The following is a 71,771-nucleotide window of genomic DNA, read 5'->3' as shown; positions in this document are numbered from 1 at the left end:
CGCACCTGGTAATGATGACATTTACTGAGATGAGAGTAGCATGAGGAGGATTAGGTTCGGGGCTCAGGGAGGGCAGAAATCAAGAGTCTGCATTGGACGTGCTAAGGATGAGATGTCTACTAGACATCCGAGTAGAGATCCCAGGCAACGGTGGGACGGATAAATCAGGAGCTCAGAATGACGAGAGGGATGGCGGTGGTGATGCTGGGTGGCCTCCCAGAAGCCTTTGCACCAAGGGTAAGACCTGTTTCTCCACCACCACATTACATCCAGGCCTCCGTGAAACTAAAATCACAGGATGCTCAGAAATAGGCGGAAACTGAGGACGTAGATCCACAAACAACTGAGGATCAGTGCTCGAGTTTCCTGAAGAAAAGCCAAGACTTCCAGATGGATCCCCACCTCCTTCAAGAGGCTTCTGCAGTCTCTCCAGTCGTCTCCCACACCCAGCAAGTCCTAGGTGAGAGTCGCACAGAGTTGAAGTCCGCCCCACAAACGGCGGGTTTAATCAGATGCATGGCTTCAGCGCTGGGGCTTAATGAGGTAAACCAGACCTCCGGTAATATCGCCTGTATAATTGACATGGTTCTCTGGGAAACATTACGCTTTATAATGAAAATACTGTATATAATTAGAATCTAATAGGAAGAAAATAGTAATTAGCCAGAATTAACTGAACAGACGCAATCAGGCAAATAAAGGTTATCCTCAGGAGAGGACCCTTCAGAGTTCAAATGCACGTCCTGTAATTGTGGAGAAGCCCCAGTAATTAAGGGTAATTTTTTTTTCCCCTGCATCGTGGTGGAAGAGTTGTGGGGTATTTTTTGTTGTTGTTGTTGTTGTTGTTGTTTCTGGGGTTTCGTTTTGTGTTTTTGTTTTTGCTGAGTGCCAGGTTGAGCCTGGCCAAGAGCGAAGAACAAGGATCTAGAAGGTCATATACACAGATCCGTGGGAGGAGGGGAAGGGCAAGTGACAGGCAGGGGGACCCAGAGCCTGAAATTCCAGCTTGAAATTCCAGGTCCAGCTCTGCCATTAACCAGCTGTGTGACCTTGAGTACGTCGTTCCCCTCTCTGGTGATAACGATAGCAGTGGTAGCTACCCCGTGCCGCGTGCCCGCGGACTACGAGCTGAGCTAAGCACTTTCCATAAATCATTTAATAAAACGTTTGTGTTCCCAGCCGCTGGATCCACATCCTCCCTTTCTCATTTTCTTTTTATTGAAGTGCAATTGACATCACTGTTCTTTTAGTTTCAGGTGTACAACTTAGTGACTCGACGACTCTATACATTCGAGTGTGCTCACGACGGTAAGTGCGGTCACCATCTGTCACCATACGACGCAGTGACAATATTATTGACTATATTCCCCGCGCTGCATTTTTTCTAACCCCGTGACTTATTTATTGTCTAAGTGGAAGTTCACACGTCTGAATCGCTTGCGCCAATGGTGCCCATCTGCCCAGCCCCCTCCCTTCTGGCAACCACCAGCTTATTCTCTGAATTTATGATCCTGTTTCCGTTGTTTGTTCGTGTTTTTTTTTTTTCCTTTTTTGAGGTTATTTCATTGCATGGGCTACTAGAGAGCAAGTGGATGCTCAGAATCTGTGCCACACACGTGCTCGCTGGAGGACACAGGGCCAGTCACTGACCTGACGGAGGGTGAGAGCAGCGATCGCTGGAGGAGAGTCAGCCCCGAGCAGAGCCAGGGGGGCTGCTGGGCAGGCCGCTGTGAGACAGGTCTTCACATGCTGGTCTGGAGCACTAGCTCCCCCAGCATCACAGGCTCCCGGTCTCGGTGTGGGAACTGGAATGCCAACAAAGAAACTGTTCTTATCAGCAGGACAGGTTAGACAGCACAGTCCTTGGCCCTGCACCACCAGACAGCTGATTCTCTGAGCAGATTCAATCAACATTCATGAGCTCTAATCCTATGCCAGGCTCGAGGTGGGCACTGGAGTTGCAGGGTGGTCTTTGGTAGAGACTGCAATGCAGGGGGCGGGCGTAGGGATGGAGAGGAGGAAGAGAGACGCATCGCGTGCATCCAGAACTCCAGCAGGGGGTGGCCTGGGCTGTGATATAGGAAGTCCGGAAGGGGTGAACTGAATTGAATACCACTGGGGGAGAGTGGAGCCAGATCCGAGAAGACCCCCCAGAAAGAGGCATGATTTGAGTAAGGCCCTGGAAGGTGGAGCCTGGAAAAAGGGGTTTTTCCCTGGACAACAGCATGATGATAGGCGGATGCACAATATATGTCGGGGGAAAATCACTTGAATCTCTGCTGTGGCAGATGCACAAACAGAGGTTTCTAGAGCTGAGGACACCTCGGTTTCCTCTATCCTGTCCCACCTTCCTCCGTCTCTATGGAAGGAGGAAAGAACTTCATTGGTGAGGCTCAAGAACAGCTCTCCCTGACATCAAAAGGGCTTTTGTCCTATGGGAAGGTCAAAGGGAGAGCCTGAAAGAATGGTATCTTCCAGATGTGAGTAAAGATGTCTCTCCGGGGATTCCTTCACCTGCCTCTGCCCAGGAGGGGTGGGTGCTGGGCATGGGGGCCTGCTGCTGCAGGTGCAAACAAGCCTCTGTTTGCTGGGCCGGCTCGTCCATCTGTCCCAGGGTGGATGAGTTCCGCAGTCAAGATTCAAGAAGGAGATCAAGCACATCTCTACCAGTAACAAATACTGACATGGTTCTCCTTCTTCGCTGAATCTTTGTGTTTTCTTTTGTTTTCTTTCATTGAGTCCATCCCGGAGAGGGTTAGGAACCATCCCTAGTCCCCCCACCATGTGCTGCAGGATGGGTGCATGGTTTGGTGTGTCTGGATCATAGGGTAGGTTGTGGATGGTGGGGAATGAGGCTGGGAAGGGGGATTCGTGCCTTGGGAAATGGGGCAAGTAGGAAACATCAGTGCCCTCTCCCCACGCTGAGCATCAAATCCACTGAAGGTGGAGATGCACCTCCCCTTTAGGAAAAGGGATGCCTGCTTATGGATCTGCCTCTTAATGCCCAAAGCATGTCTGTGTCCTGGGTTCCAAAATCCCATGTCTCACTCCCACCTGCATCAGTACCATATTGGGACAAGAGACATCATGCACGAGAGTGCAGGAAGGTCAGAGGGGGTTAGAAATGTCACAGAAGGAGAATGAGAGGATGGGCTGACGGCCATGGGACATCGGTCTCTAGTTATGGCATCCGTGTGGCAGAGGCATACAGCGTGTACTTATTAAACATCTACTGCATGCAGGCTTTGGAAGAGGAGCCAGGAACACTAGACAGGGGTTAAACATGGTGCCTCCCTTTGAAGAATTGACTCTATATCAAGAGAGATGAGGTTTGTATAAAATAATTATAATAAAAGGTGAGAGGAAATAAGATGCTAGAGAGGGACGTAGGGATGCAAAGGGGAGAGAGAGAGGTTTCTTTGGCAGGACAATTTCAAGAGTTTCCTGGGAGAGGTGGTCTTGAAGCGGAGGCTTGAACTCTAGGTAGGTTTCCAAAATGTGGAGATAGGAGATAGGAGGAGTTTCCTCCAGGTGGAAGAAACACACCAGGCAAGACCAAGGGAGGAATGGGAAATCAAGAGGGCCCTAGCTTCACGTAAAGAAGCATCCTGAAAAATATATGGACGCTGCATCTTGTGGGATATTGATGTCAAACCAAGGTGGACTCTGACCTGCACTTGGGAAGGTGTTTGGGCAGGGGCAAGACTTGAGCAGAGTAGGACCCCGGAGCAGGTGATCACAGCACCCCCTAGAGGAAGGGCATAGAGAAGAGGAGGCCCCTGGGCTGTGTTCGCCCCAGGAGCAGTCTCTGCCAGCGTCAAGTGATGACTGGGAGGTGACATCAGGGGATAATGTTACAGATCACTGCATGCCTCTGCCCCCTTGCTTTTCTCTGCCGGAAGCAGGACCCAGAGCAGCTCTGATGATCACAGGTGGAACCCTCTTGTCTGGGCCTCCTATGTCTATTATTAAAGCCACTTAATGCCTAATTACTCCACCAGCCACAAGGCCTTCGGAGAGCCCCTGGCCGGAGAGCAATCAGATTTGTCAGACATTTCCAAAAAGCACACAGCTCTCCTGGAGGTCTCAAAATGGCTATGTCAGTGGCCCTAATGGAACATAATTTCCTGTAAAGGAAAACTAATTTAATATTTTCAGGTATTATGTAACCAAGTGCCCACAGAGAGAGAGAGAAGACAACTACTAACGAGAAACAATCAGAGTGCAGTGCTCCTGTGGCATCAGATTGCCTGCCGACCTAGTTAGCGTTGGAAAGGGGACCCGTGGGGTGGCTGATTGCAGGGACAGGAGAAGGGTGGTGTCGTGGTTGAAAGCCTATGGGGTTTGAGCCGGGCGCCTGGGCTTGGAATCCCAGGTCCCCCGCTTACGAGCTGTGACAACGTAGACAAGTGACCTCGAATCTCTGGACTGTGCTCAGGTTCCAGCAGCCTCAAGATGAGGCTCATACAATAATCCTAACTCTTCGGGCTCTTGTAAGGATTAGACAGGAAAGTTTACGGGAGCCACATAGTGCCTGGCACTTAAAAATCACTCAGCAAATGTCGGTTTTTTTTTTTATTCAGCTGTTCCCATTATTATTATTATTATTTTTTTATGATAGTCACAGAGAGAGAGAGAGAGAGAGGGGCAGAGACACAGGCAGAGGGAGAAGCAGGCTCCATGCACCGGGAGCCCGACGTGGGATTCGATCCCGGGTCTCCAGGATCGCGCCCTGGGCCAAAGGCAGGCGCCAAACCGCTGCGCCACCCAGGGATCCCCAGCTGCTCCCATTATTGATCAAAGTCCAGTTAAGTAAAACTTGCCACTCCCCTTTCAGGAGGAAAGGTTTGAGATCAGGAGACCCATCAGCAAATCTTCTGGAGCAAATGACGCACGGTAACGGGATGTGATGGTGAATTTTTGTATGTCAGTTTGACTGGGTGAAGGGATGCCCAGACAGCTGTTAAGGCATTATTTCTGGGTTTGTCTGTGAAGGGGGGGGCAGGTCTCTGGAGGAAATTGGCATCTGAATGGGTGGACTGATTAATAAAGAAAAATGCCCCTCACCAATGCTAATGGGCATCATCCAATCCATTGAGGGTCTCAACAGAACAAAAGGCTAGAAGAAGGGCAAATTTCTGTGCTTGAACTGGAACATCCACCCTCCCCTGCGCCCCAACGCTGGTTCTCCTGGTTCTCAGGCTGGGACTTAGACCGTTGGTTGGCTCCCCCGGTTCTCAGGCCTGCGGTGTGGACTCAGAGAACACCACGGGCTTTCCTGGTCTCCAGCTTACAGACAGAGCATGATGTGCTTTCCAGCCGGACTCTGATCTCCTCCCGAGGACGCGGGGGGACGCAGAGCCACACCTGGCTTACTTCGTGTTCAATGATGAGAACCAGGCCCGCTGCCTGGCATATAGGAGGCACTCACGTGCTGTCAGAAGAACAAGCCAACTTTTTAAATCTCAGGTCTTTAGCTTTGGATTGCATTGGATTTTAGTCCCCACCCCAGGCCGCAACCTCCTCCTTCAGGCTACTTTTCCTACTGCTGTCAAGAGTTATTTCCAAAAATTCAATCTGACTACTTTAGACCTCTGTTTCAAAGGCATAATAGAATTTCTGAGAATCAAAAAAAAAAAATTAGGATCCAAATTCTCCACCTTGGCACTCAAGGGCCTATGATTTGGCCCTAGCTTCGTCTCCCCCGGAGCTTCTGCATGCCTCCCAATGTTCCTGCACACTCTCCTCCTGCCGTTTCTGTCATAAGCCACTCCTTTCTCTTACACGCACAGCAGCCAACCTAATTAATCCATCCAGTGCTTTTCTCCATCAAGCCAGACACGACTTTAGAATCCTTCTTAACACACTCTCTAGGCAGCCACAACAAAATACCAAGTCCATTTGCCATCCTTGTCTAGAGTAGCCTGGATGTTGGCCAAGCTAGCTCAATCTTGGACTGAGTCTCTGACACACCTGAAAACCAACGTGGCCGATGCCTCCAAATTGATCACATTCCTTTGGCCTCTCCTGAGACACAGAGCTTATTGCCACGGAAGCTTCCCTCCCACTTGTGCTCATACAGGACTCTAACACCCTAAACCCTTACTTTGGTCACACAGCCTCACTCCAAGGCAGGTAACAACCAGCCCCTTGGACTCAGCACTCTAGATTTATTTGCCTGCCTTTTCTGAGACTATTCACCTGGACCCAGATGTTTTTCACGGCCTCAGGGATCTATTGGGAAAAAAGCTAAAGTAGAGATCTAAGAGGTTGTCTTTGTCCTCAAGGTCTGAAGAACCCAGGAAGGCTCTGCTTCTACTGCCAGCAGTAGGTTTGGGCCCTTTAACTCCAGATCTCCTCAACCTCCCCCTGGCCCCTAGGACCAGACCTTTGAGTTATTGATCCTTGATGAACGACTGGACTCCCCTGAGACCCCAAATCCAACTTCAGACTATTCCTGCCGGGATCCTTCTAGCTCAGCTAAGAAGATGGGAATCTGTCTGAGCCAAGTTCCTTCCACGTACATGCCCCAGGCTGCCCAGAAACCATCCAAAGAGACCTCACGGTCCAATCTATGGTCAAACCACAGCTTCTAGAAAACTGCGTCAGAAGGTTTTAAGAGATGCTTATGTCTGAGCCCACCCCCCAGAAATTCTGATTTAGTTTCTCTAATGTGGGACATGTGCATTTATTTACAGCTCATCAGTTGATTCCAGTGAGTAGGCAGGATTGAGAACGGCCAACTACAGATCCCACTGGGAAAGCCCTGTGGGAGTACCCTCTGGTTTATGGTCCCAGCTTTTCTTCCAGCCCAAACAGGGTAGAAAGGATCAATTACTACCCTGAAACCACTTAGAGGTACTAGAGATGATCCCAGAGATGATCCCCAAAGGACCGGAGAGCGCGGCTTCACCCAACAGAGAATCCTAGCCAGAACTCATTCATTCATTCATTCATTCATTCTTAAACGCAGGTGGTGCTAGGACTCAGGCATCGGCTCCATCTGAAAGCCCCCCTGCTTCCAAACCATGATTCCAAGTCAGAAACTAGTGAAGGTAGTGGCTGAAGCTGGGCTGAGAACTCCGGCAACTTCCCCTGGCACCGTATTGCCTCCAAAGCAATGATTGACCAATGGCAATTATTTTTACTTCCTCTAGACTTTTAACTGGACAAGAAATTATTGTGTATGCTCGGAGTAGTCATACTATACTTCGTTTACCAGCCACAATTCTGCAAGATAGATTTTGTAGCGTCCAAATTTATAGAAAAAAAAAAAAGAAGTTGAAAGAGAGGGTACAATTTGCCGAAGGTTGCACAGCTTTTAGAGAGTCACGCAGCGCTCTGACCCCACACCTGTCTTTACCATTCCAATACAGCATGGCACTCATGCATGTATTCACTGAATCACTGATGCAGCCAAACACCGCCAACATTTATTGAGCACCTTCTCATGGCAGACACCAGGGGAATGAATATCAGAACAAGTCTGCGAAATGGTTATCACGTTTACCTTTCTAGAGCAGGATTCATCAAACTTCTTTTGTAGAATCATATTGTAAAGATTTTTGGTTTGGGGACCACGGGCTCTTGGTGGCAATGACCCCCATCACTATAACACACACTTGAGCATTGACAATAAAACTTTATTTTTTTTTTAAAAAGAAACGGTGGACTAGATTTGGACGTGGCCCTCATTTATCAACCTTTGTTCTGAAGAAAAGGAAGCTGAGGTTAAGAGAGGGAAGGGGACTTGCCCAAGGTCACCCAGCTGCCAAGAACTGAACCAACCTTCAGTCCATGTCTGCAGGCCGCCCCCCTCCCCTCCTCTTCACCGCACTGCCTCCCCACACAACCCCAGGGACTCATTCTTTCATCAATTAATCTCCCTCAATCCACTAAACCTTATCTGTTCCGATTAAGGCGAGCTTATTGTGCTCGAGATGGGTTATTGCTTCTCACAATTCTCTCTCCAGAACATAAGAATAAATCAATCCTTCTGTCTTAATAAGTTGATAATCATTGTGAAATATTTAATGTGCTCAGTGCCATCCTTGATCTTCAGGCTTCAGTCAGAAAATCATCCCTGTCCTTCCCACACTCAAACTTTTCACCCTTCGTTTGCTTTTCTTTGCTCTCCTTTTGTTTCCTATTTAACAACGTAGTCACTCTCCTCCTTTTGCTGCCCATTCTCTCTCCAAAGCTGGATGTCGTCCTTGCTAATAGGTGGCTCCTTTCTGCTTTTTTGCCAGTGTTTATATTTGCTCAACACTTTGTATCCTCCATAAAGACCTTTTGTAAATGGTCTTTGGTAAAAGACCCTGGGGGTAAAGGACCCTCTTTAAAGGACCCTAGGCCCTGAGATCCCAGAAAGATGCTTTCTAAACCACTTCCCTTCCTACAGGCAAGACTTGATTCGTTTATTTATCTACACATTCAGCAAATATTGGTCGAGCATTACTAGGCACGGGTGGCATGGTGATGGTCAAAACAGACCTGGTCCAGGCTCTTGTGGAGTGGGAGACATCTCAGTGCAGTGGGAGAGAGCAACATGGATCAATGATCACAAAATATATAGTCTCAATCGGTGATGCTGAGTGACATAAAAACAGAGGGAGGCTAATTTGTCCCATTGGTGAGAGCCACTGGGCAGGGGTCAGAGAAAGTCTTCATTGATGTATAGGAACTCAATAGAGATGGAGGGGGAGCTGGAAGGGAACCTCCAGCAGAAGGAACAGAGAAGGGGAGCGCTCTTGCCCCAAAAGCTGTCTCCTGCCTTCTGTGTAACGCTCTCCGAAGCAAAGACAGCCTCACTCTCCATCCCAGGGGATCAGTTAACAGGCTCTTGGGTTAGAGGTGCCCCCTCTTACTTTCCATGTAACATCCCTTAAGATAAGAGGGTCGCCGTCTGCATTGGAACTGGGAGGGCCTTGGGTACCATCTGAGGTAATCTACTCTCTTCACAAATGGACAACCTGGTGTCTAGAGAAGGGTCAGCCTTGCCTAAGACCGAAAGGGACTCCGGCCTGAGCCCCCGACTCCCGCACCAGGGCTCTTTCGCCCGCTCTGCAGTTAAATGCCGCTACCCCAGAGCTTCTTAAAGACGGGTGCACGTGCCTTCCAGGAGGGACTGCTGGTTGTCTTAGTAATAAGAACGGCTGCCTTTCTTTAAGATTTGTGCATATTGTAGGTGCTTTTGAACATCTAAACTCATTTGCTTGTTTAAAGTCATCCCAGTAACCAAGTGATACAGGGCTTGGTACAGGGCCCTTGTTTCTCCCTGTCTCGTCTCAGCTGGCTCAGCACTCTGTTCAGCTGGGGACCTCAGGCCAAAAAACAGAAGGGGCTCTGCATACCGGCCCGACTTCCTTTCCTTTATCACAGGAGAAAGAATACGATTGGCCATTTAGGCAGCGTCGGGTCTGTGGGCCCCACCGCATACTAATCAGTCACTAGAAATAGATGCATTAGGGACGAAAACATTTACTGGCAACACTATCTGGCTTCAATCTTTCACCTTCACTGGGTAATGAGATGAGCTAGAACATTAAAACCAACAAACAGCCTTTGGTGTTTACAGCAAATGTTTGCAAGAGCGCGGGAGCCAGAGGTGCTCTGGGGAACATCTGGATTTCTGGAAACTGTGTGATTACACAGATGTGTTAGATTCATCAAACTATAAAAATATCCTGTGATGTGTGTCAGGGAAGAAAAACAACCTCCCAAGATGAATTTGGTACAAATTATCCATCCTAGCAAAGACGCCAAAGGAAGGTTGATAGGACTCCAGGCCCTTGGGAGGCCTTCAGATCTAGGGTGAGGTAGCTGCTCTAGACACTGGGCTTTGGTTGACAAGGGCAGGTGAAGGTGAGGCCCGAGGAAGTCAGGGATCCTAGCCATCTATTGCTTCATCTTTTATAATCCTCTCTATGTGTACCCATTGTGCTGGTGGGATTGAGTCCCTCCCTTTCTCATACACTGCGGGGTCTCTGTCTTGCCCCCCAAAATACCTTCTACTGGTTTATAGACCTCTGTGCCACAGGCCCTCAAGCACTTTTCCAGATTTGAGTTTTACAACCATCCCCTGCTATGAAAATAAGACGCATCCTATTTCCCCAGATATGCAAACAATTTGTCTTCATGCAAACCAGAACCCTGTGCCTGGTCTAGTTAGATCCTTCAAAAGTTGTTCTCCCTTTCATTATTTTGTTTTTTCTTTGAATGGTTGGGCAAGTGAATAAGTGAATGATTTGCCTCAGGGCCTTTGCATGTGCTCACGGCATCCTTGGACTCTCCCCGAGCCCCAGAGCTCATGCAGGAGCTCCTCCTCCTCTCCTTCCCCAAGCCGGCTTCCAGGCCTTACCTCCCCAGGATGGCTTTCCCTTCCACTCCCCTCCCCAGGCCCTCAGCCCTCCTGCTAACTTTCATGTCCCCATGCATTTTGCATAAAACTTTAGTTTAATCCATAGAACCTCTTGGGTTTTTTAGTTTGTTCGTTTGTTTTTAGGTGTGTCTTTCTCACTGCTCTATTGGTTTCTCAAAACCAGAGACACCACTTGTCCATTCTTGTAGCCCTGATGCCCAGTACAGTACTCAGTACGCTAGTGTGGTAGCCTTAGATGAGCCCCTTTGAGAATAAAGATCTCTCTCTCTCTCTTTAAAAAAAAAAAAAAAGAACTCCTAATGTGACGTTTCAAGGACTTATGAGTCTAAAGAGAATATCTTAACTCTGAACACACCTTGGAGAAGTTACATTCCCAAGAGGAGTTACTGTTCTGCACCTGGGAGTCAGGATGGGATGAAGTGGCCATTGCAACAGCTACAGAGGTTAGGTGAGTGTAAAAGGTGCAGCCGTGTGCCAGGGGGATGTGGAAATCCAGCCCTAGGAACACAGTTTTGCAACACTGAGTAGTATGAACAGAAACAAGAGCAATAGAAACACAAACAGTAGGATAGAAAACAACGTGAAAAGAAAAAGAAAAGCGCACGTTATTCGCGGTGCCTGCTGATGGAAGCTCGGTGCCGAACCAGACCTGACGTCTGCGAGGCCCAGTCCACCTCTTGGAGCGGAAGGCAGTGAGTGGCGCTGTCTGTGTTTCACTGTGGGTGAAACCCCGAGACCTCTGATAGGCCCCTCCTCTAACTGCAGAGCCCACCGGGCAAAGGGCTCCGTAGGAAGGCCCCGGAGCCAGGAAAGAGGCCCTTCCAGACTCGCCTCCGCGTACGCGGATCTATGCAAACGTAATTCAGAACTGGAGCAACGCAGTAGAAACCCAGCTGATGGCATGAGGATCCCCAGCATTTTGAGGGAGCAGACGCTCCCGGGAAGCTGGGCGCTTGTCTCTCTGATCTACGGAGGAGGAAACAGAAGTCCCAGAAAGGTCACCGTGAATCCAGTATGAATCAGCGCGGGCTACAAACACGCACACCACGTGGATCAGACACACAGCAGCCCCCGCATCGCAGCCATGACCAAGATCGAGGGGAAAGGTGCACCACGGAGGACGGCAGCCCCTGCGTGTTACGCGCCCTCTGTGTGCCAGGCACTCGGGCTTTCCCATGCAAGCGTAAGAAACAGTCGGGACCAGATGTCACCCTGAGACAGCATCCCTCAAGGGGTGTCCTGGCACCACCAGCATCGGGGTCCAGCGGGGAGTCTGTTAAGGATACAGATTCCCATGTGCCACCTACGGCCCACCAGGGCAAAGCACCCGGAGCTGGGGCCCAGGGGTCCGTGTTTGGGCCTACTCCCCAGGCGGGTCCTTAAAACGCCAAAGTCTGGTAAGCACTACTAAGTTCATCAAAATCCTCGTGAGGAGGAAATGGCCTTTATTTTATTTATTTATTTATTTATTTATTTATTATTTATTTTATGATTTACTTACTTGTTTTATGATAGACATAGAGAGAGAGAGAGAGAGAGGCAGAGACACAGGAGGAGGGAGAAGCAGGCTCCATGCCGGGAGCCTGACGCGGTCCTGGATCTCGGGTCTCCAGGATCGTGCCCTGGGCCGAAGGCAGGCACCAAACCGCTGTGCCACCCAGGGATCCCCCAGGAAACAGCGCTTTAAAGCCAGGCGGTTACTCACCTGATGTCTGTGCGTTACATGGGGCTGTAAACGCGGCTTTCTCGGTTCGGGTTCCCTGAGCCCAGCGTCCGGTGCGGCCCGCGGCGGCCCAGGGAGTCTCCACACGTCCCCGTGCGGCCCTCGCAAAGGCCAAGGTTCAGAGAGGCCCCCCCTTGACCAACGACCAGGGGCCTCCGCCTCTAAGTTGGAAATATTTCACAACACAGAAGCGCAGCAGAAAGGAGCGGGTCACCTTCGCGTCTCTCCCATTTCCCACCCCAGCCAGGGGCCCCCTCGCTCGACAAATGAGACCCCGCAGGGCTGGCGGAGAGAGGAAATTGCTTCACCAAGAGCGACCCGGGGGAAATGAGGGCCTCCCTACCTGGGAGGCATCGAGAGACAGTGGACGAGCGCCGAGAGAAAGAGCCAGAACGCCCATTCCAATAAGGAAACGGCTTTAATCTATCAAACTAATTCTCCTTCTTTCAGAGGGAGAGAACACGAAATTGCACAAAATGATTTACGGAACGGCGCCCAGTCTGATCAGCGTGGGGCTCGGAGCTCTCTGCACTTAGTATGTAAGGTAGAAAGCCCATCTGAATGTTCTTTAAAAAAAAAAAAAAATCCCAACACGGAAAGGGAGAAGAATGCATTCGAGTCCTCCGAGGGTGCAAGCGTGGAGGAAGCACGTGTGAGGACGGCACCCAAAGGACGGAGCTCACGGGGCGGGGGGGGGGGGGCAGTGAGCCCGTGATGACCCGGGAGGGGGGCGTTTTCATCCCTGGCGCTGCCCTGTCCCCATCTCGCCGGCTCCTTGGGGCCTACGGGTTAAGGACTAATCCCTCAGTTAGGCATTCAAGTCACTTGAGCGTCTAGACCAGGGATCAGTAAACTTTTTCTGCAAAGGGCAAAATGGTAAATATTTTAAGCTTTGCCCGCCCTAGACTGTCTGTCTCAACCACTCCACTCTGCCTCTGTAACCAGGACGCGGCCATAAATAATACATAAACGAAACAGAGTGACTAGATCCCAATAAAACTTAATTTGCGGGCACTGAGACTTGTATTTCATACAATTTTCATGAATCACAAAATAGTCTTTTTTTTCCCCACCCCCCAAACCATTTAAAAATGAAAACGAAAATGTGTTGAGCTCTCGAGCTGTAGAAAAAGAGGCCGCGGGCCCGGCCGGCCGTGGGCCAGAGCTGGGGAGCCCCGGGTGGGGCGGCCTCCGTGTCTGCTTGCCCGGCCCCGAGACCCCTTCCCCGGCAGCCGCTACCGCCCGCTGGGGCTCCCGGGCCTCGCCCCTCCCTCCCTCCCTCCCTCCCTCTCCTCACGTCCCGGCCTCCCCCTGGTCTTCAGGCCTCCACCCCGGCTTCATCCCTGAGCACCACGCGGCCTCCCCGCACGAAGAGAGCTTCCCGCGCTCCCTGCATCCGGAGGCTCGTGTCCCCTTCCCGACTCTAAGCTACTCACGAAGGAAACAACATCCCAGGGCTCCACTCATCCTTCCATTAATCCCCCACAACAAACCTGACGTAGGCGCCGTCTTCGTCCCCAAGTTTACAGACACGACAATCATGTTAGAGACGGCGGCGCGTGCCCCGGAGGTCACCCCGCGCTGACGGGTAGACGGGGCCGCGCGCCGGGCACCCCCAGGCCGCACACCTGCATCTCCAGCCTTGCCGCCCGAGGGGAGACCCGCGGCCTCTGAACCGCACACTGCACGGGGCCTCGAACACGGGGTGCGCCCTATACGCTCATCCGAATGGACGTTGGGACTTCATCTCGTTCGTGAGGCCCCCGGAGGTTACCGGCAGGCAAGGGCCTGGACCCCTGAGGCATGACCTGAGCTGCCGAGCTGCCGTGGGACGGGACGCGTCCAGCAGAGGATGGTGAGCACCAGACCGAAGAGCCCGCGCAGCCCGGGGCCCAGTGCAGGCCGTGGAGGCCCTGCACACCCCGCGGCCCCAAGAGCCCAGCTGTGTGCCGGCCCCACGCACTCGGGGCGACCGCAGGGGCAACACCCGGTCCTGCAAAATGGTAGAGTCGAGGGATTGCTTAAAACTCAGGGAATTGGGGGCCCCGGGGGCTCAGCGGTGGAGCATCTGCCTTGGGCTCAGAGCATGACCATGGGGTCCCGGGATCAAGTCCCGCGTCGAGCTCCCTGCATGGAGCCTGCTTCTCCCTCTGCCTGGGTCTCTGCCTCTCTCTGTGTCTCTCATGAATAAATAAATAAAATCTTTAAAAAAAAAAAAAGAAGTCAGGGAATTACGTGATTTGTTTAATGGGTACCTCACCCAGTGGTTGGTCTCCCTTCCTTCCTTCCTTCCTTCCTTCCTTCCTTCCTTCCTTCCTTCCTTCCTTCCTCTCTCTTCCTTCTTTATCTTTTTCTTTCCTTCCTTCCTTCTAAAATTCCCTGCTTTTGAGGCATCCAGGTGGCTCAGTCGGTTAAGCGTCTGACTCCTGATTTCGGCTCAGGTCGTGGTCTCAGAGGCCTGGGATCGAGCCCCAAGTCAGGCTCCCCACTCAGCAGAGCCTCCCCTGCCCCTCACCCCGCTCATGAGCGTGTGCTCCTTCTCTCTCCCTTTCTCAAATAAGTAAACTTCAAAAATAAAATAAAATAAAATAAAATGCCTCGTGTTTGAATAGTTTAGCCCCTACTTATTCAACTATCCCTACTCTAGAGAGTCCCCTACTCCCGGAGGGTAACGGGGTGGAGGTGGTTTTTCTGGATCACACCGATCCTGCAGCGAGGCCTCTGTTTTATCTGCTCCTCTGTGTCTTCGGACGCGGCTGGGAACAGCGTCCCCGCTCTCCGCGGGTTCACGGCTACTCGGTCGAACCACAAACCAACCAGCTTTACTCAGTCACTGCTGTATGAAGGTCCCGTGCTGTGACAGCCATGGGGGACTGACCGAGCCTTGTCCAATCTTTGCTTTCGCTCGGGGCTGCCACGCGCTGGCCACCCTCCCTCGGGAATCTGACCTCGGCGCCTTCCCATTTCCCGATTGGCTGCTCCGGCCTTGCGGCCAGCGATGCAGGTGGCACCCAGTCAGGTGAAAAGCAACAGCAGCCGCCCCGTGAGCAGACACCACACATGAGCAATTCCACCTTCATTCCTTTGGGGAGTATCCGGTGAGCGCCTGCTCAGTGTCCGTGCCACCTGGGGGAACAGAGGGGACCATGAGCCGCGCCCTGGAGACTCGCCAGGGGCAGCACGAGGGGCCCTACGTGACAACCTCTGTGAGCCGCTGGACGCTCACTTCCCCACCTTCCTTCGCAGCAGCCCGTGGGCTGGGGGCCAGGGCTTTGGGGTCAATAAGACGAAGTCCCGCCCCCGTGGAGCCGGAGCCCAGTGGCAGAGGCATGTGGTCGTCGTTACGCCGTCCGTGATATTCCAGTTGTCCTGCCTCCAAGCCCGTGGAGCCTCCTCGGAGCCGGCAGGGGCATCCGATCCGCCGCAGCCAGTGACACGAGCGGGAGGGACACGCGCCACTTTCAGGCAATAGTCTTTAAAACGGTGGCGGGCGGCTGCTCGGAGGGATGGGGAGCACGGCGTCGGGCGGTGACCTTCCGTCCCGGAGCCTCCACTTCCTAATCACCGACACGGCCTTGTGTCCACAGCAGAGGACTCGTACGGGGACCTGAAGACACAGGAAAGCCCAACAGCCGGCACCACGTTGCTTCTAACGGGAGGACTCCGGGTTACAAGTCACAAGTAACCACAAAGTCTTAAAATATCATGAGCGAAGGAATCAACGGGCTCGCGTGGCCGCGAGTCCAAGGGCCGACTGACCTCCAGGGCGGCTGCATCCAGGGGAGCTGGGGCCCCAGCACTTTCTGTCCTGTGCCCGGCCTAGCTCGGCTGCCTTCCCCCAGGGACCCCGCACGGCCGGGGCGAGACCTCTGGGCGGCTCCGGGCCCACGCCCCGCCGAGCAAGGTTCTCCTACATCTGCGTCGGGGCTCAAAAGGCAAAACAGAACAAAAATAAAACAAAACACAAAGCAGCTCTGCCCCGTAACATATCATCGTATGTACCTGGGGGGGGGGTCCCCTTGTCAGGGCCGCCTGCTTGAGAGGCGGCTGTTCCCCAAGGACAGTGCCTTCCAGAAACGGCTCCCAGGCGGCCCCCGCGCGCTTGGCTCCGGGAAGCACAGAGGATCTAAGGTGATAACTTCGGGAATCCTGGATTATAGAAAGTGGAAGAAATCCATTCTTGCCAGAGCACAGTGACGTCTGTGCACGTGCGTGGGGGGGTACGTATGTGCGGTTAGTGGCCAGGGGTGCGTGTGTGTCGCGTGTATAAGGATGTGCTGTGTGGGGGGAGGAATGGGTGCGTGTGTGTAGGAGCGTTGGTGTCTATGAGTGCAGGTCATGTGTGTACACGGTCGTGTGTGTGTTTACGTGTGTGCACGTCTGTGGGTATGCCTGTACCTGTGTCGGGGTGCGTATGCGTGTTCACGTGTGGTGTATGTGGGTGGGTGCACGTGCGGATAAGCGTGCATGTGCGTGCATGTATCTATGGGTGTGTGTGTTCATGTGTGCACGTGTGTGTAGGTGTGTATAAGCGTGTGTGTACGCGTGCATATCACTGGGTGCATGAGCAGGGTGGCTGCACGTGTGTTCTTGGGGGGTGTATACAAGCGCGTACAGGTGTGTCTGTGTGTGCGCCCGGGCGTGTGTCTGAGTGCGTCTGTGCACGTGGTTGTGTGTGCACATGGGGGTTTGCGGGGTCATGTGCGCAGATGCACCGCGCGGTGTGTGGAGGGCGGGAGGCTGCAGCCGGGAGGCTGGGGTCAGAGGGGGGTTCGCAACGCCGCCCGCAGGCCTGGGGTGACACCAGGACATGGTAACAGGGACCTTTCTGGAACTCCCAAGCATCTCAGCCGGCCGGCGGGCAGCTCTGCAAACAGCCGCAGTCTCGGAGCTCCGGTGACACTGGGAAACAAGACGACCGAGGAGGGGGACCGAGGAGGGGACCGCGGAGGGGAGAGTGAGGGAGGGGACCGAGGAGGGGGTGTCGAGGGGGAGGACCGAGGGAAGGGGCACCGAGGAGGGGGGACTGAGGATGGGGGACCGAGGACAGGGAACCAAGGAAGGGGGACCGAAGGGGGGACCAAGGGTGGGGCAGAGGGAGGGGGGACCGAGGAGGAGGACTGAGGGGCGGGACTGAGGGCGGGGGACCAAAGGCGGGGACCGAGCTCCTCGGGCTGGCCCCTGGGCCGCACTGCCCGGGCCCGATCTAGGTGGCGGCGCACCCACAGCACCCGGCGGCTGGCCTGGGTCTCAGCCGTGGCACCGCAGCCTTCGTGGGAGGCCCTCACGGCCTCATGGCCGGGGTGCAGGGCCGGGGTGCAGGGGACCACGGGGGGACCGCAGGGAGGACCAGGCAGGTGTGTGGGGCAGCAGCCAGGCGGGGGCAGGGACCAAGCCCCTGGGACCCACGCTCCACTGCACCGGGCCGGCCGTGGGACCGCCGGGACGCACCTTCCCCATCTGAGCCCATGTCCTCGCCACCACGCGGGGACAGGACACCTTCCGCCGCAGGATGATGGTGAAGATCCTGAGGGAACCTGGTGCCGCCTGAGATTCCAGGGTCCCCGGCAGGAAGGAGAACTCCAGCCGCTCCCAAAAGTGTGTCCTTCCTGCTGAACGTGCCGGGGCTCCCCTGGGTGGGGGGACCTGCGCCACCGGAGCTCGTCCTCTGGGCCCCCTTCCGGTCTCCGCTCAGCCACCAGCCTTGGGAAGAGGGTCGTTCTGTGCATCCTGGAGGCTGAGGGGGGGACATCAGGGCCCCCGCCGCCCTGGTCCACGCTCCGTCTGCACGGGGCTCTGTGACATCAGGGCGTGGACACGTGTGGGTCCCGCGGTCCTCGCCATCCCCGCCGTCCCTCGGCCCCCCTGCCTCACGCCCGTCCCCCTCGACCGCCCTGCGTGTTTGACCTTTGACGCGGGGACACTCAGCCTCCCCAACCCAGCTCACCTGCTTCCCCGGGAGCCACCCTGGGGTGCTCGGGGCGGGGGACAAGCAGCCCCCTGCAGGCCGACCGTGGGGAGCCCCTCGGGCCTCCTCGGCCGCCGACAGCATCCCGGGCCTGCGCTCTCCCTGCGGCCGCAGCCTCACCTGCTCCTGCCCCGGCCTCACATGATGGGGCAGCCCGGCCACGAAGCCTCGGTTCCCACTTTACAGACCAGGCGACAGGGGTCCGGAGACGTGCAGTGGCCCAAAGACGTGCAGCTGGTAAGGGCAAGAGCTGAGATTTGAAATCAGGTTCACCTGAAACCCAAGCCCCTGATCTTCTTCCCCTGTCGGCATGCGGGGAAGTAATGATTCCAGAAGTGAAATCCCGGATCCACCGGATGAATCCGCCCCACGAGGGGCCTTCCCAGCCGCTCCCGTGGTCCTCACAGCCGCCCCCGGCCTGGGACGACACAGCTAATTCTCCCATTTTGCAGATGGAAAAAGAAATGGGGGCAAACTGAATTTCCTCGCCACCCCGAAGCGGCACTGACCGTGCCCTGAGATCTAAAAAAAAAAGAAAGAAACAAAGAAAATCCACCCCCCCCACCCCGCCTCCTCGGCTTGGGGCTGGCATCAGGGGCAAGATTGAATTTATACCGATCTGCAAATATTTTCCTCTTAAGTGTCCATTTTCACCGGACACAAATTGGACTGAATTGCCTTTACCTGCCGGAGCTGGAAAGCTCGTCTCTCCAAATTGATCCCTCCCCGCCGCCGTCCTCCCGAAACAACAAGCCGCCGTCCGGCAGCGTCCACCTCTGCGGGCATCCGCCAGCGCGGGGCTCACCGACACCCGGGTTTACCTCCAGGGGTCCGCCTCTCGACGCCCCTCTTTCCGGTCGTGCACGCCCCCCCCCCCCGGCCATGAGCACTGGCTCACCCGCCCCCTCCCTGCAGCCGGCCGGCTCTCCCAGAAGCAGTCCTCAGCGTCCTGCACATGCCCGCAGCCCCGGGCCGGGTTCCCAGCCGCCGTCCCCACCTTCCCTGCGGTGCACGGGGTCCCCGCTGCAGCCCGGGCCAGGGGAGGGGGTGCCCAGGGCCTGGACGGCCACCACCCATCTTCCTTATGTCCGTGCCCGCTGCACAGTGACCCGTCTCCGTTCTCCACTCGAGGTGGGGGAGGAGGCTCCAGTCTCCACGCAAGGGGAGGCGATAACGGACTTCCCCGCGCTTGGGGTGGAGAAGCTCTTTACAGCTCTCGTGTATTTGACGCTTACTGCATACACCCTGGTGAGGCCAGCGCACCTGCGGGATCGGTCACCTTCCAGGCAGAGGGCTGCACATTTTTTATTTGTCCCCTCCGGCCTTCTCGCCTTTCTCTAGCCTGCTCTGTGCCCTCGGAGCTGGCCTCGAAGGTCCAACTGAGGCTGGGGTCAGCCAGTGCTCTCCAATGCACTGAGGAATCGCCACCTCCGACAATTCCATGCCCGCCCCCACCCCAACTGCAACCTGTTCCTTCCGGCCAAGCTCACAGCTCCTTAGGGCTCCCCTCTCCTAGGTCACGACTCCTCTGTCCAAGTTCTGGCAACTGATCCTTCTCCCGCACCCCCCTCCTCCCCAGCCTGGCTGACCCACTGTCCACCCTCCTGGTCCAGCCTTTTATGAGTAGGCCTTGCCTTGACTCTGCCTGGTCACTCCATCAGTGCGTGTCATCTGTTCCCTGCTACCCTCTGACTCCCAGGCCCGAGGGAACCGGGGAGCTGCTGGCCCCGGGGTGCACGCTTGCAGCTAGAAGATGAACGCGTCCTGCAGGCACAAGGCCTGGCAGAGGGATTGGAATCAACAATCGTGCATTACACGCTTGGAAGTTGCTAAGAGACTAGACCTGCGATGTTCTCGCAACAGAAGAGAGAGGATAATTACGCGAAGCAACAGAGGTGTCGGCTGACACTGGGGCGCGGTTCACACGGCAACGTGTAAGTCGGCTAACGCAACGCGTCGTGCACCTTAATCATGTGTCACGTGCTACGTATTGACATGTCGACGGATTACAGATCGACGTGTCCTGTGCGCGTTATGGCTCAATAAATAAATCAATAAATAAATCTCAGAAAAGAGAACGGGAACCTGGAGAAGCCCATACCCGTCCTGAGTCCGAGGCGCGTCCTCTGTCCGAGGGCGATGGCCACAGCAGGACCGTGGGAGGAGAGAGGACGGGCCGCACGCCCGTGCGAGGATTCAGGGAGGAAGAGCCCCGGGACTGTGGCTCCTAGAAAACCTCCCAACATGCTAGTTGCTCTTTGCGTTATTAGACACGGGGATGTGGCGCTTTCTCCACTTTCCAAGCAGCCTGCCAGACGTTACTTCCAACAGCGGGCAACGGACTCGCAGGGTCACCCGGCCCTGAGGGCCAGAAGCAACCCCAGGGCTCAGGGCTGAGGTCTCCCCCAGCACTAAGGCCTCCCCGAGGTGCTCAGGCGGCAGCACCTTCTCTGGGGCCTGGGCCTTCGAGGAAAGGCCCCACGATGGCCCCATAATCACCCCGTGGGTGCGGAGCTGGGAGGGGGGCCTCCGTGACTCCTGCAGACAATCAGCTCAGCCCACGAAGCGTGAGATTTAATTACCCTTATCTAAGCTTAAATAACTGTAAATGTTGGTGTTGGTCACGCGGATTACTGTGCCCCGTGGAAACACCCAGCCATTGCCCTGACTCCGTGCTTCCCTCGGGCAGGGGGGCGACATATTAACGTCACGGGAGCCCACCGCCGCTGCACCCCACGGCCGTGCCGACTGCGACTGTCTGTGGGACATTCTGGAGGACCCGGCGTGCGGCTTTCCGTGTGTCAGCTCTCGGCAAAGAAGGGCAGGTGGCTCGCCGGCTGCCACCCGGGGAAAGAGAGAGAGAAAGAGCTGACGTCCGTAGGTGGCTGGTCCCGTGGCGGCCGGGCGGTGCCAGGAGAGCTGCTCCACGCCTCTGGTCCAGCCGCCGCCCGTCCTCGGCCCCGTGTTAGTGCCCGGTGCAGGCCACAGTGGGAGAGGCTGGGACGAGGGTCGGGACTCACCCCGGGGCAAGGGCTGGCTGGAAGTCCAGGGTCCGGGGGCAGCTCTGGGCGGCAGCGCAGCCTGGTGGGTCTGACAAGTAGAGGGCGGGGGGGGGGGCAGGTCCCAGCCCCTGTGCCACCCTTGTGCCTTATGCCCTGAGCACGTTGCTTCTCTTCTCTGGGCCTCTCTCTCTCTCTCTCTCTCTCTCTCTCTCTCTCCTTTTTTTTTGCTAGTAAAATAAGAATGATGGTACCTCCCTCGGGGGGTGTTGAGAATATGGAAGGTGCATCACGTCCCACAGCTTTGCAGTCGTCCTTTGAGCAGGCCCCGCGGTCCCACCACCGCGCCCACCCAGCAGGTGAGGAAGTTCCCCCCACCGAGGCTGCTCGGCTTGGGAGGGCGGCGGCCAGTGCGGGCTCCGGTTGCTGGGGGGGCCCACAATCTCCTCGAAGGGGCGCAGGGTGTGGGCCGTCGGGGCGGGTGGAGCACCGGCAGCGGCACTCGAAGAACCAGAGGTGGAGCAGCGGGCAACGTGGCCCCAAGGGCCGGGCCTCAGCTCGGCGGCCGAGTCGCCCCTGCAGGCTCCGAGCAAGATGGGAGGGGAGAGGGGCCAGGCCCACCCAGCAAAGGAACCCAACACACGACCGCGAGGACTCGAAGTGGCACGGCCACCGTCCTCAGGGCACAGACCCAGCTGGGCCCTGTGGCATTTCTGAGCTTCGAACGAGGAAACCCAGGGCCAGATGCGCTCGGGCCGGGCCCCCGAAGCAGCGCCCGCTGGCTATGGGCCACAGCAACGCTCTGCCTCCCGCGCCCTGCGTGCCCACCGAGCGTGCCCACGGCAGACGGGTGGCAAGGGGGCAAGGGGGCAGCACAGACACCACCCCGCCCTCCGCGCCCCTGCAGACACCGCCGCACCTGCAGCACGGCCGGGACCCCCGCCACAGCCTCCCCGTGGGCACGGAGGGCCGCACACCACCCCGGCTGGCCCCCGGCCTTGTCCGGATCTGATGCTCTGACCCCCGACGGTCTGTTGATTGGCCCGTCCTCTACTTGCCTTTCCCTGTGGACCTTACGGATGGTCGGAGACGGTCAAGGTATTTTCCAATGAAGCCCCACAGCGTGAGTGACCCTCTAAAGCCGAACAGCGCCTTAGGCTATGTGTCACCAGTGGTTGTTGAACTGTGGTCCCCAGAGTCCTGCGGTTCTTCTCGAGGGGCTCAGGGGCATCCGGGAGACGGAAACCCAGGGCCCCCACCCCTGCCGATGTAAGAGAATCTTCTCTCCTTTTTTTTTTTCTGTTTTATGATTTGAGATTTCAAATGAAACTTCAGTTTAGTCATTCACTCATCCAACAAATACTGATTTAGAAAATGAGTTTTCTATCCCCCACACTGAAGGAGATGATGGGGTGGAGGGGGGGACATTGAAGGAGACAGCGAGGGAGGGAGGGAGGGAGGGAGGGAGATGGAAAACCATCCATCTATTCCGCTTTATAGATAGAAAGCCTGAAAACCAAAAATTGAACAGGACTAGGCCAAGGTCTTACAGAAAGTCAGTGTAGCTGAGTTTGGAACAGGTTCCCAAATTCCCGGCCCCACTTCGGGCTCTTTTGCAGCGCTCCGACCCCTTCTGTCCACAAGGCAGGTCCGGTATAAGGGGGAGGGGGGAGCCCAAACGCCTTTGGCGAGTAGGACAGGCCAAAGAGCTAAATCAGACCCCCAGTAGATGCCATGTTCCAGAAGAACCCAAGCCGGAATGGCAGCGTCCAGTCTGTGCGAAGGTCCAGCCGGGACGTGAACAGGAAGCCTGGCACGCGCGTGCAGGTGGGAGGCAGGGCTGTGAATCCCCAGCCCTGAGGTGGAGCCCATCCCCGCTGGCAGGCCCTCCTCTGGGCCGTTTTATGGTCGTTGCAAATCGAGCCGGAGCCATCTGCCTCCTGACGCTCCCGGGCTCCCACAGGTCTCTTTCCGCGGGCTCGAGTGTCAGCTTCTGCTCAGGCCAGAGGCCCTTCCTGTGGTTTATGGCACATCTGGCATCTACTTCCAGGGAAGTCCTTTCCCCTCTGGACAGATTCTTCTTTCTCTCAAGAGCTCAGGCACTTCTTGCCCATTCAGACAATAGCTCATCCCCTTCCTTAATCAACAGAGCTGATGTTGTTGCGTTTTGTTCTGTTTTCTGTTGTTGTTGTTGTTGTTGTGCCAAACCCCAGGGAGATACTGGCAGGTGACAACTCTCGAGGACGACGTGAGAACCTACTGTTTCATTCAGCCCCTGGGGTCGGGAAAGGGGAGGCGGCCTCTCTCCTTGACACCAAGACGGTGCTGAGGGCAACCTTCTGAAGGTCACAAGCCACACGCGTGGTGAAGAAGGCTCCTTCATCACATGTCCCTGCTGGAAGAGAAAGGTTGGCGACTGATGGTGCAGTCTGGCCGCGTCTCGCAGGCGGGGAGCAGGCCCTTCCAAGGCTTCGTGGTGAGTCGGAGCTCCAGCCTCCAGGGGGTGAGCATGAGGGTGCTGCAGTGCTAATCTATACAATTGCTGGGACTCTTCCCTGAAAAGCTGTCCTCTTTTGCATGCTCAGACAGCAAGCCCTGGGGCTCACCTGGAGCCAGGAACACTCTCACTCACCCGCCCACCTGCCCAGCGCGCTCCGCCCCCATCCTTCCCTTGGCTACTTCTTTACCCCTCAGGTCCCAGCTGAAAAGCTGTCCGAGAGACCCACATCTGAATTTTTTTTTCCCGTGGAATTTTCTTTTCTACCACCTCATGCTTATTGATCATTCATGATATTGATCAAAATTTTAAGTTTTTGTATAGTTGCAGATGTATTCGTTCAACACACGATTCTCCCACAGACTGGAAAATCATTTGCTGTCCGAGGGGGTGACAAGGTGGTGTTTCCAGTTCCAGAACCCTCCTCAAAGGTGTCTCGCGTTCTGACCCAGGTAGGAAACGTGGCAATTACTTAGCTTGCTGAGTCGTAGGGTTTTTGTTTTTGTTTTTGTTTTTCGTAGGGGGTTTTATTGCCATCAGAATGAAGCCGTGTGTGAGTCCCAAGGGGTACATGGTGGTCAATTCCTATGTAAGTCAAGACCACAACAGCATCAACTATAAAAATATTCTACTAATTCAGCGATGCACAACCCTTCCTCGATCAACAGCCCAATCCGTGTGCATGAAAACCCACCAGCAGGAGGCATGTAATGGCAGGACGCAGGAGGCGAGGTCTTCTTCAGCAGCCTTGGCTTCGTTGTGTGGTGTTTGTCCTCAGCTGCCCTACCCAGGCACTGGTCTTCCCTGAGGCGGTTCTTTGCATGTCGTGGCATCCACCACCCATCCACAAGCCTTGGGGACTAGTCCAAGGAGGTCCAGGTCACTGCCAAGAGACCCAGACAAATAGAAAAGACAACACGGATTAAGAGATGGTCTATTAAAAACACACACACACACCACAACACAACAGATACAATACGAACCAATGGATTTGACTCCTGATGAGCTTTCCTATCTACTTGGGGGGCCCTTCTCCAACCCTAGGAAAAGTCTCCTCAACAGAGATGATGGCAACACAGACGACACGACCACAGGAATTTAACTGTGGGCTGACCATCCTGCTGAACCCCTTCCATACCCACTTCATTTAATCTCTTCTTCAATGTTACCACAAGGCAGATCCCATGATCCCATCTCCTGATGAAAGAACGAGGATCCAGAAGGGGGATCTGGTGAGAGGTGGACCTGAAGTTAGAACCCCATATCACCTAATGCCAAGGCACAATCGTTCGTTGATGCCATAGGTATTTATTTATTGAGCCCTGCTCTACGACTAGCAAACTCTTCTAGGCCTTGGGTTGACACCTTATAAAACAGAAGATAGAAGTCTCATGCCTCCATGGAGCTCATGTCTTAGGGCTGATGAAGGTCCATGAATCTTATGGCTCCCATGTTACTGAAATGTGAGTTAGAGAGAGAGAGAGAGAAAGCCAGGGTTCCTGGGTTCCTGGGTTCAATTTTCAATGGTCTGCCTTCTACCACCACCACCACCTGCCATTCCCATCTCTAAGGTGGGACATATGGCCAGAGCAGGAGGCCCGCAGCGTTGCAGACCCAGGACCCAGGAGGGGTCCTGTTAGTGGATTCTTGGGCTGTTTGCAGCCCCAGTCAGCCGGGCCAGGCAGGTTGGGCAGCTCTGTCGAGGTCTTTGAAGAATTCTGGAGGAGAGCTAGTGAGCTCCGGGGGTGTCCAGGGACCTGCCATGGTCCGTGTGCTTCAGCTGTGTCCTGTTATAATGCTTACCCGTTCTTTGTGTGCTTTCTCGGGATGGAAGTGGCCGGTTCCTGATGCCCACGCCAGCCCCGGCCACCGCCTCTGGCATCGTGCTGCCTCCGTGACCCTGCCCGGGCAGCCAGGAACGGAGGAACTGCAGCACTTGCCCCCCTCTGGCCTCAGCAGTGCTTCTCCTGAGTCTCTCTGTGCTTGTAAAATGGGGAGGCAGGTGCCCCTGGCCCTTAGGGTCTCAAAATGCATGAAGGAATGTGGGCCGTGTGGACCTCAGCCCAGGCAGCCGGACAGACAGTCCATGGATTGCCTGCCCTGCGCCCCTCCTGCTGCTGCTCCCTGCTTCCCTCCACACACCTCCCCTCCCTCCCTGCCCACCCCCAGCAACTCGGGCCTCACCATATGCTGCTTTGTTTATGCTGAGAACCGTCTGGGGTGGCGGTTCTAACACTCTCCGCTTGTACAGCCTATTTTTACCCACAGCACAGCTCGCTGCCTGGGTGGCAGGTCCCAGCAGCCCCAGCTGTGAGCGGCTCAGCCCGACTGCCCAGATGCCCGGCTACACCCCAACTCAGGTCAGGCTGGATGTGTCCCCTGGGCTCTGTAGTGTGGGGGACGCATCTCCACCAGGGTGTCCCGCGGTTGGTAGGGAGAGTTTTATGCCAAGAGAAGGAATGAGGCAAGAAAGAGAGAGAGGGAAGGAAGCAGAGAAGGATGGAAGTAGGAGGGGAGAGGGGCAGGAAGGAAGGAAGTAGGGAAGGAAGGAGGGAAGGAAGAAAGGAAGGAAGGAAGGAAGGAAGGAAGGAAGGAAGGAAGGAAGGAAGGAAGGAAGGAAGTAGGGAGGGAGGAAGGAAGGAAGGAAGGAAGGAAGGAAGGAAGGAAGGAAGGGTGGGTGGGTTACCCACCATGCCCAGCCCCCATGCTGTGTATTTTAACTACATCATCCATTTATTCATTCATTTATTGAACAAATGCTTGAGAGAACTTAGGCGCCAGCCGTTGTGATAGGCACTGGGGTACAGGGGTGGATAAAAGCAGACCCGTCCCTGACCTCATGGCGAGGGAGACCAGCTTAATCCTCACAACAAACTTAGGAAGCTTTAATATCCCTATTTTGCAGATAGGAAAACAGGCTGGGAGAGGTCAAGGCACTCGGCCTGAGGCACGGCGAGGAAGCTGAGACTGAAACCCAGCACTGCCCGCTTCCCAGGTTCATAATGTATCGCACCACCCCACCTCCTGTCCTCAAAAATGGGAAAGACCAGCGGCTGCCGCAGACTTGGACTGTTGCAACTTTCCAGACCATCTCACGCAACTGTTTCATGGAACCAGAGGGAAAATCAAGAGCCAGAATGTTGTAGGATTTGCCAAAGGCCACAAAATCCAGCAGGGTCGAGGTTGAAAGTGGGGTCTCCTGAGTCCTAGACACTGGCTCTTTGTACCAGACTGTACCGCATCCCTCTTCTTTCACTTTATTCTTTGTGTCAAATACGTGGTGTTTTTGAGAAGACAAGGCGACGTGTCTTCCATTCTCCATTCAGGACACGCTGGAGCTTCCAAGCTGTGGAACCAGTATGTTGCAGACATTCAGAGAAAAAAAAAAAAAAAAAGCAGTTGTTAGCTAACAGAATAAAGTTACCTCTCAACTTAGAATATCAATTTAGATTTTTTTTTTCTTTAATGAAACCGTAGTCTTCAGATTTTGGTTAGAAAGGAAAAGGATTTCTAAATTCCAAACTTCCATTAAGCATCAAGAACGTAGCCAGGCTAATCTTAGCATCAAGCTATAGTCTGTGCCATATGCAACTCGAGATAGAGCATAATTCAAGTTTCTACTAGATCGCAAGGGGAGGGGGAAAGCGCTTTGCCAAGGGACAGGTTTGGGAAGGGCGAAGGCAAAGGTGGGGCTGCGACCTGAGTCCTTGAGAAGAGACTCAGAGGCCCACCTACCTGCAAAGGCTCCAGCCCACGGAAGGATCATGAGACGCATAACACGACAAGACCCCCCCCAAACCCCCAGGTGCGGCCATTTCCTCACTGAATGCACCCAGGTGCACAGGGCAGGAGCCCCCAGGCCAGGGGAGTGCAGGGTGTGGACCCCGAGGTCAGCGGCCAGCACAGGCCTGGGCCCTATGGGACCTGCTACATGCCCGGGGCTGGGGCGGGGGACAGGGCCAGGGGCCCAGAGACAAGAGGGGGAGACTCCTGCCAGCTGGCGGGGCCGCCCGGAGGACAGCCGGGCCGTCCCCTGCCCCCTGCCACCGTCATGAGAAGGAGGGGGAGACTGAACACCTGCCCCGAAGAAGCAGCATCTCTGCGGGAAGCTGTGTCAACCTGGGAAACCCTGTGTTCTCTCTTTCTGCCAAATCGTATTGCCTCCCTTCTCCGCCTCCCCCGGCCCGTCGGGTTGGAGGCCAGAGCGACGATAGGAAGGTGAAGGAGAAATCAGTGAGACTCTTTTTTGGATTTTGTGTAAATGTTTGAGTCCCGTAGGTTATCCACCCCAGGAAATTGGTTTCCGTGCTCTGGAAGCCTCGGAGGGGAGGGAGGTAAAGTCAGAGTTGAACGTCCAGATCCGGGGGCGAGGTCTCTGCCTTCAGAGTCCGGGCTCCCTCGGCCTCTCCCCGCCTGGTGTGTGGGCTGTCCTTACTCCGGAGAGAGCCAGAGCTGGAAGGGAGCGGAGCACGTTCAGCCCCATGCCACCCCTCCACACACACATTTGTTTACAGATGTGAAAACCTGAGGCCCACACCTGGGGGGCCCTTCCCCGGGGACCAGGCCAGAAGTGGACATCCAGGCTGCTGCCCGGGCTCCCCGGCTCCCCGGCTCTGAGCCCGGAGCTGCGTGCACCAGAGCCGGAGACGCTGTCTGGGCCCGTCTCTAGCTTTCTTACACAGGCATGGCTTTATTTTTATTTATCTCCTTTATTTTGGTCTAGACTTTCTCCCCCCCCCCCCCCCGACGACGTGACAGCTAAGGACCCTCCAAATGGAACCGTCTGTGACTCACTCTGTCTGCTTGCCTGTCCTTGAATCACCCCATTCAAAGTGAGCAAACACTTCGCCGGGTTTGCTTCAGCATCTGACTTCCAGGGACAAAATTAAACCTGGAGGGTGAGGTGAGTGTCAATCTGATTAAAGTGTTGTCAGAGCCCTGCCCGGTGCCCCTTCAGACAGAGCCTGTGAGTGACGGCCCCGTCCAGTGAGCTGCTACGCCACCCCCATCCACTGCCTTAGAATCTTTGGCTAGGTTACCCCATCCCTAAAAATGGTTGCTTCATTCTCCGCCAACCACTAACATTCCAAGAATAATCAAACTTCACCACTTCAGATCCATTAATTTAGACTTTAAGATAATTCAACCAAGGCTTTGAAGGTCTTGGTAGACAGGACAGGAAGGAAGACTCGTTATTTTAAATGAGCCAACTTCTCTGGGCCAAGAGAACCACAGCAGCCCCATGGCATGAAGGTCAAGGCTTAAAATCAGATTCTGACACCTATTCGCATAACGTCACTTAGCCAATTACAAAATCATTCTCGTCTATTCTCTGGTAAAGGAATCCCCGAGGAGCTATCCACACACGATTGGGTCAGCCTCCTCTGGGTTGTGGTGTGTACCTGAGACTTAACAATTGTCTTTTTCATTAAATGATCGTTGAGATTTGGGTAATTCACAATCACATCTTCTGAGTTTTTCTAATGAACAAACTTTCCGCCAAGTTTGCTTTCCAAGAGCACCGGGGGGTGATTTAGACAGTCCCAGGCAGGAGCTCGGGAAATCTGGGTTCTGGTCGTAGTGCTTCCCACCTCGCTCAGTGACTCGGGTACTTACCGTGAGCCTTGCCAGGCCTCTCTCAACCGAGGAAGTCAGGGCTGCCTGTAGGTTAAAGTGACCTCGTAGGGCTTCAGGGGATGGAATGATGCCATTCAATCAACCCATCGAGGAACACATGCGCTGACCATCTGCAACGTGCAGGACCCTTTGGGGGAATACAGACCGTTGTCATTCATTCATTCCGTGAACACGACTGCTGTGTCTCCTTAGTCTCAATCACTGAGCTAAGTGTTTGGGATACAGTCAAGAAACCAAGGTAGACATGGTCCCCCGTGCCCATTGAGTTTATATTCTAGTGAAGGAATTTGATAATTAGCAAGAACAATAACAAATCTGGAATACAATTGTGCATAGTAAGACCCTGTGAGGGAAACCCAACATTGGGATTGAGGACACCAAGTTTAAGGAGGATGACATGATTTAGCATAAGTAATCTGAGGACACCTCTACCAGGAAGTGGCATTTTTTTTTATTTAAATTCAGGTAATTACCGTATCATGTATTATTAGTTTCAGAGATGGAGTCCAGTGATTCATCAGGCTTCTAGTAACACCCAGTGCTCGTTCCATCAGGTGCCCTCCTCCATGCCCGTCCCCCAGTTACCCCGTCCCTCCTACCCCATCCCCTCCAGCACCCCTCAGGCTGTTTCCTATGGTTAAGAGGTTTGTTTGTCTCCCTCTCTGATTTCATCTGGTTATACTGTTTCCCCCCTTCCCCTAAATTCTACATATGAGTAAAATCACGTGATAATCATCTTTCTCTGATTAACTTATTTCTCTTAGTATAATACTAATTCCATCCATGTCATTGCAAATGGCAAGATTTCACTTTTTGATGACCAAGTAGTATTCCATCATGTATACACCACATCTTCTTTATCAATTTGTCTGTGGATGGACATCTGGGCTCTTTCCATAGTTTGGCTATTGTGGACATTGCTGCTATGAACACTGGGTTCATAGGGTGCAGGTGCCCCCTTGGCACGTTTAAACCAGAAATACCCACCATTTGCTTCGATGTGGATGGAACTGGAGGGTATTATGCTGAGTGAAATAAGTCAATCAGAGAAGGACAAACATTATATGGTCTCATTCATTTGGGGAGTATAAATAATAGTGAAAGGGAATAGAGGGGAAGGGAGAATAAATGGGTAGGAAATATCAGAAAGGGAGACAGAACATGAAGACTCCTAACTCTGGGAAACGAACTAGGGGTGGTGGAAGGGGAGGAGGGTGGGGGGTGGGGGTGACTGGGTGACGGGCACTGAGGGTGGCACTTGACGGGATGAGCACTGGGTGTTATTCTGTATGTTGGCAAATTGAACACCAATAAAAAATAAATTTATTATTAAAAAAATAAATAAATAAACCAGAACTTGGAATGTGAAAAGAAGCTGGCCAGAGGAAGAATGGTGAGTGCTGGGGACAAGTATTTCCATCACTCAAGCAGTAATTGCCCAAAGCCAGAGGCCAGATGCAGCAGGACACATTGCGGGAACTGCCAGCAGTCGGAGCTTACAGAGCAAGCGGGAGTGACCTAGGCACAGATCTCATCCTCAGGATGTCCATTATCTAGTAAAAAAAGCAAAACATTTATAAGCATAATTTGTGGTAAGATCTTCAGAATGGTGAAATCCTATGAAAGAAGAATAGATTAAGGGTTGCCTGTCGAGGCACGAGGCAGGACTCAGTTGGCGCCAAAGGGAGAAATGGGGCTGAGTCACATCTAAGAGGATTGCTCTATCAGCCAGCTCCTGCACGTAACAAGCCACCCCCAGCTCAGGGGTTTAAAGCAACCAAATGTTCAGTTCACAAGTCTGAGGGTTGTTGGTTTACGCTGCACCCAGCTGGGTGGCTCCTTTGGTCTTGGCCTGGCTGCCAGTTGGAGCGCCTCTGCTCTCTCCACCGCTGCCGGCGTCCATGGGCTCTCCCATCCTTCGAGCATGTTCTTAAGTCAAGGCCAGAGTATAAGCACAAGAAAGCCAATTGTGCAACAGACCAAGTGGAACTGGATGAGGCCCCCTGGGCCTGTCTTTTCTGCTGCATTCTATTGGCCAAAGCAGGTCCCCAAACCAGCCCAGAGTCAAAGATAGCAGAAATACGGCACAGTCACTGGGTAAAAGGACACGATTCGAAGAGGCCATTTATTGCATCATGGTGCATCACAGTCGCTTACCCGGAAAAGCCTAATGCTTTGTGACTGGAGGAAGGGTTCAAATGGAGGGTGATGGGAGGCAGGGCTGTAGTCGGGGAGCTGAGACTGCACTACATGGGAAGGCTGCAAGGGAAACCGAGGCAAGAGCCACACTGGAGGAAACATGAGGAAGGGATGTGGGCGAGGTGTAAGGAACAGGTTAGGCAAGAGGCCTGGAGTCGCCTGCAGCCCCCAAGGCAGATCACTGTGGGCACCCTTGTGTACCGGTGTGCGGTGTGGGCCCCACGCAGCCCTTCCACATCCTGTCTCAGGGCCTCTTGCTGCGAGCCCTCTCCTGGTGCAGGGCTGGTGCCCACACCAGGGAAAGCCTGGACTCTGGGAAGGAGGACTCGCCAAAAGGTTGCTTTTTGAGTTAGGCCTTGAAAGATGGGTCACATTTATGCACGAAGTCCACTCTAGGCACCCTGGGCATTACGGTGAACATCGTACTCATTCTTAGGCCCAGAATCAACTGAAATATTGAGACCGGAGGAAATAGAATTTATGGGATGTCCCAATTCCTCCTTCTTAGTCACTTTGAACCTTCTTTAATAGCAGAGCCCGTTTTTAAAAATGAGATTTTACATAGAACCCTAAAATGGAAAGCAGATGGAAGCATAACTTCACAATATGCATTTGCCTCCCAAGTCTCTTCTTCCAGCACTGACTTTAAAACCCATCATTAAAAACAATGAGGCTATTCTGATAAAAAACATTACCTCAGGAGTTATGGATAAGAGTCATGATCTTAAGACAGCTCGAGCATCTGATACGTTTTGGTATTTGGTTCGAGTTGCGCAGTATTGAGAAAAACCTTCTTTCACATGGATAAGCAACGGTACTCACTCACAGAATGCTGCGTGAGTGGAAAATCACTGCCCTGGGGTTCAAACAAAACCCAGTACAGGCTTCTAATTAATGACACTTTCACATTCCAAAGGCATATATGAAAAAAACAAAAACAAAGGCATATATGTAAAATATATATGTATTTAGGTATATGTATAAAGGTATACATAGAAGTGATACGCAATAACATATATTACTTGCATATCATATATATTATGCATAATTATATGCACCCACACAGTAGATCTATTCATTTCAAGGTCTGCAAACATGCACACACATAGATACAAAATAAGCTAACTGCTTAGTAACAATTTTGGTGTGTGAATGGGTTCGATGATATGATGAAGCATGTACATTATTTTTAATTACAGGTTTTTTTTAAGTTTTTATTTGAATTCCAGTTAATTAACATACAATGTTACATAGGGGCGCCTGGGTGGCCAAGTCAGTTAAGCCTCCAGCTCCTGGCTTCAGCTCAGGTATGATCTCAGGGTTATGGGATGAAGCCCTGCATCAAGCTCCGCGCTCAGCTCCAGGTCCGCCTAAGATTCTCTCTCCCTCTGTCCCTCCCCTGCTCACAGGTGCTCTAAATAAATATCTTTAAAAATACAGTGTTATATTAGTTTCAGGGATATGATACAGTAATTTCATTACAGTTTTTAAAGCCAGCTTTTAGTTTAACGTAGGCATTTAGATAGAGACAGTTGCTCTTCTGCAGAAGCACCCGCCATTTCCCGGAACACAGTTTTGAAAGAACCGCACCCAGAGGATAGAGGAGGTAAGAACACAGGTGTGTGTCTGGTCTTGGGAAAGAACGCAAATAGAGTGGACTTTGGGGTCATTGATTTCAAATTCCACCTGTGTCACCTACTAGCAGTGTGATCTTGGTCACAGTCTTTAGTCTCTTTGAGCCTCTCTTCTCATCTTTAATATTAGTATCACAACCCTCATTTCATCTGATTGTTATGGATCCTTAATAAATGTTACTTCTCTTTTCTCAACCCGGTTCAATCTCTCCATATATCAGGAGTGAAAGGGAGAATAGATCTTTGATTAGCTCAAATGTTTCTCTAGGTGCCCCCATGTTCTAATAGCATCAGCCTGTCAGGTTGTATCTACGATGTTTGTAATTCAGGTAGCAAATTGATTTTTGAAAGCACTCTGGGCCTGCTCTGTCCATGTCAGATAAGCTCCAAGCATTAATTATGCACCAATATTGATGTTTTTGTCTGACAAGGTCTAATGTCACCATATTCAAATCTGGCTGCTTCCTTGTTAGAAAACCCTTCGAAATGTGGCCTTGGAAGAGACAGGATGTGTCACCTGCAATATTTGAGACATCCCAGAATTGAAGCCCTCAATTAGAATTAAAGACAACGCCCGTCCTTGTTCTGGACCCCAAAGAGAATGAGCTGGTGTGATTCATGGAAGCAGCTTGAAGTGTCGCTTGAAAAAAAGGCAATCAGATCTTCTGGTAAACTGTGCGTGGTGGGTGATGTGAACCATTTGAATGCATTTGGATTTGCAGCATGAAAGACTCAGGTACTATGGTCTGTATCTGGAAGCCTATATCCATTTGCTAATCGGTATGATTGATCGTAAACATCCAGCCGGATCCTCCTGATTTCACAGAATCATGAGGAGTATTGGGATAAACTTATTTTCTAAAGAATTATAATCATACAAATGCCAGTGTCTCTAACTTGAGCTGAGCTTAAATAAACCAAAGGCGATCTCATTCAAAGGTTTTTATTGGACTATTCAATTCACCCAGCACATGATCACTGTGCTCTGACTACATCCAGGCACGGGGAACAGACAGGCCCAGACAGGCAAGGTCTGCTCTCGGGGAGCATGTATTCTAATGAAGCATCTTTGAGACACTCTCATTTCCAACACTTTGGCTAAAAAGACTTTGTAAGGCAGAGAAAGGCAGCTGAATGAGTCTCTTCTATGAGTTTAGGGTTTTTATTAAAATAAAGGAGCTTGCTAATCCCATCTCAAGCAACTCCTAAGAACCATACTCAAGAGTTCTAAATATAATTAATGCTTCTTTCACATTGAGCTGTACTGTGGATGTTTTCATGATGTCAGAGAAATTGTAGGAGAGCTCTTACAGAAGATACTTATTAAACATGCTCTGCATTTTCTGAAGGGGAATTGGGTAAGACGGATTTGAACTTGGAGAGGCTCCTCTGGAAGCCACGCGTAAAACCTACTCCTGTGGCTCTGAAGCATCTGCACCAGCCAAGAAATGTCTCCCCGCTGCTATCTCCACAAGCTCCTCAGCAGTTCCAAAGTCTGTACAGATACTCATGCCTTCAAGCAGTTGTTGGGATTTTCTGTACCTGGGAGTTCTCAGGGTATAAAGAGGAGTCGCCGTGCTTCCAAAGACCAGCAAGCCAGCATCTGAGACGCTCATTTCCCTGCCTGCTTCCAGTAAGCTGACCTCCCTTCCCTTGACGCTATCCCTCTGTGACTTTAATGGAGCTCAAGTCAACATCACGCCACTTAATCAGTCTTTTCTTTTTATTTGTGCTGAAGCATATTGTGATGTCAGCAGGAAAGGGGTGAGGAAGACAAAATTCTTTCTTCTCCCCAGAGCGCCCACATGCTGTGGGTCAGGGAGCATCCTTCACAGATGAGCAGCTGTAGTTTGTAACTGTAGTAATAACCACAAAAGCAATAACAACAAATAATAACCTGCTTACAACCCTTTTTACATCCATTTGTATGCAGTGGGTCCTTCCCATTGCCCCCTGATGTGGGGATAACTATGATGTGCATTTATGTGTTTATATTCTTTATGTTTATGTATATTATATATATATATGTGCACATACATATTTATACATGTGAGGAAGTTGGGAATGATGTCAAAGGATGTAGGAAGAACCCAGGGCTCAAGTTCAGGAGTCCTGAGTCGCCATAGTTCTGCCGTGAATCACAGATGTGACTTTGAGCAAGTGGTTTCATTTCTAAAATCTATTTTCTTCTCTGTACAGTAGACATCATGATTCTCACCTCCCAATGCTAGATGAGAAGAATTAGTGAAATAGCGCATCTAAAATATTTGCAGATGACATGATCATATATGTAAAAACCCTAAGGATCCAACCAAAAATAACAAGTTAAAAGAAATGAACAAATTTAATAAATGTGCAGGATACAAAATCAACATACAAAAATCAATGGTCTTTCTTTATACAAACAGAAAACTATCTGAAGGGGGACTTAAGAAAACAATTCCATTTACAGTAGTAACAAAAAGAATAAAATGCTTAAGAACAAACTTAATCAAAAAGGCCAAAGTCTTGTACACTGAATATTAAAAAATACGCAGATAAATATAAAGACAACCGTGTTCATGGACTGGAAGAATGAACATTGCTAAAATGTCCATACTACCCAAAGTGATCTACACATTTAGTGTAATCTCTATCAAAATCCCAAGAGTATTACTTCCAGAAATAGAAGATATAATCCTAAAACGTCGGTGAAACCATACAAGATCCCAATAGCCAAAACAATCTTGAGAAAGAAGAAAAAAAGGCAGGAAGCATCTTATTTCTTGATTTCAAGATATATTACTAAGGAACAGTAATCAAAACAGTATGTTACTGGCATGAAAGCAAACATATAGACCAATGGAAGAGAATAAAGAGTCCAGAAATAAATCCACACATTTATGGTCAATTGATCTTCAACTAGGGTGCCAAGAACATGCAATGGGGAAGGGATTACATCTTTAACAAATGGGGCTACAAGAACTGGATATCCACATCAGAAGAATGAAATTCTTATCCTATACCATATACAAAAATAAACTTAAAATGGATTAAAGGCTGAAGCATAAGATCTAAAAGCATAAAACCACTAGAAGAAAACATAGGGAAGAGTTCCTTGTCATTGGTCTAAGCAATGAGTTTTTGTATATGATACCAAAAGTGCAGGTAACAAAAACATAGATGAATGGAATGACATCAAAGTGAAAAGCTCCTGCATAGCAGAGGCAACAACAAACTAAGTGGAAAGGCATCTATTAAATGGGAGAAAATATTTGCAAATCATATATCTGATAAGGTGCTAGTATCTAAAATATCTAACAAACTCATACAACTCAATAGCAAAAAAAAATCTGATTTAAAAATGGGCAAAATACATGATCACACATTTCTCAAGAGAAGACATACAAATAGTCATCAGGTATATGTAGAGATGCTCTTGACATCACTTATCATCAGGAGAATCAAATCAAAACCACAATGAGATAGTTCCTCACACCTGTTAGAATGGTGGCTGTTATTACAAAGACAAAAGATAACAAATGCTGGCAAGGTTGCGGAGGAAAGGGAATCCTGTGCGCTGTGGGTGGGAATGCAAATTGGTGCAGCCATTATGGAAAACAGTATGAAGCTTACTCAAAAAATTAAAAATAGAACTACCATATGATCCAGAAATCCCACTTCTGGGTGTATTTCCAAAGGAAATGAAATCAGTATCTCGAAGAGATATCTGTGTTCTTATGTGCATTGCAGCGTTACTCATGACAGCCAAGATATGGAAACAACCTAAATGTCTGTCAATGGATGATTACATAAAGAAAATGTGATTATGTGTATATATATATACACACACACACACATACACACACATATATATGTATATATATATATATGCTGAAGTATTATTCAGCCTTAGAAAAGAAGGAAATCCAGCCATTCACAACAGCACGGATGAACCTGGAGGACATTATGCTAAGTGAAATAAGTCAGACACAGAATGACAAATACTGTATGATCTCCCTCACATGTGGAATCTAAAACAGTCAAACTCAAAGAAGCAAAGAGTAGAAGCCTGCTTTCCAGAGGCTGCAGGGAGAGGGGAAATAGGGGGAGGTTGATCGAAGGATACAAAATTTTATTTACACAGGATGAGTAAGTTCTGGGGAGATCTAATGTACAGCATGGTGACCATAGTTAATAATACCATATACCTGAAATTTTCTAAGAGCGTCGATCCTAAGACTTACCGCAAGAGAAAAAAAAGGAAAGAGTAACTATGGGAGGTGATACATAGGTTGAGAAGCTTAATTGTAGTGATCATTTCACATGTATACATATAGTAAGACATCAAATTGTATACTTTAAATACCTACAATTTTTATTTATCATTTATAACACGATAAAGCTGGAAAAAAAATTAAAGTAATAGAAACCCTACGACAGGTGCCAGCTAATAGAAGAGCCCCGAACTGTTGGTTTCCACCATCTTTTCACTTAGCACAGTATGTACTCAATAAATACTTGCAGAATCGAACTGAATTGGTGACCGACTTATAAGATGCAGATTTTGTGTGTGTGTGTGTGTGGGTGGGGCAATTGAGTACATGGACACAGGAGTAAAATCACTTAGATAGGAGGCTCCAGTCCTCCAGTACTAACAAGACTAAACCAAGTGTTGTGACCACTCTGAAGCTGCTGGCAAGGGTAATAGTGGAGCAACACCTACCTCGTGAGTTTATTATAAAAAGCATATAAAGTGCATGATATAGTACCAGGCACACATAACTGATATGTGTCGATCAGGACTGTTGAGCTTGTTCTCATCTTCCTTCTCATACAGACGGTTGCCTTTGAGAGCTATGGGACGGCGGGGCAAGAGCATCGATAGCCCCTTCCTACATCGTCAACACACCCGCCACTGCAAAAGTATCCCGTAGAATCAGAGGCTGTGAGGGCATTTGGACGCTGTTTCCGGTTTCTAGGCAATTGCCTTGTATCCCTGCCCTCACCTTGGGCATCAGCAGTCAGCATCAGTCAGGCCTGCGGCTGGCCTCTGCTTCTACAGAAATCCCATTCACGGGAATGAAATGGATCCGAGGCTGGAAGCGGCTCCTATAAAGGGGAAGCCTATGGTAAGTGGGACTCAAAAGATGACATTTATATCCTCCTAGATATTTCCATCTTACTGCTCCGGGAGCCCCCGAATGAAGACATCAAGGCGCCAACAGACAGCCCCATGTACGTGAGGCAAGAGAGAGATGCAGGACAGAGATAGGCCGGGAGAATTCCACCTCCCTCAGAAACCACCCAGTCCTTCCCATTTTACAGTGAATGACTTCCCACGGTCACACAGGAAGTGTGGGGCTCTGTCTCCATGGAGGACCACTGTGATGCCCAAGTCCCACAAGTGCCATTTACACAGACCGCAGCGCGGATGGCACCTCTTAGAGTTTTGCATCAAAGCAGCCCTATCTTCACTACACCCCCTGTTCTCTTCCTCTATCAAAATATTCTTAACTAGTACATTGTAGATCACTTCATTTCTCTTGGATTTATACCTAGGAGTGGAATTGCTGCACCACATGGTCATTCTCGATTTAGGCATTTGAGAAACTGCCAAATTGGTTTCCAAAGTGGCCACTCCGTTTTACATTCCCACCACCCATTAGTGAGGCTTCCATGTCTCCACATCCTCTTCCATATCTCTTATTGTCTTTTCTCATAACCAGCCGAGTGTATCTCACTGTTTCAGTTTGATCTCATGATTTTGATTTGCCCTCATCCCTTTTCCCTTTTCTCTGAGGATCTAGCCTGCTTGTAAAACTAATTAATTACTATAAAATAAAAAATAAAATAAAATAAAATAAAATAAATAAAATAAATAAATAAAATAAAATAAAATAAAATAAAATAAAATAAAATAAAATAAATAATAAAATAAATAAAAATAAAATAAAATAATAAAATAAAATAAAATATAAAATAAAATAAAATAACACATTTGCTCAGCAAGGCTCTCAGCCATGCAGCAACCTAATGATAAACCTGCGCCACATGAGGAGCAGTTACCTGGACCAGTGTTGCAGATGACCAAGTGGAAAGTCTCCCTAGTTCCAGGGTTTACCAAGAGGAAACCCCTTTTTTACTGATATAAGCTACATCTTCCCTGATATGAGCTACATTTTCCCCCATATGCCGCTTCTATAACTATTTTATAATCTATTGTGTCAATCTGTTTTGTAATTTCTTAATCAGTTCAGAACTTGAACAGGGAGGAAGGTTGCTAGTTACTGGGCAACCTCAAATGCTCCAAATGGGCATCTGACATACATTGTGTCACCTAATCCCCACCACAGTCTTGTAGGTATTATCCCAATTTCACAAATGAGCAAAATGAAGATAAAGCAAGTCTACCAAAGCCACCCAGCTAGAAAAGTGATAGAAGATTTGAGCCCATGTCTGCATTTCCTCTCCATCTTCTGTTCTTGAAAGCACAGAGGGCCAAAGTTCTAACAGAATTTCAGCTCTGGCCCTTGCCAGCCATACGATAACGAACACATCGGTGCCCCGCTGACCCTCAACTTTATCCTCTGTAAAACGGGACCAATAATACTAGCCTTTTGTACATCAAAAGTGATAAGGATAGCATGAGGCGATGCAAATAAAGCCTTCCTAAAAAGTATAGAATACCATTCACCTAAAGATTTCAGTTTTTTTCAGGCCGTATCAGTTATCTCTCAATCCCAAATTTGGGGAAAGCAAATTAGGAAATAGTCCTAAAGTGAACAAATCTTTTGCAAACATGTCTGTCCCAAAGGAAATGCAAGATTTAGCTTCGTTTCAGCTGACTTTCCAGTCTAATGACCTAGAATGAGCTGCTCTGTTTTTCTTCTGATCTCAACGTGTCGCAGCCCACGTGAAAATGTCTGATAAACTGGGAGCTTCTTTTGATGCATGGGAAAAGAAGATGTTTTCTATTCCAAGCACCCATATCTTTTCTGAATATTTTCTTCTGGGGGTTTTGATCTCACATTATTTCTCTTTTGATTCGAAGGATGGGGAAAGAAAAACCTATGGGACTTTTCAATTATTTATTGCAGAAGGCATCTGCAGCCTTATTTCAAAGTTGGTTTCTAGATTTCTACACTCACTCATGAACGTTGGGAAGCGGGTCTGACCTCCCGGGAGGAGAGCTCACTGAAGGTCAGGAGAAGTGTCTGACTGATGCATGGGACTTCGGATATTCTGACCCAGACCTCTGTCTCGGAGCTGGGGCAGGAGCATCAGCGTGATGGATGGGGCTGATGGGAAGCTCATCCAGCCACCTGGTTCTTCACTTTGGTCTCTGACCTCTCCTACTTTTCTTGCCATGAAAGAGGAATTCATGCCTTTACTTTAAAATATTAGAATATCATTCAATTTCAATTCGACAGATACTTATCGAGTGCCTATGCCTATTTTGTGCCATACATTGAACTAAAAGCTGCAAAGATGAAAATTATCTATCATCCATGGGGAAGGAGGTCAAGAGTACCCAGTCCTCAGCCTGCCTGGGTTCAAATCCCAGCTCTACCACTTACAGGATGTTTCATGTAGAAAATGGGGATGATATTGATAATATCAACCATATAGTGTTTTAATCCACATAGAGCACATAACATAGTATCTGGCCCATGTCTGTCCATTAATATGATGAGGAAGAGGATGGTGTTCTAAATGCAAGTAAGCAAAAGAAATATGGTCCCTGCCTTGATACGCTCATGGGGGAATAGATACTAATCAAATACCTACATAAACTCATAATTACAAAGAGTGCTACAGCGGATTATGTTGGCTGTCCTTCTAACCTCTCTCCCAACCCTCCCTCACTGTGCTCATTCTGTAGTAACCATATATGTTTGGGAGGAAGTAGGGACTGAGTCCAAGCTCAGCTCTTCAAATGCATCTTTAAATGTCCCAGTCCAATCTGTATAATTACCATTCTGTCACCACGGTGATTAATTCAGAGATGATCCCATGACCAAAATCAAACTAATCAAAAAGAAACCCAAGGCCTTTATATTGGGGAAGAGAACCCCCTTTCTCTGCCGCTGGATAGGACAGAGGAAGCTTTGACCTGATAGCACTTAGCAGTCATTTTTCAACCAGTAAAGGCACCATGCTTAATAGGAAGCCAGTATTACGGAAGGCAGAGTTCAGAAATAAAATTCTATTTTAAAATAAAAATATGAAAAAAATAAAATAAAATAGGGATCCCTGGGTGGCACAGCGGTTTGGCACCTGCCTTTGGCCCAGGGCGCAATCCTGGAGATCCGGGATCGAGTCCCACGTCGGGCTCCCGGTGCATGGAGCCTGCTTCTCCCTCTGCCTGTGTCTCTGCCTCTCTCTCTCTCTCTATGTGACTATCATAAATTAAAAAAAAAATAAAAAATAAAATAAAATAAAAATATGCCAGTGAGATGGTAAAGATAGCAAAGAAATGGAGAGTCCTATGCTGGCAGGAGATAAGCTACATCAAGAAAAAAGGTCTCTGGTTATATTGTTGAGCCGCTGGATCTGGCCTTACCTGAAATCCACAATATCTTGAGAATATTCAGACAAAAGTCATCTTCAATAATAAAAAGAACAAGTAGTTAAAAGGAGGCAAAGAATGTGAATAGACATTTCTCCAAGAAGATATACAAATAGCCAATAAGCACACGAAGTGATGCTCAACGTCATTGGTCACCAGAGAAATACACATCAAAACAACAGGAAATAAAAAAAAAAAAACGGGAAATCACTTCACGTGCACTAGGATGGCTAGAATCAAAAAGTCACATATTAACAAATGTTGGTGAAAACAGAGGAATCAGAATCCTCATACGCTGCTGGTGGGAACGTAAAGTGGTGCGGACACTTTGGAAAAGAGTCTAGCTGTTTCTCAGGTGACTAAATATAGAATTGCCCAATGACCTAGCGATCCCACTGTTTGGTACATACCCAAGAGAAATGAAAGCATCTGTCTGCTAAAACCTCATACGTAAATGTTCACAGAAGCATTATTCATCACATCCAAGAGACGGAAACAACCCCAGGGTCCACCAGTTGATGAATGGACAAACAAAATGTGATATATCCAATATATTTATCTGGATATAAATATATATTCCAGATATATAAAATGGAATGTCATTTAGCCATAAAAGGAACGAAGTTGATGCATGCTGCCACACGAATAAACCTCAAAAGTATTTTGAGAAGTCAAAGAAGTGAGCCACAAAAGACCATATATTATTACATAATTCTATGATTCCATTCATAGGAAATGTCCAAATCAGGCAAACTCTAGAGACAGAAAGTAGGTTGGTGGTTGCTCAGGGCTAGGAGGGATGGGGGTCGGAGGGGTGATAGCTGTGAAGAACGGGATTTCTTTATGGCGTGATGATGAAAACGAACCTTGACGATGGAGAACCACTGCATCGTATATATACGTTAAATAGGTGAATCGTAGGGCGTGCAAATTATATTTCAACAGAGCTGTTAAGTTCTCTTTAATATCTAAGTTGGATTGGAGTTGGGTTTTAGTTACTTGCAATGGGACATTTCCTTATGCAACTGCTCTGAAGAAAGCCCCCGGGAGCTGTGCGACTCCGTATCTGTGACCCGATATAACCTGGACCCGCGGGATGTTCAGAGCAGATCAGGAACAGAGGTCCTGCTGGGTGGGATGCCTTGGAAACAGTCTGGCTCTGCTCCTCTACGCCAGGCCTGCAGCGTCCCCCTCTCCACTCCCCTCTCCGCCTGCGGGGGCCCCACTGGCCCTCACGAGCAGGGGGCTTGAGAGATGTTCCAGCACCAGGAAGGCCAGCGGGCCCTCGGCTTCTCCGGGCTCTCAGCCTGACCTCCTGGCAGGTTACTCCTTTTCAGCCTTGAAACCTCGACATAATTCTCATCTTCCGGCCTTCTTCTCCTTCTCAAAGTCCCCCCTCTCTCTTCCTCCAGCCCTGCGGGCCTGAGTTCCTAGAAGTGGAGCTGAGCGTTTTTCTGATACTACGCCCGGATCCCAGGCCCTAATAGGTCTGGGCCTTGATGTTCTCTTGTCATCGCATATGGCAAAGAATGAAAGAAACTCTGCGTGCCAAACAGCCGGTAATGCCTGCCCCTGGTGTGTGCCCAGTAAATGTTTGTCTTCTTGCCTCCTTCCCACCAGACCTCCCCTTTGCTTGCTGCCTACCTGACCTCTCAGTGTCTCACGTCCTCTGATTGGTGCATCTACCTCTTAACTTGGAATCTTTGGGGGGCTGCTGGCTGACTCACCCCACTATAACCGTGTTCCTTGGGTATCCAGTTCTTCGACCCCAGTAGGCAAGTCAGTTCCCCAGGGACCCCTCATCAGCTACCCCCATCTGGTAGTAACTACAACTGGCGATGTCCAGCAAAATAACAAAATCCGTCCACCGTATTGTAAGCCTGAGGACTAAGTACCACGGGGGCAGGGAAAGTCAATCGTGCTCACCTCGTACCCACGTACAGTAGCACACAGACCGGCCCATGGTTGATCCTTGGGGGCGATCTGGTAAGTGAATGAATGATCCCATCATCCTGCACTTACTACCTAAATGTCTGTCCCGTCTTCCACATTGGGCAGCACCGCTGTGCGGTCATCTTTGTTGACTCCAGAATCCAGCACAGAGACCGGATCAGAGGAAGGCATTCAGTACACGGTGTTTGAATTTTCGGCTTCTTCCATAAAGTCAATTACCCAGCCAAATAACATGTCTGTCCCCTCTGGGCACTCACGACCTCTGGGATAAAACTCCTTTGAGGCACTTACCAAGTCTGCCTCGCACTGTAATGATTTGCAAGCGCGGCCGATTGTCCCCGTGGGACTCTGCGCTCTTGAGAAAGTGGAGGTCCCACCTCAATCATTTTCAGGGCCTCCCCAAGGGTTACACCGAGCAAAAAGCACGATAGGAGCTGGGAAAACATACTTCTGGAATAGCAGGGGGGTGACCGAATAAACACGTGAAGACGAGAGCGCGGATTCCCGACGGAGGCCGTGAAGCCAGGATGTCCGGGAGGCTGCAAGGAGGTCTGGCCCACGCGGCCTCCACTAGGTCACAGTGAAGCTGTGTTCGAGATGTGCTGATAGATCTCTTGTTTGTTTTATTTTCTCCTTCTCCCATCTGACCGTACGTTCCGTGAGAACAGCACCCACACCTAACACGTTCACCATCGCAGCCTCCCTGTTTAACCCACAGTAAGTGCTCAATAAGTGTGTTAATGACTGGATATCCGCCCACCCAGAAGCCCCCTCCCCGAGACCCCCGCTCTTACTTCCAGCCCTCCCGCCCCTAATCCCGCGACCAGAATTCTGCATTAATAAGGATGCAATCACAGCAGCCTCCTTCTGCGGCTCCCCTTCTGCCCTCCTGCTTTCCCAACTGGCTTGAATCACTTAATCTGCAGTTAATTCAGAAGCATCCAAGCCAGGCTCCGATATAGCAGATGATCAAGATAAACGGCTGGCATAGTTTTATGAGTAAAATCTCTCCAGATTCCAGTACATGAATCATTTGTTGCGAAACCTCTCATTGTCTCTAGGCAAGGCTGTAACGTGAGGGAAAATGCTACCTCTTTATGACTCAAAAGACAGGGGATTAGGAACGGTTTGAAGGAAAGAGAGTACAACATAAAAATAAGATTTATCTCTTAATATCCTCCTTACATATATCCCTCCACCCCTTCCCCTTACTTACTTTTCAGCATGGAACGGGAATTCAATCTCGTGTTTGTTGCACAGACTCGACTCGCAGGGGGAAAAGCAGATCATTATGGGCAGAATTTAGGGACTGCTCTCACTCCACGCCGATCCAATCAACCCCCTTCGGATCTCGGGCTGAAAGTCACCTCCTTGGGGAAGTCTTCCATGATGACGTAGGCTAAGTCAGATCCTTCTAGTACTCACTTGTAGCATTCATCATTATTACTATTATTGCTTTTGCCATCATTTTAATTACACTTATATGTTTACTTGTTTGCTGGCTTAATGCCTGTCTCCCTCAGTAGACTGTAAACCCTTTCGTAGGGATGGCTGCTGTATTTGCTTCCCACTGTACCTCTCGCCCCTAGCACGGTGCCTGGCATAAAGTAGGAGCTGAGCAAACATCTGCTTTAAATAAATACACAATGAGAATTTCCCCATATCTTTCTCGAAGTTCGTCTAGAAAGAAAACGAAGCACTGTGTGATTTTTTTCAAATACTTCAAGTTGTATTGAACTGGACATGAAACGTTATTTTTTATGATTTTTTTTTATAAAACAATACGTGTATTTATTCCATGCATATTCCGTGCATATATTCTCGGCATTTATCACCTTATATCATACTCACAGCAATACCAAAGTCTGGCAAAACAGATATTATCCCCATCCTAGTAAACGAGCGATTTGTACCTCAGGAGGCTTCAGTGGCTTGTCCAGCGTGTGCCCGGGTAATGGTAGGGATGAGATTAGGGCTCCCCTGTCTTAACTCCCGAGTTCAGATTCTTGCCACCATGCCCTGTACTATTCCCTCCTGGAAAATCACAGGAACTCAGAGGGGATGTATTTCCTGGTGGAAACTTTGTTCTCCTTTCTGGCTCTCCAACGCTTGCTAGAAGGAACGGAAGAAGTGGAAACAACTACGACCAAAAAAAGGATCATGTTTTCCTTTGCTCTTTAAAACTTGCAGAAAATCAGCAGACAGGATTCTGGGTATGGTCAGTGTTTTTTGGACTAGACTGCAGCCAGCATCTACCTGCAAAAGGGTTTTTCAGACCCCTGGGGCCGGGTCCTGCTCTACATGAGATTCGTCTTTAGCTGCATTGATCCAAAAAGGCTTCACTTCCAACAAGATCTAACAAAAACACATGGACACTGAAGCACGCCCACACCTGCACAGACACACGTAGACAGATGCCTCTGGACTGAAAGATATGCCTGCCAAGGCTCACAAATGTGCTCATGCATATGTTTTCACAAACAAGCAGTGCAACGTCCCCTTCACCACAATGACAAGCACAGGATCTGATGAATGCACTACCCCACACGTGTCTACACACAAATGCGTCCTCATAAACGCCTGATAATAACTCATGTCAACACACCATTTTACAACATACAATCTTTTTATGTCCATTTTCCCAATTTACTCCAAGAAAAACCCATGCATTATGTGTTTAAAAAGCTATGTTACCCCAAGTGACAGGGGTTTTTTTCTTAGGATTTTATTTCTTTTTTTTTTTTAAGGTTTTATTTCTTTGTTCATGAGAGACACAGAGAGAGGCAGAAACACAGGCAGAGGGAGAAGCAGGCTCCATGCAGGGAGTCCCATGCGGGACTCAATACCGGGACCTGGGGATCACGCCTTGAGCCCAAGGCAGATACTCAACCACTGAGCCCCCGAGGCGTCCCGTGACAGTGGTTTTTAACCTGACCCTATAGGGTGGCTTTCAAAGGGTCTCTGACCTTCTCTGAAATCGGGTGTGTGTTCATTTTTTTTTTTTTCTGGATGTTAGGGTCCATGGAATTCTCGCTTATGCCCCTTCCCCTGCAAAAAAAAGGTTTTGGATCAGGTTGTGGGGAGGATCTCATTAACCTGTAATGAAAGATACCAATCAATATGAAGTTTATAAAGTGCTTTTTCTTCCATTTCTTCTTTTATTCACACATCTGCAGCCCTGTGGAGGTAACCTTGCAATTATGACTTTTTGATAGATAGAGACACTTGAGTATAGACACCTATAAGCTCGCACCAGCTAACACCCACTTATTTTCTCCCTGCCTGCCACTCTCCGTGATGGAAAGAGAAGAGAAACTGACACCTGAGCCCATTGGCCTCCATCGAGATTTTCACACGCTCCTCCGCCTACCTGAGCCACGAGATCATATACGGGTTACTCACATGAAACTAACTCAGACACCTGAGAAGTGACTATTTTCATCAAAATTTAGTTTCCTATTCCCCACGAAGTCGACGTACTGTTTTGAACCAGTGGAGGACACAGATTCCCTAAAAAATTACCCGGTCTGACTTGAACAGCTCCATAAACAGACAACCAAAGAGCCAAGTCATTTTCTCTTCTCCTTGACTCGAATGCTCTCCATCCAGATGTCCACCCGGCTCGCTCTCGCTTCCTTCTCATCTCTGTTCAGAGGGCATATAATAATAATTCACGGGACCCAGACCACCCAGCACGCTCCTCATCTCACCCCAGTGCTCTGGCATTTGCTCTGTTTTTCTCTTTAGGACTTCCTACCATCTTCCTTATTAGATATGTATTTGGTCATGGGTTGGTTTCCCTGTCCTAGGACACAATTTCCATAAGTCGGGGACTTTATCCATTTAATCTGCTGTTCCCCAACCCAGGAAAGACACTCAGCAATGATTTGTTTCATGAGTGGACACTTACCAAAAAAAAAACAAAAACAAAACAAAACAAAACAAAAAAAAAACAAAACAAAACTAGGGAAGTATCTGTAACCTCTTCAGAGAAGGTAAGCAGCTTGGCTAAGGTCACCCCTCTGTTAAAAACCTTCAAGCCGAAACCACCTTCTAGGCACCCCTGTGACACCCTTGCTGCCTTCAAAACGTGTATTTCATAGCATTTCTGTTTGGCTCACGTCCATGAGCAAACACTGGCCCCGGAGTAGGAAAGGAAAATCTCTTTATAGTCCAAATTCCTCTAACAATAAGGAAGTTCACTGGCTTACGTACTGACAGATGCAGAGAGAGGATGGGCGAAAGAGTTGCTTTGATGTGGGGCTCAGCAAGGTCATGATGCACCTGATTCCCCCCACCCCCATCTTTTTGTCCTACATTCTGTGATGTTGGCTTTACTCTAAGGCTGTGAATCATCTGGGTCTAGTCAGGAAAACAAGAAACAGATATGTTGCATTTTAATTGAAATATTTAGGGGATCCTTGGGCGGCTCAGTGGTTTAGCGCCTGCCTTTGGCCCAGGGTGTGATCCTGGAGTCCCGGGCTCGAGTCCCACATCGGGCTCCCTGTATGGAGCCCCCTTCTCCCTCTGCCTGTGTTTCTGCCTCTTTCTCTCTCTCTCTATCATGAATAAATAAATAAAATCTTTTAAATTTCTTTTTTTAAATTAAAAAAAGAAATATTTAATGAGATCACTGTAGATTCAAATGCAATTGCAAGAAATAATGCAGGAAGAACCCTTGTGTGCTTTGTGCAGTGTCCCCAGTGGCCACATTGTGTAAACCTACAGTATCACATCACCATCAAGATGCCAACATTGATACAACCCACCGGTCTTATGCAGACTTCCCCCGTTTCCCTTGTAAGTGTGTGTTGAACTCTACACGATTTTACTTTTATCACCTGCACAGGTTCATGGAGCCACCACGTCAGTGGGCATGCTGAGCAGATCAGAGATCTCAAGGATTCCTCCTCTTTCCCTGTTATAACACTCCCACTACCGTCCTGATCCCTGGAGGCCATGGATGTGTTCTTAATTCATAAAATTTTCTGATTGCAAAACTATTGTATGGGTGGGGTCCCACAGCGTGCAGCAATTTTGAATTGGCTTTCTTTGCTCAGCATAATTCTCCGGAGATTCATTCAAGTTGTTGCATGTAGTTTGTGTCTTTTTCTTATTCGGTGAAATTCCGTGGTTTGGATGTACCATAATGGGTTTACCTTTCACCCGCTGAAGGACATCTAGGCTGTTTAGATGGATGATGGATAGATAGACAGATAGACAGATGATAGATACATAGATACATAGATGATAGATAGAGAGGTGGGTAGGTAGACAGAGGTTAGATAGACACATAATACAATGGAAGATTATTTAGCAATGAGAAAGAAAGAAATTCCACCACCCGCAACAATATAGAGAGAGCTTGAGGGCCTTATGCTACGTGGATAAGTCAGACAGCAAAAGACAATTTCTGTAAGCTATCATTTATATGTAGAATCTAAAAAGCCAGATTCATAGACACCTAGTGTAGAAAGGTGGCTACTGGGGGCTAAGAGGGGGGCAAACAGGGAGATGTATAAAAATTCACTTATACCAGATGCACGAATTACAGGGATCTAATTAAGGTACAGCTTGGTGATCATAGCTACTGGGACTATATTTTATAGTTGAAATTCCCTAACAGAATGGGCCATCAATGTTCTCACCACAAAAGAGAAATGGTAATTACGTGACGTGATAGAGGTATCAGCAAACACCATGGTGGCAACCTTTTGGCAATCCGTAAGCGCACTGAATCAACACCGTGCACACTTTGACCTTACGCGATGCGGTATGTCAATTATGGCTCAATAAAGCTGGGGAAATATCAATTGGCTGTACGTACGTGTGTGTGCGTGTGCGTGTGCGTGTGTGTGTGTGTGTGTGGCCGCTTCTTGGTTCTCTATTCTGCTCCATTGCTCTGTGTATCTGTCCTTCTGCCAATATCAGACGGTCCCAGCAGCGTGGCTACACGTGGGCCTTAGTATCGGGTAGAGCGATACCTCTCCACACCTCTTTGTCAAGAGCCTGTGCCTTTCCATACGAGTTTTAGAATAAGGTTATTTGTGCCTACAAACAGCAACACGGCTGGGATTTTGTTAGGAATTGCATTAACTGCACAGATAAAATTGGTGAGAATCGATATTTTTACTATGTTGACTCTTCCAGCCTATAGCACAGCATCACTCTCCATGTAGTTAAGCCTCTTGGATTTCTTTCTTTAGCATTTTATATTTGTATGTGTTTTGTTAAAAAGTATATCGAAGTATTTTATTTTCTATGGTGTGATTCTAAATGGTATTTTGTTTTTAATTTCAGTTTCTGCATGTTCTTTGTTAGTATATGGAAATGCAATCTATTTTGTGCATTAATCTGGTATCCTGAAAACTTGCTGAATTCACTTATTAGTCCTAGGAGGTGTTTTGTTTGGTTTGGTTTGGTTTGGTAGATTCCTGGGGATTTTCTAAGTAGACAATCGTGTCTTCCAAAAATAGGGACCATTTTAGTTCTTCCTTTCTATTTGTATGCCTTTTATTTCTTTTTCTTTTCTCATAATACTGGCTAACACTTCCAGCAATGTGGTGAATGGGAGTAACCTCCTTGCCTTGGTCCCCATCCTAAGGAAGAAAACGTGGTTTTCACCATTCAGTATTATATTAGTTGTGAGTCTTTTGTCGGTGTTATTCCTTAAGTCGAAGATATTCCCTTCTAGTCTTGCTGAAAGTTTTTATCATGAACGTGTTTTGCATTTCTCACCTGTTTTTCCTGTCCCGTTGATGTGATAGAATTTTTCTTCTTTAGTCTGTTGATATATGGTGGATCATATTGATTGATTTTGCGGAAGCAACCTTCCCTATCTGGAATGCATCTTATGTAACTCTGGAATATGATGCAAAATTATTTTTACACATAGACATATATGACAAAGGACCCTTGTCCCAGTGCTCCTTTCCTTACAGCTGGGAGCTCAAGCTTGGCTAGCCTCCGAATCACTAAAGGAGATTTTTAAAAATCGTTTCCCAATGCTTTGCTCCAGGCCTATAGGAGCCGAGTCTCCGAGAGTGAGGCCCCGTGGTTTTAACTACCACCTCCAAGACATTCTGATGGTGAGCCAGGTTTAGAACTGTCCTGTCTCACGCTTCTGTGCTGTCCCTCAAAAACCGTAATCAGGGCAACTCACGTATCTTAATACAAACCTGACGGAGCTAGAGAACAACACCTTCCGCCTTTGGGTGGATCTGGAGGTTTGGAACGATGCCTCCAGACTAGATCTGGCATTTGCGCCCGGTGGCCTTCCATTTTCACTAGAAAAGGATGGCTCTGCGCTGAGCCTGCGTTTCCCTTTGCATCTCAAGTACCATGGGGTGCCTAAAGAATCGAAGAGCAGCAACACAGCAGCAGGAGAAGCTGAGAGGAATCTCTGGAAAACTATTTGTAGGGACCCAAACTGCCACCTTCTCTTCATCGATTATGCGACTCTTATCCAGTGGTCTACCCTGTGCTGTGGGCCCCTGAGAATATACAAGTATTTCCATTCATAGTTCTTGTTGCCTGTGGTTTCCCGATTACCTCAAGTGTTCACGATGCTCTTTCTTCTAAGAAAGTGTTAGCACAATAGGAAAGAAGAGGCAGGAATGTAGTCATCAGTCCTGACATGGAGTTCACTGTGCCACGAGCCCAGCAAGCAACCCTATCCCCTGGCTCAATGTCACCTAGCTCAATGCCCCTGAGTTTCAGACTTCTCTCTGTGGGGATAAAAGGCATTTCCTACAAGTTCCCAAGGAGCCACTAAAAGGAGCAGTGAGATCCTTCTGTATCTGTTAATGTCTCCCAAGGAGGTTTGCTAGACTATTTTCATAAGGAGATAAATTTGCCCATTTTGCCTAATGATAAAACTCAGACTCCTGGAGTCGACTTTCAAGAACTTCCAAGAGTTGCTAGTTACCCGCTTGTCCCATGTCATCCTTGTTCATGCATTGAGCTCATAATAACTAAGTGTCTACTGTGTTCTGGGGCCCGTGCTGAGCACTGGGAAAATAGTGGTGGGCCTCGTGGGCCTTGGCATATGGTAAGGAAAACAGAGATTGATGTCACAACAGTTGTGACATCACGAGTGTTAGCCACAGACTGCCATGGGCATGTCTGATGTGGGGTCCCAAGTTCTGCTAGAGGGTCAGAAAGGCATCCCCAAGGGAGTGACATTTGAATCTAGTTGCCATCAGGTAGACTAAGCGGTGCAGGGGAAGAGAATTTTCCAGACGTAGGGATCTGTATAGGGACCCGAATGGGTGAGAGCCTAAGGTGAAGATGAGCCCTGGCCTTTGAGGAATGGAAGGCCTTTGAGGCTAGGGGTGAAGAGCAAAGATGAGAGAGGGCCCAATGAGCCAGGGAGGGAGCTTTCGGCCATAGTGACAAAGTGAACAATTCACTGTTTGCTCAGCACTGGAGGTAACTTCCTGCCTCCTCGCTTCTCCTCCTACAGATGCGGGCCCGGGATTGCCAGCCAACTCGCCCACTGCTGGTGCACACACACTCTACGTCAAAGCCCAAGGCCAATGCCAGCACCTCAAGAACCTGCCCTAGTGTCAGAAGGAAAGGACGGCCCTCTCCTCCCTCCTCCCTGCAGCACTGCCAGGAGGAGGCAGGGGCTCTCAGCCCCCTCTTTGCATGTTGGGCTCACTGACGAGAGGGGTGTGACATCCTCATTCTGGTCTCCTTAGTACCCCGCTTACCACACACTTGACCCCCTGATGTCAGAACTTCTTTGATCTCCATCTTTGACTTCTTTGGTTATGGCACACACCCAACGGGAGTTAATAAATGTCTATTGGATTAATGAAGCAATGGGAAAGAGCAAGCAGGAATGGGGGCTGCCCCAGGAATAATATGGCCGAGGTCAGCCCCAAAACATCGATCAACTGAATGCTGACATCCAACCACGGTCTCGCTGCTGGGCCATGAGTCCTGTCTTAAGGAGGGTCTGATTAGCAACAGTAGTCATTAGCCAGTGCTGGTCATTCATCAGTCACGGCTTCTGTAAGTTTGTGGTCACTGGCGAGATGTCCAGCAGGGCATGTCTGTGTCACGTTAGCAGCTTCCCAGGGGACTTCACTATTGTCACAGGCATTTCCCAGCCCAAGCCCCAAGGCTGTCACATGGCCTCACCCTGTTATCAGCCTCCAGCCCAACGACGGTGGCAGCCGTTGACACCCTGTGGACAGCCCCGTCCAGGGAATGTCTGCCTTGTTCCGAATTTTGTCAGGGGACAACCCCACCCTGACCCCACCAGTCCAGGAGGGTCAGGCTAGTGACTTGGGTTCTCGCGGCCTCTGTCACCACTGAGGATGTCTTCAAATGCTACAAGAGAGAGGCATGAAACCAGCAACCAGGGCCTACTTCCCCCATGTCAGATGCATCCCATGCTAAAGAGGAGCTCAGCCTCTTTTCCAGCACAAGCATTTGATTTTCTAACACAAATTTTAAAAATAGACATGTGTATGCTTGATGGGGTTCGAAACTGGAACGTGGGTAAAGGTTGACATTTGAGAATCAGAAAGTCCACATCTGACTTAACGCTCTGACGCCCGCACCAGTTTTGTGGCCACAGGCAAGTTACTGTCTCCCCTTGACCTTCACTTCTGTTCACACAAGTGTGTTGACGAAGGAACCGATGATTCCCAGTAGAGAGAGATTTCAGTATTTCCCGCAGTCCTCACGTTCCCCACAAAGAAACTGCAGGTGATGGTGGAGACAGAGGGAGAGGCTTTTCTGAAGTCACCCTGACATACAAGGCAGCAATGGGATTAAACCCGGGTGGCCTGACTCTTACCACGTCTCCCTGACCTCACAATGATGTCCACGTCCATGTGGCCACCAGAGCCCAGAGTGTCCTGCGTCTGTCACCAGCAGAAGGAAGGAGAGGAAAGGAAGCTACAGAATGAGAATCTACAATTCAAGAGAAAAGAGAATATCTTGAAGGTTTCTAGGTGCCGGAGTAGAAATGAGGACAGCGCCCATTGTAAAGACATAGATGCCCATTAACCCAGAATGTTCTAATCTAGTCCACATTAGACACCAAGGCGTAGATTAAGAGACCTGGAAGCCTCTTTTTGTGTTTGAGGGAAAGAGTCAAGTTCGAGAATAAAGTCACCAGGATGAGAAACAGTCCTGTTCATGATGCTCTTTATCTTCTTAAAGGTTTTCTCGAGAAGTTAAAAAAAAAAAACAAACAAAAAACTCCAATGCCTTCACATTAGAGGGTATATTTTATTTGAGCAGTTGTTTCATTTTTCTGTCTCATATAATTTGTATGAAAATTATTTCTTTTTTTTAATTTTTTTTAATTTATTTATTTATGATAGTCACAGAGAGAGAGAGAGAGAGAGAGAGGCAGAGACACAGGCAGAGCTCCCTCTGCACCGGGAGCCCGATATGGGATTCGATCCCGGGTCTCCAGGATCGCGCCCTGGGCCAAAGGCAGGCGCCAAACTGCTGCGCCACCCAGGGATCCCTGAAAATTATTTCTGTTAAGTAGAAACCTCACTAACCACATTCTGCATATGAGGAAACTGAGGCAAGCAAGAAGAGATGAAATGAGACAAGTTTCCTCCTGACTGGTAGATTCATCGCCGCCGCACCTCGGGGATGGAGCGGAGACAGCTGGTTGCCCTGCCCGCCCCATCGCCACGCTCCCTTCCTTCCAGCCCAGCAGACGCTGACTTTATCTGGAGCCTCCAGGTATCAAGCGAACACGTTGAGTTGCCAAACCTCCCTCCCCATGATGGCTGATTACATGACCAAGTTCTGGACTTGGAGAGTAAGCGGACTTCTGTGGAACAATTTTAAGAAGACTTTCTCGCGGGAACTGGCTCAGTGAGGCTGGATCCTTCGTGCCCCTCTGCCTTGCTTCCTTCCTGCTCCCTGGCCTTGAAAAGCCAACGCTCCATCCACCATCTTGGGCCACAAGATGACCTTGGGGACAAAGCTAGATGCTGGGATGGGACAGGTTGACACAGAGGGGCGAGGCTGGGAGCCTGAGCGCGCCGACTCTGGCATTCCCGTATGTGAGAAAGGAAGAAATGATTTTTTTTTGTAAAGCCGCTATTATTTGGGTGAGCTCCTTCTCTATGCAGCTAACCCTCATCCTAGCTTAGTCTGAGAAGCGGGGCAAGAAGACCCTCTCCCCTGTGAGATCTGCTTCCTTCATTTGGTTCACATGATCGCAAGAAGGAGGAAGAGACAACAGACACCGCCTCATTCATCGGATTCTGTTTGCCATCGATTGCGCGACACACCGTCACTTGCTGCATCACCGGCAAAGAACAAACGTTGTCAATTAAACGAGGACATGCCACCGATTGTAAGACGCAAATCAATTCCAGAAATGTCACAATGGGGAGGAGGAAACAGCCTATGAAATCTGTGTGCTGGGAAGTTTCATGAAGCACAGAGCTTAGATTTAACGTTTATCAGATCAACTCATCCTCCCACCCCTATTTAAAAAGAGAGAGAGAGAAAGAAGAGGCCCAGCAAGGAGCAGGGGTACGTCCAAGTTCAGCGATGAAACCAAGATGAGAGCCCTGACTCCAAATCCAGAGTCCTTCACGAGGCCCCAGTACATAACCGAACGTTTGCTCGGGTTACTTTGACTGCCAGCGACATGTTTATTTAATCAACCACCTGTTCCTGTTTTTCCCTCTAAAATATGTGGCACTGAATAGGCCGAGGCAAGCCCCCCCCCCGCTCCCACGCACGCGGGGACTCGGCCGCCACAGGAGGGGAGGGAGGCAGATCCCGCGGCCAACTGGCAGGTGCCCGCTCCGGGCCTGTGCTTCGGTCAGCAGCGCGGGAGCAGAGGGAGAGCACCAGGTGGCCTCCGGGAGCCGCAGGTAGGAGTCTTCCGAAATGCAAGACACCGGGTGGCACAGCGGCAGCTGACGGCCGGGACCCCACGAGGGCGCAGCCCAAATCTGCGCCCCCGCCCCCCACACGGTGAGGGGACTCCGCAGTGAATGAACGGCGCCCCGCAGGAGGACGCCAGCCATCCAGATCCCCACGTTCTCAGAGATGGAGGGGCCTGGGGGTCTCGCGTCCCACCAGCCTCCATAAAGACGGAGGTAGGTCTCATCACCCACAGTCCGCTCGGGTTACGAAGGCCGTGTTGGGTCCAGCGCGGCGGGTCCAGAGGCGAAGTGTGCGGCAGGGCCACTTGGACCATCCCCGCAAGGGCTCCGGGGTCCGGTGCTCAAACAGCGAGGCTGGAAAGCATCGAAGGGAGGATCAAGCGAGTACGGATGAAGCTTCTAAAGTATCAAGCTTCTGAAGTCTTCTCTTCTGTGTTTTGGTGCCACTTCCCCCTCTGCTCCCAAGTCGCCTCACCCCTGACACTCCTCATGGCATCCATCCTCCGTCTCGAGCACGCGTGAATCAGGTGTGAATGACGGCTAACGGTGGGCACGGCCATGAGGGCGGCTTCCACGCGGGGGGTGCGAGACACCCTCCAAACGGTGCGGGTGTGATGGCAGAGTTTCCAACGTCACCCTGAGGAGGGAGCGGCCCCTCCGCTCCGGGCTGCCCGCTGCTATGGACGGACGCCCGCAGCCGCCTTGCCCGCACGGGGACGCTCACATGACCGATAAGCATGGTTTCCCCCATTTTTTTTTCTGGTGAAAAACATCTCAAATCTCAATGTGTGTGTGTGTGTGCACATGTGCATGCGTGTAAGAGTATTCAAACCGTGGAACTTTTGCACAAGAAAACAATGTAGAGAGAGGTGAAGAATTACTCTGGAAAACACGCCATCGCGGGGACTGCAGTCCGGGAGCAGGGGACGGAAGCGGATGTGGGGGGCCTGCTTTGTGAGTGGTGGATAATTAGCAGGAGCCTTGAAAATGGGTCTTTCTCTGACTCTTACATCAAATAAGACGGAGTTCCCGGGAACGCTGTGAGGGTTTCCTTCGCATGCCCGACGGTCTGAAATGGGTCTTCGCCGGTCAGGCCCTGGTCAAGGTGCAGTCGAGTCCTCCCCGCCAGCAGAGCCAGCGCGCTCTTGACTTCACAGAAGAGGAAACAGCTTCAGACAAGGAACCCGAGGCAATGCCTGGCCCCAAACCGCACGGTTTTCTGTCGTGATGGAGGCAACGGGCAGGGCGCGGAGTCATAGACTCAGCAGCGCTTCCCGGCAGACGATCCCAAGGACGGGAAGGCAGGACTGATTCTTCTTTGCAGTTTCTACAGTCAAGGGACACTCGTAAGCATCACCACCTGCCGTGATGCCCGGAACAAACCTGGGAAGCAGCTTCTATCCTTATCCCCGCTCTCCCGATGAGAAAGCTGAGGCTCCGAGAGGTCAGGAATTTGCCCAGAGTCACACAGCAAGGAGGAGGCAGGACCGGATCTCAGACCATTTTGCCAGCCTGGAGCCTTCCCATCCCCGGTCATGAATATGCATCGGGTCTACTTGGAATAATAACCTCTTCCAGCCCCCCTGGGAGGAGGAGGACCCAAGGGTGCCTCCAATGTGGGTGGGTATGGCCTCGCCGGGAACTCATATACGGAGGCAGCGGCAGTCTCCCTCTCTCTGTAAACCTGCATTCCGCCAAATGAATATATAATGAGGCCTTCGGAACACTGAGACATCATTTTCCCTGCAAATCCTGGACCATTTAGAAGGAGATCAGACCTTGCTTTGCTTGGCAGGGGAGCTGTGCTGGTGATTCATTCCAGAGCATAAAAGGACAGCACGGAGGCGGTTGCTGGGAAGGAGGTGCAAGAGCCAAGAGCAGGAGCAAGGTCAAGGGTGAGAGGGGACGGAGGAGAGGAAGGAGGCGGAGGATGAAGGAGGCAGGGGGCGGCCGCCGCCCTGTGCGCTGCCCAGAGACGCCTTTGAAATGCAGGCGCCGGGTCAGACCTCGATGTAGCCTCCGAGGCTCGGCGCCCGGGAAAGGAACTGGAGTCAGCTCTGCTGTCTGGCCAGAGAGGCAGCTGGAAGGTGGAGATGAAAGAGCGGCCACTCGCGTCCCCCCACACCCCACCACGCTCGACTTTGAATGCCTCCCAAGGCCGGGGAGGGAGAGGGTGCTGGGTCCAAAGACAGGGGTGGGCCGGAAGGGGCCAGCGGCCCGAAAGCTGATCAAAAACGCTTTCAAGTTCAGATTAAGCTCCACGGATTGCAGGAGGCCAATTTAATGGGAAACGTTCCCTGTTCTCCCCGCCGCCTCCCCTGGCTTCCCGAGGGAAGGGGACTGGGCTGTGATGTCGCTCATCAGAGAAGCCCACGGGTCCCAGATCTTATCCAAATGAGCAGCTGTGAAAGGCTAAGAAGATAGGACTGGAAAAAAAAAAAAAGAGTTTACAAAGTGTCGAAAGGGAAGGAAGGGTGGGAGAGAGGGATTTTAATTACCCTGCATCCTTCCTGTGGAGGGGCAGGACGCCCCCCGGGGACATTCAGAGGCCGCCAGCTCGGAAAGATGAGGCCAAGCCGGTCGGGGCGGGGTGAGGAGGGGCGCGGAGAGGGCTCCTGCGTTCCAGCTGCATCTCAGCCCTTCAGGTTTCCAGGCCTCAGTTTCCCCACATGCACGGTGGCTAAGCCTTCAGAGTCTGCTCGACTCAGTCCTCTCCACCCAGGACCCTGGCGGGGGCCCCACCCTCTCTGAGCCCCCATGTCCTTCCTGTGAAACCGCAGTGCTGGCCATTTCTGTGTCTGGGACACGCCTGTGCCCGCGGCACCTGTCACCACCGGAGGAGCCGGAATTGTCCGCGAGGCCTGCTGGGACCGCGGGGGCAGGGAGGACTCCTAGAGACGTGGGTTTGAGACCTGGTCCTGCAAGTCACGCGGCTTATCCCTGAGCCTGGGCCTCTGGGTCCAAAATAAGGGGCCTGTGGGCATACGCGGGGCGTGTGCTCCGTGACCCGAGGTCAGCGCCTTGTTGCCTGCAGGCCGCGGAGCCGGGGGCCCGTGGTCAGTGGGTCGTGCTCGATGCACGAGCTCTGGAGACCCGTCCAACAACGGGGCCTCGAGTCGTTAAAACCGTGGAGAGACTTAAATCTCACGTTGGGTGTTCTCAACACAAGGCCCAAAATGCAGGCGGGCAGGGAGCAGGGACTGGAGGGCCCTTCCGGGGGCGGGGGACACGCCTAGACGTCGACCCCGGGGACGCGCTCGCGGGCAGAGGCGTGTAGCGGGGCCCGTGGCATCGTGTACTTCAGGGCGGGCCCCGTGTCGTGTATCAGCCACACCTCAAAGCCGTGGCAGGGGACGTTTTATCAAGTAACGACAATTCTATGTTGTGAATATATTGTACTTTAGAAGGAAAAGGATAATTAAACAGAAAATGGTTAGAAGTCCCGGACGTCTTCAACAAGCATAAACTGGGTTTTGCTCGGCATTCGGTAATGTATCACCACGAAAAACCAACCAACAAACAAATAAATATCCCCGTTAGCTCTGCATAACGTCTTCACCTCCGGGGGGACACTCTGCGCCTTGTAGGGTGTGGGGCATGCGCCTCCCTGGATGGCAAGGTGCAGCACGCAGCTGGGTGTCACCCACGGTGCCCTGGGAGCCTGTTGGCACCCGCGCAGCTGGACGGCCCCGGAAGTGGGAGCAGAACCCACGTATGGCTCAGGGGCCTGTCGCCTAGGGTCCCTGCAGGTCGGCCTCCAACCCGCCTGGGACGCCCCGACGGCCACAAACGGTCCCACAGCAGGGTGGTTCCTGCGTCTCTTCTGGTGGCCAGGACACAAGATGCTTGACCCTGGAGAGAAGTGTCCTCAAAGCCACTGCGGCCCCAAGGAGGATCGGGCAGCCAGCCACTCCCGCCCCCACTCGACAGGATTTTATGGCCTTGTCCGCGCTAAGAACAAAGCAAGGCGACGTCTTGCTGTGGGAGCTGATGTGGCACCAAGGAGAGGGTAAGAGTGGGGTCTCGCTCTGCCCTGACCTCCGTGCCGTCTCCGCAGCCCCGTTTCCCTCTCTGGGCCTCGCCTCCGTGTCCCTGGCGGGAGTTGGAGCCCGCGGCTCAGAAATGACCTGGAACGTGGAATGTTGTACATCTACAACCTCGTAGGTGTGGCGACCATCGCCGCGGAGGCCCCCTCGACCTCCCGTGGGTGTCCAGGTCCTGGAACGACCCCCGCCCCTTGGAACGCAGGCACGGCCTGTGACCTGTCTGGAAACAACATGGCCAAGCCGATGGGAGGCTACTCCTGGGATCACCCACATGAGACTGGAACACCAGGTTCTCCGGAAGACTCTCACCCTTGGATGAACAAGTGGCCAGGCCCGGGGGGCCCGTGTGGCTGGGACCCCGTGAAGAACTGGGGGTGGCCTCCAGCCACAGCCGGGGGAAGCTGGTGTCTTGGGAACCAGAGCTGGAGGGACCACACCCAGAAGCACGTCGGCCCCAACGACCCACAAACACCGGGTCAAGGCCGAGATGGGAGGGAAGCTGGCCGGCACCTGGGCTCCGCTGGATGGGCCCCTAAAGTGCGGGACCCAGCCAAGCCGTGCCTGCACTCCTGACCCCTCAGAACCCAAATAATCAGTGCTTTAAGCCACCACGTTTGTCATAATACTGAGGACAGCAGTAGGTAATTCATGCGATGTCAGGTGTTTAAATATTGCCACGCCGCAGGTGTATGATGAATGATCATCGAGGGGACTTGGATCCTAGTCACTCCAACCATAACGTGATGCCATTCGGGGCCTCCCTCTACAGACAGAGCCCTCCTGTGCGGCTTCGGCCCCAGGCAGGCCCGCTCGGACCCCGCAGCCTGCCGCCCGGCGCCCACTCCGGCCACGGGAGCTCAGCACCGTCCGTCAGACGCAAACATGAGCCGCCTGCGTGGTCTTGGATTTCCCAGGAGACACGTTAGAACGGTGGGAAGACAAGTAGAGCCGGGTTTAGTGACATATTCGATTTCACCAACATGCAAACCTGTCATCTTGACCCACGTCGAGTGCGCAGGAGCCTCCTGTGGCCGGTGCCCGGGGTTAGCACCCGCTCTGGAGGCCGCCCGTCGGACCGCCAAGCCTGTGACCCTGTGACGTCTCCTGACAATGAGCGGGGCCCGTCACCTTTCTTCCGTCGGCTGTTTGAACCAAGCGACATGGAAGGCCGGGCCCACCGGTATGAGGAGCGGCGGGGGGCTCCCGAGGCCGCGACGGGGCCAGGAGCAAGGTGCAGAGGGGGAGACCGGGCCCCAGGATCCAGGGAGGCAGAGGAAAGGTGATGCCGCGGACGGCGGCGGGTACGTGGACTACGACGGGCGGCGGGTTATGGGGCAGGAACGGCCCTACCGCCCTCCACACAGCAGACGTTCGTGGGGGATTCCCCACCACGCGGGCGGATGCGCTGACTGCAGAGGCAGATCCGGCCCCCGCCATCCTGGAATCGCCAGCCAAGTGGGGAAGGACCGACGTGGGGGTACAGTCGTCGGGTGCGCACGTGGCTACAGCAGGGGAGCCCTCCAGACAGACTTCCAGGCCCTCCCTCCACGCGGGGACCACGAAGGCCTCCTGGGTGGAGCGACAACGGAGACACGTCCTGGAAAAGGGGCAGAGGCCTTGCCGGTGACAAGAGGCGCTGAGAGTGTCCCGGCGGGGACGCGTGCGGGGAGACGTGGGGCCCTCGGGGGGCTCCCGGGCTTGGCCGGAGCAGAGCCTCAGGAGGACAAGGGTCCAAGGCTGCAGAGGGGGGCAGGGCAGGGACTGCGGGCGCCGAGGCCGTGGGAGGGGGCCCCTAACTCTCCCCCTGGGCTGCTGGGGGTCGCCGTGTGTGCAGGAGCCCGCCCCCCCGCGGACCTCGGGACACGGCCCCATTCCGGGTCCTGGTTCTGGTGCTTCGACGGTTTCGGCGATTGTTGCCCACTTAACACCACACGTGTGTCTAGAATGACTCCTCCTTGGGGCGGGCGGGCAGGCGGGCGGGGGGCCGGGCTCAGGTCACGGCCCAGGGGTCGGGACCCGGCCCCACATGGAGCTCTCTGCCTCGGCCTCTGCTGCTGCTCCTGCTTGTGCGCTCGCCCCCGCCCTCGCCCTCACCCTCACCCCCACCCCTGCCCCTGCCCTCGCCCCTGCCCGGCACTGACTCTCTGGCTCCTCGCCCACACCCACACCCAGACCACACCCAGACCCAGTGCTGCAAACGCCCTGCCTCACTGTGCACCGCGGGGCCCAGTCCCCTTTCCTTCGTGCCTTGGTGGGGTCGGGATGGGACGCGGGGCCCGCCAGGAGCACCGACCACATCACGCTGCTTCCCCGACCCCGAGACACGACATGTCCGTGGTGCTCACGGTGCCTTTGCACTGAATCCCATGGGCTGAGAGCTGTTGGGTGGGACCACAGGGCCCCGAGTGTGGAGAGCACGATGCAGCAAGTACCCACATGGGTCCCCAGCCTGGCACGTGGCCGCTTGCCCTGGGGTCGGATCCCGCGTCTCTGTCCTTCCCCCGTGTTTACAGGGCACCCCCTGCGCACGGATGCTGCGCTCGTCACTGGTGACCCGTGGTCCCCTGGATGCAGCGGCTCCACGTGGAGGCCCGACGGGGGCACGTGGCCCAGCCTGGGGAGGAGGACTGTGAGCCCCGCGGGCACAGACCGGGATCCCTGTGTCATTCTGGGAGGCCGGGGGTCGTCCTCAAGGAAGCAGGGTGTGGGTGACACCGAATGCTGAGTGAGAGGGGACAGCCCCTGGGGCCGCGGTGCCCTCTCTCGGGAGGCCACTTCCCCAAACCCTGCTCCAGGCCCGTCTGCCAATACTCCTGACCCTCCTCACACCTCATCGCCGTGTGCGTCTGGTGAGAGCACGAACGTCAGCCGCCCCCCCCCCTCCGGCCACCGCAAAATCGAGATCCCAGAAGGCGGCGGCACGTTTCCCACTTTAATTGTTTTTGCACCTTGCTGCTGGTCCCTGCTCCCTGACGGCTGTCCCCATGCTCTCCTAGAAGCGGCCCCGCTCCGTCCCTGGGCCCCACCGTGGAGGCAACACCTTGAGGGTGTCAGGCTCCGGCTGTGGGAACAACATGGGGGGCACCTGCACTCTCAGTGGGCTGGGACCACGGGTGGGACGGGGCACGTCCAGGGCCCGGGGGTGCTGAGCACCCATAATGCGGCCGCAGCCTGACCCGCCGCTCCCCGGCTGGGTGGCCTGCAGTCTGCCCGGCCGGCCGCGTGCTTCGGGGACCGGCTGGCTCAGCCCGGCCGCCCTGCCTGCTTGCAGGAGGCAAGTGGAGGCCCCTGTGCGTTGCCCGAAGCCCAGGGCCCAGCGGCACGGCTGAGACATGAGCCCGCCCAGTGTGTCCCCAGCTTCCCTCCTCTACCCTCAGGCTTAATTTTCTTGGTGCAGTAAAACTGTGTCCCCCCAACCCATCAAATATGGGGACCCTGGGGCGCAAAGGGGCGGATCCCCTGCCAAGGTCACGTGGCACCCGCAGAGATGGCCCAGCGGGACGCAGACCCTGGGATCCGGCTTCACAGCCGCGCTCCTGTCCACACAGATGCCTTCGAAGCCGGCCGTGCCCTGCGAGCCTGGCTCCCGGCGTCCGGCCTGGGGGCGTCCTGCCTGCGCTGCAGAAAGAGAAGCGCAATAAGCAGGCGGCCGCCTCCCGTGCGGGCGGTCACTGCAGGGAGGCAGCCGTCCGGCAGCCGAGTGGCCTCAAGAAGGCTGGCAGCGGAGCCGGCGAGGCCGTGCTGAGCCCGCAGCCGGGCGGCGATGCTACGGGTCTAGCCTAGGGCCGGGCTCTCCGCAGGGATCCCGCGAGTGGGAGGTGCTCCTCACCTCCTGGCCCGTGAACATGGAACGGGGTGCGGGTGGGAGCGAGGACAGGAAAAGCGGGGTCAGGGTGGAGAGGACAGCACGGTGGAATCCGTAGAATCCGCTTTCTGGCCCAAAAATCCCTAAAAAGCGTCCTTCCGGGGCTGTCTCAATGCCTCCTACGACCGAGAACTCCCCACGTCGGCTAAGAAACGAGCCGGCTCCAAGAGACAGGAACGCGGAGGCCGGGCCGGGGCTCGTGTCGCTGAGCCCTAGAAATGGGGGGGATCACCTTCCAGCGGAGTGTCCGTGAGGCTGGACGTCGTCCCCGGGCGCTCCTGCCGCCGCGTTCAACCCTCGGCGAGTGGGCGGCGGATGACGGCCGTCGAGGGCGCCGCTGGGAGCGATCACCGCCGCGGCCGGCACGCGGGGCCCCGAAGCGCGGGTCCGGGTGCCTGGGCTCAGGCCTCAGCGCCGTCCCGCCCCAGAGGCAAGACCCACGGGCAGGGCCCTCGCCAGCGCCAGGCTTCTGGTTCCCGTCAGCAAACTGACAGCGGTGCCCACCTCCGCGGACGCGGATCTAAGACTTGGCCTCTGACGTGCTCCGCGCCGGGCCTGCCAACCGCTCTCCGCTCGGTGGGAAGACGTTGTGGGGATTTCGGAAGAGCTGGGCCCACCGACGAGCCCGCTGGTCCCGGGAGAGAGGACCTGCAGGGCTCACGGGGCGGCTCCTTGGCTGGGGCCAGACCAGACACCGTCTCTCCTCTGACGTCCCCCTGCCCCGTCCTTCTGTGATAGCCCTGAGCTCCCCAGGACGGGAGGAGTCAGGATCTGCTGTGAAGGAGGAGCCCCCGTCAGGGAAGGCTCCACGCTGAAAACCCAGGACAGACAGACGCGCGCCAGAGAGAATTCAAACAGTGGGCGGGGGGGCGGGCGGCGGGAGGAAGGGAGTGACACGAGAGCTGGGCAGGTGGTCGTAAGGCGGTGCTCGGGGGACCCCGGCCCCGGGTGTAGACGCAGGATGGAGGAGGTCAGACGGCTGAGGTCCAGGCTCTCTGCTCCCACAAAGGAATCTCCACGTCTGTTGGTTTGCGGGTGGAGGTTTCCATCGGTTGCCTACTGCCGCGAAACGGCTGCTGGAAAATACCCCGAAACCTGTGACTTCAACCATGAACTTCCATCTCTCACTTGTTGGCTCAGTCAGGGTAGGTGGTGCGGCTCCGGTGCAGGCCGTGCACACGCATCGCGGGGCCGGGGCAGGGGCGGGATGGGGCCCAGTGGTCTAATTGGGGTTTGGCCGGGACACTTGGGCTCGGCTGCACCTGCCTCTCATCCCCTGGAGCCAGGGGGCTACGGTAGGCAAGGCCCCCACGCGACTGCTCACACGCCTCGCCCGCATCCCAGGCTGTTGGGGAGAGCAGACGCTTCCCTCGATGTACAGCCTCGGGAGAGAGGCGGCCGAGACCAGTCGCCTGTGTCTCTGAGCAGATGTGGGTTCAGCACATCACTGTTGCTGCAGATTGAGAAGGACAGGATTTCCCAGAGAGAGGAATGACGTTTGGCGTCCGTAACCGTGACTCTGTCCCTTACGACCTACACCTTGAGAAGACCGGGATGACAAGCGGAAAGGATAAAAAAAAAAACCCAGACGGGGGAGGAAAGTGGGACACTGCTTCAGGAGAAGTTTTTGCCTCCACGGAAAAAAAGAGAATGCACAGTGACGGGGCGACGGGAAGAGGAGAAATCCTAGAACGCAGGGTCCCCCGGGGCCCCGCCTCCCGAGCTAAGTCCTGGGTGTGGGAGTGTATCACTTGCTCCCTGACACATAAATACTGTGTAACAAACACAAAATCATTTTTTTTAAGATTTTATTTATTTATTCATGAGAGACACACAGAGAGGCAGAGACACAGGCAGAGGGAGAAGCAGGCTCCACGCGGGGACCTGATGCGGGATTCGATCCCGGGACCCCGGGGTCACGCCCTGAGCTAAAGGCTGATGCTCAACCGCTGGGCCACCCCGGCGTCCAACAAGCAGGATGACGCATTACTATACATTTCTACATTCTTAGATCTGCAGGTCAGCAGGGGGTCAATTTATTTAGGCTGAGCCTCCCTGAAGCAGGCCTGCCCTGTGTATCATCCTCTTTGGATCAGAGGGAGAACTATGGAATGTTCTCTTGGCGACAGCAGAGGCACCAGAGGGCAAGCGGAAACAGAGAAGGGTCTACGAAGGCCTAGACTTGGAGACGACACGCCGTTACGTTTGCCTCATTCTCTTGGCCAAACCAAGTCACGTGGACGAGCTCCAAGGCAAGCAGGGCAGGGAGGTGGCAGCGGGGACGGGGGTGACCTGCCTTCACGGAAAAAAGAAACAAAACAACAAAGTCAGATGCAAAGAGCATGAATATCAAGGGCGGCAGGAAATCTTGGGGCCGACAGTCCAGTCTACTCTACTTGGGATGGAACGATAGGAACCCAAGCGAGCTTGAGGATTGGGGAGCAGCAGGTACAGGTGCCTGGCCACCAAGACGCCCACACAGGACAGCCACCAAGGCTGACGAGCCGTCCAGGTGCCTGAGCCAGGGACAGACTCCCAGCCACCAGCAGGAGACGCTGAGGAAGCGCACCAACGGCATGAAGTGTTGGTGGCCCTGAGGACACGTGGCCGCCGGGGTGCAGGGCAGGAAGTCGGAGGGACTGATAACCACGGGCGGAACAAGACCACCAGCCATAGACGCACCTGGATGGAGGCCGAGGACCGTCGCGGGACAAGCCGCAGCCCGCGGATGCCCGCAAGGCCCAAACGCCCACTGCCAATAACTGATAGATAAAAGTAAGGCCGCTGGGAATTAGCCCACCCCCCGCCCCGTCAACTTGGGGGAGGAGAGGAGAAGGAGGGAGATGACGAGGATCTTGACGCACCTACGGGGGACCCCAAATCAATCACACTTAAACCTGAGAGTCACAGAGTCCTATGGACGCGCAAGATCGTGTCTTCGACCCTTGGTGGAAACGGGGACTCGCCAGGTAGGGACCGCGGCAAAGAAGCAATGGAAGGTACATCGAGCGCGGCTTCCGGACGGCGGTGACCTGAGCTCCTCCCCTGCTGCTGTAGGTGTCCGCTCCCGTGCGTTGTGATCGCATTTTCCTCTCGCCGGACTTCTTACCGCTTTTCATCAGAAGATCAACGGCGCGGCCAACGGAGGCCTTTTAAAGGGCCGTGTCAGAGCCCCACGCCAAGGACGCAGGAGCCCCCCCCCTCCCCTTAGGACCCTGGAGCGGGGCCCGTCCTCCTCCTCGGGTCTCGCGGACGCTGCCGGACGCTCCTCTGCACCGACTAACGTGGGGGGAGTCTCCCTGCCTGGCGTTCTCCAGGGGAAGCTGTAACTCGTGGCTCAGCGCGTCGATGCTGCTGCTTCTCCTTTTCATTCCGTGTTCCTGGGAGGGGGCGGGGAGCGGGGCACGAGAGCAGATCGGAGCCAGGCTGTCCTCGTTTGACTTACTGGGACTTGGAAGGCACTTAAGTTCTTTTCTCCTTTCCATTGGAACGGGAGCGGAATCCAAAATTCCTCGCTGTCTCTAAATACCAAGTGACTAAGCTTAAAGACTCCCAAAATAAACAGCTTAGCATCCCGGAAAGTTGGCAGCGACCCGGGGGTCTGGTAAACGCAGCGCGCGCCTCCTGCCCTCCTCACCCGGATTCTGCTCCGGGGGCCCTGCTCGACGGGGAAGCGGACATACGTTTGTTTTGTAGCCAGTTGATAAGCGATGAGCTCCTGGCACCTCGGCCTGTGATGCCGGGGCCCCCGAAATAGGATGTCGCGTGGCCAACAGGACGAGATGCGAGCGCAGCTGGGTTGCGTTGCTCCCCGCCCTGCCCACCCGTCCCACACCTTCCTGCCCTTACAGGGCTCTCCCCTTCCTGTGTATCCTCCTGAAACCCGGCCCGTGCTCGCACCTTCGAGCTCCTAAGCAGCCCTTCTTCTGGGGCCCACAGCCTGGCACAGACGTCCCCACTGCCATTCCCCGCCCTGGACAGGCATCACTAATGGATCACGGCACCTGCTCCTGCTGATCCATACAGAGCCTCACAGTTCTCTGCTCCAGGCCGCTGGTACGGATCAATGGGACTTGGCACCCGAGGTGGAGCAGCTTTGTAGGACAAGATTTAGACTCTATGTTGAACCTCAAGGAGCTGAAAATAAAAATTGGCATAATAACAGCCATCGTTTGTTGACCGCGCTCCGTGCTCTTCACATATCATCCCGTAGATTCCTCTTCACCGCGTTGCAAGCGGAGCACTACGCTCCCCCATCTCGTGGGCAGGATCGCTGGGACTCGGAGAGGTCGAGTGACGTGCACAGGGTCACGCAGCCGGGAAGCGGTGGGGATGGGGCAGGAGTCCCCGGGGCTCTCGGTTTCTCCAACATCCACCACGCCCCCCAGCTGGGCTGCCCTCACGCGCTATTGCTTGCTCTGAGGCCTTCCCTTACAACTGGCTTTTCCAGAATGCCATTCCGCCGTCCGCGCCGGTGCAGAGCCTCTCAGCTCCCGAGAGCCAGCACGGCGCTATCACGTCTTCCAGGAAACCCTTCCTGGCCCAGCTACAACCAGCCCCGCTCTTCTTGCTCCCCCACAAGAGGATTCTTGCCTTTCATGCAGAGCCTCAGCTCGACGGATTCTTCTATATCAAGTCAGGAAGGACAGAATGAATGAATGAATGAATGAATGAATGAATGAATGAATGAATGAGTGTAAACCCCAGACCCGAGCCCCCGAGGGTGACTTGTCGAGTTTTCCGTTCCCCAGGAACTCAGCTGACGCCTTGTGTGTGTTCCCACTGCCTGCTTGCCAGGGTAGTGGGTTCTGTGTCCGGGGCGCCAGCCTGCCCGGGCGGGAGGACCCGAGGACACGCTCACGAGCGAGGACCACCCGAGGTTGCACACTCAGGGTGGAAACCCAGGACCTCTGAGCAGCAGGGCGAAGGTCTGGGCCAGGACAGGCGGTGCCAAGGGTCGGATCCAAAAGGCAGACCCCGGAGCCGTGTGCGTGGGCAGCCTCCTCCCTGGTCCCCCCTCCTCCCACCCTCCCGACCTCCCCCCCCCGCCCGCAGGGTATCTTTCTCAGACCCACACCTGGTCTTGCGCGGCTCCCCGGTGCCCCCAGGTACAAGGCCCGAGCCCTCTGCAATGTGAGCCCACGCGTCCCGTCCGCGGCTTCCCCGCCCCTCTCCAACCCACCTCTGACATCTCGGGAACCTCACGTGGCTTGAATCTGGACAGGAGCCCGGGGGTTCCTGCTGTGTGGACCTTTGCTCCTGGCACCCTCTCTTCCCAGAATGACGCCCTGCTTCGGGTGGCCCCAGATGGCTCCTACTCAATGTCCACGCCCCAGCCCAGCCATCACCGTCTCCTCCCCCGGACGAGGTGAAGGCCCCACCGTGCGCCCACAGCCCCCTTCCTGGGCCACAGCGCTCGCCTCGCCTACACACCTGGGCGGTGGGTGCCCCGCTCCTGGCTGGATGGCAGTGCCCGGGGCCACGTCTGATGACCGAAGGGTCAGTGCGGAATGACGAGTGGGTGAGGGCCAGTGACTCCGAGCGAAGACGGGGAGGCGACCTGGGCTGGAGCTGTGCTTTGATGGGTTGCCTGCGCGAACGGTAAGGGGCTAGCGTGCAAGTAGGACACACACGAGACCCTCTGGCCACTCTGCCCAAGAGGGGTTAGACCTTGCAGACCCACTTGAGAAGAAAACCTGAAATGCCCCCCTGCACCCTTGGATGCCCCTCCTGCCCCCGAATCCCGGCGCTGCTCCTCCCTGATGAGACGCACGTGACCCTCTCTCTCGGGACCTCTCTCCTGACGGCGCTGCCCTCTTTGCCTTTTCTCTGCCGTCCCCTATGACCTTGCGTGGCCTAGCTGGCTGGGCGGGTGCGGGGCCCACCCCCTCCCCTTTCTGGCTCCCGCTCGCTCCAGCAACAACGATGCGGGGGCAGGGGGGACTCTAGGTCGGCGTCGGCGCGTGCTCTGAGGCCAGGCTCCACGGTTTACGTGCATTTCCATTTTTCTGATGCTCAGAGAAGCAAACGAGGGTGTCTGATGGCACACAGCTGAGGGGCTTGCTTGCCAGCGCTCCCCCCCCACCCCGGTCTCCTCGGAAATTCCTCCTCCTGCTCTCAGGGATCTCGTCCTCCGGGACCGTCCTCGCTCCCCGCAGACAGAGGGAAGGCCGCCTCCGCCGCCGTGTTCTCTCTACCCTCGTCTCTTCCCCTTTCTCAATAAATCCATTTAGGAGTAAAGCGCTTGATGGACAGTTTAATAGAGCTCTCCGTAAGCCTGGCCACATTAAGGATTCCTGGCTGGCTAAATGTCGACGTCCGCAGCTCAATAGCTGTTTTCCTTCCTTAACAATCAGTGTTTCGCGCCGGGTTCTTTAGTGGGTGGACGGGGTCCGGCGCTTGAACGGGTCGTCACGACGTCAGCAGACCTGGGATTGAGGCCGGACTCCCTGTGTGACCTCGAGCGAGTCTTTTAGCCTCTCTGGACCCTCGCGGTTCTAGAACGCACAGCGATGCCGGCCCGAACCACGAGTGCGTGCCTGTAATTTTTTTTCTTAAAAAAATTGGGAAAAGGGGGCCAAAGTACATGAATAAACATTTCGCCCATGTGGGTTCTTTCTTTCTTTCTTTCTTTCTTTCTTTCTTTCTTTCTTTCTTTATTTATTTATTTATTTATTTTTTGCCCTCGTGGGTTCTTACCTTGAGGTGTAACGGTGCAAAATTTCCCCGCGAATAGCCTTGCTGCCTTACAGCCGCCTGGACGACGCCGAGGAGCTCTGCGCACTTACGCTGTAACGATCGAGGACTTCCTGGAAACGGGGAGGTTTTGTGTTTCTTCCCAGGGTGTTTTTGTCTCTTTTATGAGCTAACATACACCAAAATAGATTCCATCGGGGAAGAAAAAACAGCAAGGAGCCTCAGCCTGACGCCTCCCTACGTTGTATGCCGCGTATGTGTCTCGGGGCCGGGAGTGAACGTCCCCAAGGTCGCCCAGCAAGTGGGTGGCGAAGCTGCGTGTGACCAGCAAGCAGGGCCGTCCCCACGTGGGCCGGGAGTGAGTGGGCCTTAGGCGAGGAGGGCAGCGCCAGCTCCGGGTGCCGGGGGCACTGGGACGGTGAAAGCCTTGGACTCGGTGTCAAGGCCGTAGGCAACCATCCCTCTGGCTCTCCAGAACCTCGCCTTCCTTTCAAGGCCCTGGCTCTGGCCCACGGCCGAAGCCCGGGGTGGCAGGTGTCCGCAGCGAAAGCTCTGACCCCCGCTGCAGCTCTGCCCACGCCCTGCAGGGACAGCCCAGGCCCCTCTGCGTGTCCTGCGGTGCAGTCGCCCTCGCCTGCCCGGGGAGCAAGGCACTGACCACCTCGCCCTGGCAGGCCCAGAGCCGCCGGCTCCAAGCGCACAGGCCCAGCCGAGCCCTGCAGATGCCTCATCGGTTCCGTCCTCACGAGCAGCCCTTTCGGGCGAGGAGGAAACAGAAGCCCAGGAATCTCCTCCTGCCACCCCGTTAGTGCTCCCGGGCTTCTCTTAGGGCCAGAGCTCCATACGCCTCCCTCCGGCTGGGGACCCCGATCCGCTTCTCCCGTCCCTCACCCTCCAAATTCGGCTTCTCATCCATAATTGGTCTCGCCTGCTCCTCGACGTCTCCAGAAAGCCCTCCCCGAGGTTCTAGGCGTGGGACAGGCGCCTCCTCCGGGCTGCCTCACGCCCCAGAGTCCTGACCAACCCGGCCTGCGGTCCTCACCCCGCCCCCAAGACGTGAGCCCCCCACGTCGGCGCCACGGCTGCCTCATCAGCCACCTGCCAGCCTCGGGACCGGGAGGACGTCCTCCGACCTCTCCGCGTCTGTCTCCTTTTCTGGAATCCTGGGGTAACGGCGGGGGACCTTAGAACAGGAGCAGTACAGAGAGCCTGGAGCTGAGCCCGGCACGCGGCAGGTGCCCAGCAGGTGCCAGCTGCTGCCCGCGCACCGGGTCACCGCGACACTCTCCACTGTGCCTCTTACAGGTCTCGTTCACTCAAGATTTTTGAGGAAGGAACAAACACTGTGCTCCGCAGACTCCGCCGTCTACCTCACAGCAGCGGGGACCTCAGGGATCAGCTGGCACGAGCACAGATCAAGTTTCCTTTTGCATTTCCTTTTATCCAGGGAAGTACGAGAAGGGGCTTCCCTGTGCCCTGCTCCCCGGAGTGAGGTCATCAGCCTTACAGGAAAAGAGCCGGAGCTCGGGGGGAGGCGACCGCCTTGAACACGGGGGGCCGTGTGGGCAGACGGTCGGGTACCGGACGGCGCACGCGGCTCTGAGCACCGCTCAGGTGGCCTGCCATGAGGCTGGACACTTGCTGGCGGTCGTCCCCCTCGCAGGACCACCACGCCCCCGGCCCCAGAGCTCGGTGGCCCCAGGCAGCATCAGCCGCCTTCCTTGCGACCCCTGGCCC

The sequence above is a fragment of the Nyctereutes procyonoides genome, unplaced genomic scaffold (genome assembly GCF_905146905.1).
Source record: "Nyctereutes procyonoides isolate TBG_1078 unplaced genomic scaffold, NYPRO_anot_genome, whole genome shotgun sequence".
Classification (NCBI taxonomy): Eukaryota; Metazoa; Chordata; class Mammalia; order Carnivora; family Canidae; genus Nyctereutes; species Nyctereutes procyonoides.
This window is presented reverse-complemented; position numbering follows the sequence as displayed.